This window comes from Phyllostomus hastatus, unplaced genomic scaffold (assembly GCF_019186645.2).
Source record: "Phyllostomus hastatus isolate PE091 unplaced genomic scaffold, TTU_PhHast_1.1 phas_scaffold_397, whole genome shotgun sequence".
NCBI lineage: Eukaryota > Metazoa > Chordata > Mammalia > Chiroptera > Phyllostomidae > Phyllostomus > Phyllostomus hastatus.
Genome location: NW_025334029.1, coordinates 4,028,483 through 4,100,571, shown reverse-complemented (window position 1 = coordinate 4,100,571; position 72,089 = coordinate 4,028,483). Strand labels below are relative to the sequence as shown.

At 40.2% G+C, this 72,089-nt stretch overlaps 1 protein-coding gene across 6 annotated transcripts; it reads left to right on the top strand.

The window, feature by feature from the left end:
- Positions 1 to 18,501: 18,501 nt before the first annotated feature.
- Positions 18,502 to 68,719, top strand: TMEM185A (transmembrane protein 185A). Of its 6 annotated transcripts, none has more exons than XM_045820530.1 (10): positions 18,581 to 18,673; positions 19,396 to 19,473; positions 20,099 to 20,189; positions 53,228 to 53,292; positions 55,389 to 55,565; positions 57,945 to 58,152; positions 62,911 to 62,994; positions 65,020 to 65,196; positions 65,738 to 65,861; positions 67,061 to 68,719. In XM_045820530.1, exons 3-10 carry the CDS (start codon positions 20,172 to 20,174, stop codon positions 67,303 to 67,305), a joined length of 1,098 nt encoding a protein of 365 aa, XP_045676486.1. In that variant the 5' UTR covers positions 18,581 to 18,673; positions 19,396 to 19,473; positions 20,099 to 20,171; the 3' UTR covers positions 67,306 to 68,719. The 6 variants fall into 6 exon arrangements, with proteins under 6 accessions (XP_045676488.1, XP_045676489.1, XP_045676492.1 ...); XM_045820535.1 differs by having other exon boundaries at positions 18,586 to 18,673; positions 53,185 to 53,292; XM_045820536.1 differs by lacking the exon at positions 65,738 to 65,861 and having other exon boundaries at positions 18,576 to 18,673; positions 67,061 to 67,267.
- The last annotated feature ends 3,370 nt before the right edge of the window (positions 68,720 to 72,089 follow it).

The window sequence follows — 72,089 nt, the reverse complement described above, 5'->3', positions numbered from 1 at the left end:
TTGCAGAAAATTTGCAAAAAAATTTAGAGCTCCCATATACTTTACATGAAACCCCCCATATTATTTTCATCACTCATTATTGTGATATATTTGTCACATCTAACAAAACAATATGGACTCTAAAAGTTGTTTATTATTCTAGGATCCCATCTAGGATATCACATTATTTTAGTCACCATTTTTTATTAGGTTCCTGTAGGCTGTGACAGTTTTTAATACTTCCTTATTTTTAATGTCTTTGACAGTTTTGAGGAGTACTGTTCAATCATTTTGTTGAATGGCCCTCACCTGGAAATTGTCTGAGGTTTTACTTCATGGTTAGACTGGAGCAATGGGTTGGGGGCAAGAAGAAGAACTGAGAGATGAAGTTCCATTTTTTTATCACATCATATCAGGAGTACTTACTACCTTCATGACTTACCACTGTTGTTGACCTTGGCAACCTAGATGAAGTAGTGTTTGTCAGGTTTCTCTTCTGTAAATTTACTATTGTTCCTCCTTTCTCGAAGAAAGTCACTAGACACAAGTCACACTTAAGGAGTGGGATAATGGTCAACATTGTTGGGGGAGTGGGTATCTATTTGAATGGTTTAGAATGATGCTACTCCATGAGATCTTTTTCTATTTTTGCCCCTTTATGGGTTTATTCAACCATTGATTTATCTGAGTAGGACCTCATGGATTTTTTTTTTTTTTGCTTTGCATGACAATCTAACACTGCTTTATTTTTTGGTTCAGGTTGTTCCATCTTTCACCATTGAATGTCATTTATTTGCCTCTTATGTCCCCTTGACCTACTTCCATTATTTTATTTTTTCATCACATCCTTACTTTCTGCCACTACTAGACACTGTAGGCCCATCTTGTATATTCCCTGCTTTTGTCATAGAAAAAGCCATCTCCCCATGGATTTCTCCTTCTTTCTATTGCAGAATGGTGTTAGAAACCTTGATGTGGGCACTTGGTGTGCTCATTGTTACCAGAGAATTTTTGCTTCTAGCAGTCTGAGTTGAAAGATTAAGTAAATATAAGTGTGTATATTAACCTCTGTATATACACCTGTCTATAAATATGCATGTCACTATTGGTATGTATATTAAGCTGAATATGAGTTCATACTGATGTCTCCAGCACTAACCTATTGTCACTACAAGCAACCTATGGTCTACTCCCTTTCCTTATCTACTCTATCATTGAGAATTCTGACTCCCAACAGCCGCCATCCTTATAAATAATTTTCCACCTTCAGTATGTATGTGTAGGGGTTTCAGAATTGTTAACCAACATCCCTGTGGGAAATAACTCTAAGTTTATGATTTATATACTCTTCTACTCATTAAGGACTGAGAAAGAGAATTAAGGAACATTCAAAAATGCAATGTATGAACCAATTTGGATCCATTACAAGTAAAGAAATGTTTGGGAGAGTTGCAGAAATTTGACTATGAAATGAGTATTAGATGGTACATGAGATTGTTGGTTTGTCTGGTTAATAAAAACTATGTTTTAAAGGCCTTATTTTCATTATTTTCACCTTCAGGTATGTAGGAGTGAGCTGACTTGATATCTGGGATTTGGTTCAAAGAGCTACAGCAACAACACAATAAAATAAGGAAGGAAGGAAAGGAGGGAAGGAAGGAAGGAAGGAAAAAGAAAAGAAAGAGGAAGGGAAACAAGAAAAGAATGAATGAAGCAGATAAGGCACAATATCACTGACACTGGATGATAGGCAAACAGGTTTCTCTACTGTTGAGTATGTTTGGCGATTTTAAAAATTAAACATGTAGAGAGAGCACCGTATCATGAAATAGAGCAGTTAGTTACACGTGTGAATGGGAAATGATAATGAAGCTATCAAAATCCTAAGATGGTCCTGGCTGGTGTGGCTCAATGGACTGAATGCTGGTCTGTGAACCAAAGGGTCGCAGGTTCAATTCCTAGTCAAGGCACATGCCTGGGTTGCCATCCAGGTCCCCAGAGGGGAGCACTCGAGAGGCAACCACACAATGATGTCTCTCTCCCTCTCTCTCTCCTTCCACTCCCCTCTCTCTAAAAATAAAAAAAAAATCCTAAGATGGAGCCAATCATCAGAGTTTAGGAACATTCTAGTGGCTTCTCTACCTGTTCTAATATGGTATGGCCCTGTGGCCTGCCCTCTACTTAATAAGAAAATTCTCTTTAAAAATATTATCAGGAAATACATGGAAATGCTTCTAATCTAGAAGATATTTAATACATGCATGCTGATTGTATTTGCAAAGAACAGAACCATTTTTTTTCATTGTGAGAGCACAAGGGACCATGTCAGAGGGATTCTGGTAGACAAGCATATGTGATGTGCAGACTACCTGAGGGAGAAATGCAAACAAGTGTGGAGGAGTTAAGGGTAGGGCAGTGAGCAAGACCTCCAGGGTCCTGACAATGTACTTGAGACATTGATAGATATAGAAAAGTTCTGCCTCCATGACAGGGACAGTGCTATCCAGAGGCATAGGTCAAAGGTGGCTCAGAAAGTCATGTCAGTATTGAAAGAAGAAGCCTGGGACAGAAACACACCATGGGCCACAACAAAGCTTCATACCATATTAGGATGCACTCCAAATTGCCATGAATAATTCACACTTTTAATATGCTGACTCAAAAATATGGACAATTCAAAGAACACACTGAACTTTGAATAAGGGGTAGTGACAGATGCCAGTTCAGAAATTCATTGGGAGGCTTTGAGGAGATTATCCCTGGGTCATGCTGAGCATAGTGCCTTGTCCATGGTGAGCTGTCAACCAACATAAATGTGGATTTTGAAGACTCCATGTTGGGGTTGTTTCCTGCAGAAAATATGTCACTTTCTAAGCATCCTGGCACCACCACCTTAGGAAAATGTATATGCCTCCTTCCCTAAACGATTGATTTGTAGCTCCAGAAGCAAGATCTGGAGGTGTTGGGGGTCCCAGACCAGAGATTCAGCAGCCAGGGGCTGATCACAACTAGATATGAGATTTCTGGAAAGTTTTCTCATTCATATCCATGGCACAAATCCCTTTTGGGTAGACACTACCTTGTCCAAGCTGTGCCAAACATCTCCTCCACCCAGTGTGAGGCTGTGGCATCCTGTACACATAGCTCAGAATGCCTGTGGAAACCCTTGGTTGAAGTCACTTTGTCTCTCAGGGAAGACACAGGATCAGCTCTGTGATGACATCATCAGGGGTCACCCGAGAAGCCTGTGCTGTGTTTTACACACAGTCTGCTCAAGACAGGCACTGTCTTCCTGCCCTGTGCAGTGGTGCTGGACCATGAACCAAGTGCATTGCCCATTCCAAGACAACTGTGTCTTCCCTTTCCTTTAGCCAGTAAATGGGTCTCTGGATATCTACACCTGCATTCCCTCCCCTAACCCCTAGATCAATTCATAAAACTGGAAGGAGATGGGGCCTCTCTTCCTCTTCTCTTTGCCTCCTCTGAATCCATCCCTTCCCCTCTTCCTCCATTTCCAGTCCATGTCTACAGCTTTTCCACTAGTCCTTGCAACATTACCACCCACCTGGACAATGACAGCACATTTACTGTGGGCCTTCTTACCTCCCCTATGAGCTTCCCACTTCCTTCTGAACCCACTAGTCAGAGAGAAATTTTTAAAACCTACAAGATGGGTATGTTCCCCTGGCTGCTTTCCTCCTAGAGTACTCCAGGGCATATTTTTGATTCAGATAGGGAGATGGAAAGCAGGTTTGGATCCTGGACACCTGCAATGAGTTCACTGTGGTGTGGGGAGGGTGGTCAAGTGGGACTTTAGAGCAAAGCATGAAAGAAAATCAAGTGGTTAAGGCCACTGGGAACAGGGGAATAGGGTGAAGATGGTTGTCCCTTGTGCTAGAAAGATCCCCAGAGGGAGAGCTTTCTTCTCTTTTCTTCGCCTCCTAGGTTCCAGCAATGCATCCCCCTTCTCTTATGAAAAAGGCAGGGCCTGATGAGGAAGACAAGAGTGATGGGGATGGTGGATCAGTCTTGCTTCTTAAAGAAACTGAACCCAACCATGTAAACAGATTTCTTATAAGGAATTGTCTAATGTGCTTATGGAAGCTCAAGATGCTTTGGGTCAAACTCTTAAGATGTTAGATAGCTTCACTGTGCCTTTTCCCCTGCTTGACACCGCCATCCACAGGCTTGACATGTCACTTGCTTATGTCATGCACACACCTAATAAATAAACACCTATGACAATGGTCAAAATCTGGTACAGTGACAACCCTAAATGCTGTCAAAAATATGGAGTAGTAGGAACTTACATTCATTACTGGTAGGAATGCAAAATGGTACAGGCACTTTGGAAGTCAGTTTGGCAGTTTCTTATCAAAGTAAACATGATTCTAACATATAATCGAGTAACCATATAACTATTTACCAGAAGTTGATGATGATGTATCAGTGTAGGCACATTTGTTGTTAAAAATGGACCATTTGGTGGGAGACATTGATAATGGGAGATACTATATATATGAGGGGGAAACAGAGGCTTACTGGGAAATCTCTGTACCATTCTCTTTATTTTTCTCTTTATTGAAAAGTGCTATAAAATTAAGTCTTAAAACAAACAAAATATGAGTAACAGTATCGGAAAAACAAAACTTGAACATCCCTGGTGGAGGCTAAAGACTGTGATGATCTGGGATGTGTGTTTGGGGTGGGAGTCTGGGGCAGCAGGGAAGTTGGGAGGGGCTGCAGACTGTATGATGTAGATGACAGGTATGGTAAAGGAAAAGATTTTAAACTTATGCCCCTACTTCTTTATAAAAATATGAGGCATGCAGCTCACACATGCCTGTAACACTGGGGAGACACCTTGGTGAAATGACCACAGGTGGTATCTCTAGAATTCCATAACTGGATGTTAGACAGCCTGAAGATTTGATCCAAGGACTAGGGCCTCAGATCAGCAGATGGATGACCCTGGTAAAGCTCAGAGTCAAGTTGAGGTACCTGAGGGAGAATTGCAGAGACCCTGGACCCCACAACCTAAGTGACTCAACAAAAACCTGTCCCTGCTCTGATACCTTTAAGACCCCTTGAAGGTATTAATTACAAGTGAGATTTGCTGACTTCCACATTTGGGTCTAGGAGAGACTGGGAAATGTTTATAAAGACCACCAGTTTAGTTGACTAGAGGGGTGGGCCCAGGTTCTGGGAGGAGTCAAGATGAGGACCTTAAGGGAGGAATGAAGACCTAGGACCCCAAAGCAGAGATGGATCCTATGCCTCTGCACTCAGTCTCTGTAGGCTCCAGACCAGCAGGATAACCAGACGAGGTGATTCCTGACTGCTACCCAAGGGTGGAGGTCTTCTGGAGGTGTAGGCCTTGGTCTGAGGAGTGTGGTTTCAGAACACTAGAGAGTAGCCTTTGCCTGCAGGATGCATACTCAGATTAGGAGAAGGGATAGATCTAGGCCCTGACAGGAGGAAACACAGATACCGTGAGGTAACTGAGGGGACACTGACCACACACAGAGAGGGTCCAATAAAGTTGGCCCCTGTCATCCTTGTCATCCCTGAAGGTGGCATGTTCCTTTTGATAATGGGCAAGGAGGTGGAGAGTCCTCAAGGAGGTGAGGTCTTGGTTGAAGAGGGAGATGTCAACTGTTCCAAGTGGGGGGCCAGGAAATAGGGCAATCCATGGCATGACTAAAAATGAATAACCTGCAGGAGGATGGGAAAACCCAACCAACATAGAGGGTGCTGTTTCTGTTGTCAACCTTTTGTGATGTTGTCAGGGGCCAGGTGATTTTGGGTATGGATATGAGCCTCCTTACTTTGCTCTGTAGTCTCTTATGTAGGTAAGGACCTTAGTCTGAGAGGATGACATCAGCTCATTTGAGGAAGTACTTCTGCTCAACAGAGAGCAGAGATCTCAGGTCATGCCAAGAGTCAAGATGAGGACCCTAAAGAAGGAGTGAGTGTATCTCAATCCCTAGAAAAATGTGGGGGCCTCAAATAAATCTTGTCTGTTCCTACTGGAAACCCTGGCCAGGTCCTTCAGTTTGAGTGCCTTCTCATTTTCAGATCCATGGTTACAGGGAAGGCATAGTCTTGGTCTCAGGGTCTGGACTCAGGTCTGTTGAGGCAGCGTCCTAGAATCTGGCAGAGATCATGGTGAGGACTGAGGAGACCCTTTACACCAGGTCATGTGGAACACATAGTGTATGATCACCCATTGTTTTCACTTGGTGACCACAATAAGCTCCTGGGAAAGTGCTACCAAATAAGGGGAATTTTAACTACCTTCTGTTATGTTTCAGCAATATTTGGCCTTGTTGTAAGAATTTGGTCTCAAGCTAGCAGGTGGGGGGTGGGAGGTAGAAGCTGTACCTGAGTTAGCACAGAAGGATCCCCCAACAAGAAATGAAGGAAATTTCTAGCACCCCACCTTACACGATTCCACTGTCAGACCCAGAACTTATGACTGTGCCAGCTGTATGATGGGGGATCTTAGGGATATGAGGTCTGAGAGGAAATGTCTGAGCAGGCTTCTCACTTCCTTTTTCAGAATGTTAAGGGACAGGTTACCCAGGAGGCAAGACCCCTGTGCAATATGAGAGCACCCCTAAAGATTAGACCTAAAAGTCGCCTTCATAAGAAATGCCTAGAGTGCATTTGTCAGCTTACACCACTCACACACTCTCTCTTCCCCAGGTCCATAGGTTCCCATCGCTAACCTCCAGACCATACTCTTACTGCCACAAGTCATCATGCCTCTGGGTCAGATGAGTGAGCTCTGAAAGCTTGAGGAAGACTATTAGGATCAAAGAGAGAAACAAGACCTGTTGGAGGTTCAGTTGATCATGGCTGAGGAGGAGGTGGCCATGTGTGACTCCTCTTTTACTTTCTCTCTCTGACTTGTTACCAGACAGCCTAGAGGAGATGACTTCTGCTGGGACACCTAGTCTTACCCAGAGCTCTCTGGGTGCCTGCCCTCCCCCATCCCTACCATGGCTCTCCCACCCCACAATGGAGCCAATCTAAAAATGAGGGTTCCAGAAGCCAAGATGAAAATGGACTAAGAAGCAGAGAGGTCTTTGAAGATGCTGAGTCTTTGCTCTAAGATACCCTATATTTGAAGATGGCTGACTTGGTGGAGTTCCAGCTCCTAAAGTATTATGCAAAGGAGCCCACCACAAAGGCAGAAATGCTGAGCAGCATTATCAAAGAGTACCAAGACCACTTCCCTGAGATCTGCAGAGTAACCTCTGATTGCATGCCGCTCCTTTTTGGCATTGGTGTGAAAGAAGTGGCCCCCATTGACCACACCTATGTTCTGGTCACCTCAGACCTCACCTGTGATGGGATAGTGAGTGATAGGCAGACCATGCCCAAGACCAGCCCCCTGGTCATGCTCCTGAAATTGATCTTCCTAGAGGGCGACTGTGCCCCTGAGCAGAAGGTCTGGGGAACACTGAATGGGGTGCATGCCTGAAGGAAGCCTTACATCTATGGGGAACTCAGGGAGCTCATCACCAAAGTTGGAGTGCAGGAGCAGTACTTGGAGTACTGGTAGGTACCCAGCAGCCATCCTGCATGCTACATGTTCCTGTGGGGTCCCAGAGCCCATGCTGGAACCAACAAGTTGAAAATCCTGGATTGTTTTTTAAAGGCCAATAACAAAGATTCCAGTTTATATGCTTGTGTGAAGGAGTGGAGAGCAATGAGGACGAATGGGCCTGAGGCAGAGTTGCATCCAGGCACATTTCAGATCCACTTCCATCAACTTCTCCCTGACAGCAAGAAGTGAGGCTGAGTCTTCATGTGTTTGAAGAGAGAGGAGTCAGCATTCTAGGTAGTGAGGGCTAGGGTGAGTTGGGGGAATAAAAGTTGTATCATTTTTGGTCTCCTATGATAATTCAGAAGTTTACGCTTGCTTCTCTCAGGCAATTTTCTTTTTCTTTTTTTTAAATTTTTTTCTAATTTTAATCATTGTTCAAGTACAGTGTTCTGCCTTTTACTCCCATTTCAGCCCATCCACCCATTCCTCCCCACCTCCCTCCCATTACCACCAGCCACTAGTTTTTGTCCACGTGTCCTTTATATTTGTTCCTATAAACCCTTCCCATTCTCCCCTGAAATTCACTCTTCTCTCCCCTCTGGTCACTGTCAGCTTGTCCTCTATTTCAGTGTATTTGACCATATTTTGCTTGTTTCTTTGTTTTGTTGTTTAGGTTCTTGTTAAAGGCGAGATCATATGGTATTTGTCTTTCACTGCCTGGCTTATTTCGCTTAGCATAATGCCTTCCAGTTCCATCCATGCTTTTGCAAAGGATAGGAGCTCCTTCTTTCTTTCTGCTGCATAGAATTCCATTGTGTAAATGTACCATAGTTTTTTGATCCATTCATTTACTGATGGGGACCTACGTTGCTTACAGCACCTAGCTATTGTAAATTGTGCTGCTATGAACATCGGGGTGCAAAGATTCTTTTGGATTGGTGCTTCAGGGTTCTTAGGATATAATCCCAGCAGTGGAATTGTTTGGTCAAAAGGCAGATCCATATTTAGTTTTCTGAAGAAGTTCCATACTATTTTCCATAGTGGTTGTACTAGTCTGCAGTCCAACCAACAGTGCACTAGGGTCCCCTTTTCTCCACAACCTCTCCAACACTTGTTTGTTTCTTTGATTATGATGGCCATTGTGACTGGTGTGAAGTAGTATCTCATTGTGGTTTTAATTTGCATCTCTCTGATAGATAGCAATATTGAACATCTTTTCATGTGTCTTTGGATCCTCTGTATGTCCTCCTTGGAGAAGTGTCTGTTCAAGTCCTTTGCCCATTTTTTAATTGGGTTTCTTGTCTTCTTAGAGTAGAGTTGTGTAAGTTCTTTATATATTTTGGAGAGTAAACCCTTGTCTGAGGTGTCATTGGCAAAAATGTTTTCCCACAGAGTTGGTTCTCTTTTAATTTTGATACTGTTTTCTTTAGCTGTGTAAAAGCTGTTAATTTTGATGAGGTCCCATTTGTTTATTCTTTCCTTTATGTACCTTGCTCTAGGAGACATACCAGTAAAAATGTTTCTGCATAAAATATCTGAGATTTTCGTACCTACATTCTCCTCTAAGACATTAATGGTGTCACAGTTTATATTTAAGTCTTTCATTCACCTTGAATTTATTTTTGTATATGGTCAAAGTTGGTGCTCGAGTTTCATTTTTTTTTTTTTTTTGCACATAGCTGTCTAGTTCTCCCACCACCATTTGTTGAAGAGGCTGCTTTCACTCCATTTTATGTTGCTGCTTCTCTGTCAAATATTAATTGACCATAGAGACTTGGATTTATTTCTTGGCTCTCTGTTCTGTTCCAGTGGTCTATGTGCCTGTTTTTATGCCAGTACCAGGCTGTTCTGATTACAGTGGACTTGTAATATAGTTTAGTATCAGGTATTGTGATCCCTCCTACTTTACTCTTCTTTCTCAAAATTGCAGCAGCTATTTGGGGTCGTTTATGGTGCCATATAAATATTTGAAGTGTTTGTTCTATGTCTGCAAAATATGCCATTGCTACTTTAATAGGTATTGCATTGAATGTGTAAATTGCTTTGTGTAGCATGGACATTTTGATGATGTTAATTCTTCCAATCCATGAGCACAGTATATGTTTCCATTTGTTTGTGTCTTCCTTGATTTTTTTCCTCAGTATTATGTAGTTTTCTGAATACAGGTCTTTTACCTCTTTGTTTGGGTTTATTCCTAGGTATTTTATTTTTCTTTTTGCTATTTCAAATGGGATTTTTTCTTAATTTCTGCTTCTGCTGTTTCATTGATGTTGTACAGAAATGCCTTTGATTTCTGGATATTGACTTTGTATCCCGCTGTTTCACCAAATTCATTTATTAGGTCAAGCAGTTTTTTGGTGGAGTCTACAGGATTTTCTATGTACACTATCGTGTTATCTGCAATCAGTGACAGTTTTGTTTCCTCCTTTCCAATTTGGATGCCTTTTATTTCTTTTTCTTGTCTGATCACTCTGGCTAAAATTTCCAGTACTTTATTGAATAGAACTGGTGAAAGTGGACAGCCTTGTTTTGTCCCTGATCTTAGTGAAAAAAGTTTTTAGATTTTGCCCATTGAGTATGATGTTGGCTGTAGGTCTCTCATACATGGCCTTTATTATGCTGAGGAATGCTCCCTCTATTCCCACTTTGCTGAGTGTTTTTATCATAAATGGATGCTGTACCTTATCAAATACTTTTCAGCCTCTATTGATATGATCATGTGATTTTTCTCTTTGGTTTTGCTTATGTGATGTATTACATTTAATGATTTGCGAATATTGTACCATCCTTGTATCCCTGGGATGAATCCCACTTGGTCATGGTGTATGACCTTTTTAATTTATTGCTGGATGTGGTTTGTCAGTATTTTGTTGAGGATTTTAGCCTCTATATTCATCAGCGATATTGGCCTGAAGTTTTCTTTCTTTGTTGTTTCTTTATCTGGTTTTGGGATTAGGGTGATTTTGACCTCATAAAAAGAGTTTGGGAGTCTTCCGTCTTTTGGGATGCTTTGGAATAGTCTGTGAAGGATAAGGGTTAGCTCTTCCTTAAATGCTTTGTAGAATTCTCCTGTGAAACCATCTGGTCCAGGGCTTTTGTGTGTCAAGAGTTTTTTGATTACTGCTTCAATTTCATTTGCTGTCATTGGCTTGTTCAGGCTTTCTGCTTCTTTTTCATTGAGTTTTGGAAGATTATATTTTTCTAGAAGTTTGTCCATTTCACCTAGGTTTTCAAATTTCTTGGCATACAATTCTTCATAGTAATTTCTTACAATCCTTTGTGTTTTGTGGTATCAGTTGTAATCTCTCCTCTTTCATTTCTGATTGTGTTTATTTGGGTCTTCTCTCTCTTTTTCTTGACGAATCTGCTTAAGGGCTTGTTGATTTTGTTTATCTTTTCAAAGAACCAGCTCCTGGATTCTTTGATCCTTAGAATTGTCCTTTTAGTCTCTGTCATTTAATTCTGCTCTGGTATTGGTTATTTCCTTCCTTCTGCTTGCTCTGTGTTGTCTTTGCTGTTGTTCCTCAAGTTCTTGTAGATGTAGGGTTAGCTTGTTTGTTTGAAATATTTTGATCTTTTTTAGGTAGGCCTGTATCACTATGAACTTCCCTCTCAGGACTGCCTTAGCTGTGTCCCATAAGTTTTGGGTTGTTGTGAGTTCATTTTCATTTGTTTCCAGAAACTTTTTGATTTCTTCCTTAATTTCATTCTTGACCCATTCATTGTTCAATAGCATGCTATTTAATCTCCATGATTTTGAGTATTTTGGGTTTTTTTCCTTGGAGTTCATTTCTAGTTTCAGTCCCTTGTGATCTGAGAGAATGCTTGGTATGATTTCCATTTTCTTAAATTTGTATAGGCTTGTTTTGTGTCCTATCATGTGGTCTATCTTTGAAAATGTTCCATGTACATTTGAAAAGAATGTGTATTTAGTTTCTTTGGGATGGAGGGCTATGTATATATCAGTTAAGTCTATTTCATCTAGGGCATTGTTCAATGCCTCAATATTTTTGTTGATATTTTGTTTGGAAGATCTGTCCATTTTTGACAGTGGGTGTTAAAATCCCCCACTATAATTGTGTTGCTGTCAATATCTTTCTTGAAGTCCTCTAAGATTTTCTTTATGTATTTGGGTTCTCCTGTGTTGGGTGTATATATATTTACAATATTTATGTCTTCTTGGTGGATTCTTCCCTTGAGTATTATGAAGTGACCTTCTGGGTCTCTCTTTATGGCCCTTTTTTTGAAGTCTATTTTTTCTGATATGAGTATTGCTACCCCGGCTTTTTTTCACCTTGTCCATTTGCTTGGAAAATTTGTTTCTAGCCCTTCATTTTCAGCTTGTGCAGGTCTTTTATCATGAGGTGGGTCTCTTTTAGGTAACATATGTGTTGGTCATGTTTTCTTATCCATTCAGCTATTCTATGTCTTTTGATTGGAACGTTTAATCCATTTATGTTGAAGGTTATTATTGATAGGTACTTATTCATTGCCATTTACATACCTGTGTTCCTCCCTCTCTCTCTCTCTCTCTCTCTCTCTCTCTCTCTCTCTCTCTCTCTCTCTCTCTCTCTCTCTCTCTCTCTCTCTCTCTCTCTCTCTCTCTCTCTCTCTCTCCCTCTCTCTTCCTTCCTTTCCTTAAAGCAGTCCCTTTAGCATCTCTTGCAGAGCTGGTTTGGTGGAGGTATATTCTTTTAGACTTCTTTTGTCTGAGAAGCTTCTTTTTTTGGCCTTCTATCTTGACTGAGAACCTTCCTCAGTAAAGTAGCCTTGGTTGCAGACCTGTGGTTCTCATTTCTTGGAATATTTCTTTTCTCTCCTGGTTGGAGTGTTTCCATTGAGAAGTCAGCTGCTAGCCTTATTGGGGTTCCCTTGTATGTTACTTCTTGTTTCTCCCTTGCTGCTTTTAAGATTCTCTCTTTGTCTTGAAATTTTGCCATTTTAATTATGGTGTGTCTGGAGGTGGGCCTCTTTGGGTTCCTTTTGATTGGGACTCTGTGTGTTTCCTGGATTTGTGTCACTTTTTCTCTCATCAAATTAGGAAACTTTCTCATCATTACTTTTTCAAATAGGTTTTCTATCCCTTACTTTTCTTCTTTTCCTTCTGGTATTCCTATTATATGAATAGTATTCCTTCCTTCAGGCATTTTTCAAATATCATTCCTTTTGATGAAAGGTTTCATAAGTTTCACATCTAAGGTTACAAATTACATTAATCACACATGTACTTGTACTTGTCCAGTTCAAGAGCAAGAGTTTTGCTACTGCGTCACACAGATTGGGACACCCTCCATCCTATTTGTGATCCCAAACTAAACAACTTGGCATTAGAACAGCATTTCCTTGGAAATGTGAAAGAACTCAGTAGTGAAGTCAACTGGGCCAAGAAATAGGGAAATAAAAGCAAAAGGTTTTTAATTCTTGCTTCTTATCCCTCCTGGCTGTCATTCTATGAAACAAATTGTATAGGTACCTTGGATTTGCTTGGTTCATTCAAGAAAGTATATGTTTCATGTGAATGAAGATAACCACTGCTCAGTGGTTCATTCATTCCCCAGACAGTCAGTGAGCCTCTGTCCTCTGGAAGGTCCTGTGTTAGTAGTGGGGACACTAGGATAAGCAGGATTACCCACCCATAAAATGATAGTGTGGGAGCCACAGTTATATAAGGAATGTGGTGAGGTCCTACATAATAAGTATAAGAAGGGGAGAGTTAGTGGGGATCCAGGAGAGTGCTCTCAAGTGTAAGTGGCCTGAGACAGGGCAGTTTGGGGCTTCGGGTAACTGTAAATCCCTCTGTGGGCTTTGATTGTAATGAAGCTGGGTGGCGGCAGTGGCCAGACTCCACAGATGGTGCATCTTGGACGTGAAAGTCTGTAATGGAGAATTACTCTGAAATTCCTTGTGTATTGTGGATAAGCCAAAGAGAAATGTCCACCTGAGGCAGGTAGGAAGGGTGCCTGTTCTGTGCTTCTGTTGCACTGCAGGAGAACAGAGTAAAGCAATAGTTTTATCCCCATTATTTTCAAGGTTTCCCTCAGAAATTAGGGTTTTGATTCTTGAAGCAATGCCCCTAAGTTACTGGACAGACACTTTTCTCTCTGGCCTGGGAAACCCTGTGCTGACTCCACTAAAATGACAATTTATTATAGTTACCTTTAGTTTACCTTAGACAACTGTATCCAAGTTCTATATTTTAGTGAGAGTAAATGAAAGAAAATAGGAAGTTTTAATGAAAAGGTAGCTGCAAAGAGGAAAGGAGTTGGTCTTGGAATAGAATTCTGGGGCTTTGGGTTAGTTGCACCCTCTAGGTGATTGTCTGCACCCAAGAGCAACAATCTATTCCCTAGAAGGTAGATATAACAAGCAGAAATTTTGTCTGATTTCCTGTTTAGTTTCCAATCAAGCTGAAAAATCTCTGATCAGGGAAACAAATTTTCAGAGGAGAGATAGTGTCTGGTGTCAAAATTTTACTAGAAATAAATACCAACTACTGTAGATTTAATATATTCCAGTTTCTTTGTTCATGCACATTCAGAAGTGTGGAAGGCAGCAGACACTCACAGGTGAATACTGTAATGGTGCATGGAAAGGAAGGTGAAAATTCACAGTCCCATAAGATTTTAGGTATATTGCCATGTGAAGTGCCGAAAGATGCTCTAGGGTAAACAGGATGATGCCTCCCTCTGAGATGTATAGAATATTTTGAAAATTAGATGTGATTTTGGATTTGAAACATCTGCTTCACAGTAGGGGCACTGGAAAAAGGTGGATAATTTCAAGGGAAAGGTGACTTTTTGAGAAACTCCTAGAAATGAAGAGTATTTTGTCATAACAGATTATAGCAGCTGCTTTTGATGAGCACCTACTACGCAATGGTGAATTAGACAGATGTTAAGTGCTTATTCTCACCTTGTCTTCCTCTTACCTGGCTCCCTGAACAAATGCAAATACTACATTGCCAGTCCTCTTGTACTCAGGAAGGGTTGTGTGATGACCCTCTGCTAATGAATTTTGAGCAGAAACATTGTTTGTGACAGCGATTTCTATAGAAGGTGGCACAGGGTCCATGCATTTATTCTCAGGCCATGACAATACAGACACAGAGCACTCTGTTTGCTCATCCATGGCCTTAAGTCATGCACATTTGCTCCTGACATAAGAGATGACAGATTGTGTGCCTTTAAGGCCCTGGGAAAGGGTGGGGGTATTCAAAAGAGGAGCTGGTCCACTGGAGGCTGGCTGCAGAAATTCATGCATCCTGCACCTTACTCAGTGCTGTGATGAGTCATGATAAGAAAGTCAGCAGACAGATGGCCCTGTTGCAATGGTGGTGTCCTCATTCTGGGGCCCAATCTGTTGCCCACACCACCCACTCTATCTTTACCCTGGCCCCAGCATACACAGCCTGAGGCTTTGCTCTACCTGTGTTCCCACAGACGACTGCTCAGTTCCAGGTAATGATGTACATGTGCAATTATCTTCACATGATAGTCCCCAGAAGATTATCCCCTTTTCAGTACAGTGTGGTTCAGGCAGAGCTGGCAGGACATGATGTATCTTCTCAGCGAGTCTCCTAGTGGCTGGTAAATAACAATTACTGCCTGTACGTGTGTGACTAATCACTGTGAGTATGAGTTATTTTCAAATAATTCCCTTTGTAATGTCCAAATTCTTGATTAAACTGATAGACTTGTTCAGCTGATTATGAGGTGTTGCTGCCTGAGGCTGAGGCAGAGAGGGTGGCAGGTGTACCTTGTCAGTCACTCACAGAGCGAGCTGAGACTTTGGTGTCCCAAGCAGGCAGTTTGACCAGGTGAAGCCTGATGCAGATGGCATAGGTGGTCACCAGGGTGCTTTCCCAAGCCCCAGAAACCCCCAAGTCAAGTGAGGATTTGGAAAGGACCTGGGCAGATTAGGGTTTGTGGGTCCTAGGATGCAGGCTGTGAAGAGGTTCAGCAGTCCCAGGAGAGGGGGATGGAGGGGTACCCACTAGATTTCATATGAACTGCCCTGGGCTGGCATGTGGGGAAACTTGGGAGCAGATGCAGCAAGTGAGCTAGAACCCTAGATACATCATGGAATGAGTACCCTTGGGAGACATCATAGGACCAGAACCCTGTGGGTCACTGCAGGATGGAAGCATGGATACTGAGTGCTGGTTCTTGGAGGGAACTGACTGATGTAAGACAGTGCTCACCCAGGGAGGCTATCAACCTCAGGGTTGTGGAAGCTGGGACATCCAAAGCATCCCCCAGGTCCTTCAGAGAAGCCTTTCCAGGGTGTAGTATACTGTACAGCAGCTTCTGTGCAGATGCACACCACCCAGGTCCCTAGCCAGTCTTGACCAAGGTAGGGCAGAGCACTCAGGACCTCCGCTGCCCATCAGCAGGAGTGTTCTGACATTTTCTAGATGCCCTGAGTCTGCCCCATGAGTGGCTGGTGTGATTGGTCTCAGCCATGATCCTGCCTCCCTGAAAAGCCCCCATTCCACAGCCAGAGCTATAGGTTGCTGTGAATTCCAGCCTTCTTGGCAAGGGACTCACCTCCTGCCTGACTCTCGCTTGCCCTCTTCTGTGGCAAATATTGTTGTCAGCTCTCCTGGAACCTTGGGTAGCAAGCAATTGGTCCCATGTCTCAGCCTGTCTTTGGTTCCTGAGTGGGGGTTTGCCACAGGGATAGGGCTGGGCTGGTGGCAGGATGCTGGGTGTGACACCAAGGGACATCCACAAGATAGAAACAGAGGCAGAGTCATGTTGCTCAGAACCCAGAGATTCTATCCAAAAGGGCCCCATAGAGAACCCCTTGTGGACACATGAGAGTACTGGTCTATGGGCACTGTGCAGGAAATTGCTGGCCTGCAGTATTCCTGATGTCTAGCCTGCCCAGGGGATTGAGCCATGGGACAAGTTTGCTTTCCATGAGAGTAGCAGTGAATTTGAAGCAGTGCAGGTACATATACTTCTTGGAGATTGGGGATGTGAGGCCTTGGTTTAGTCCTATTCTTCCCATATATGGACAGGTCTGTATGCTCCCATTGGAAATTTGGTTTGTCAGACCAAAAGAATATATTGACAATTTGTTGTGTATCTGTGTCCTACTCCTTGGACTAAACAGTCCCCTGTGCAACCTCTTTGTCTCTGGGGTGACTGTGAGCCTGGAGAGCAGTGGGTTCAGTTCTGGGACTCGCTGGTATCTCACCAAAGTACTACATGCCCTCAAGGCTCTGGACCCTGAGCAGCCTGTTGGTCTCTGTAAAACTCTTGAAAGAGCAACAGTGGCTGTTGTTCAAGTGTCTTAGGAGACAATTTCACTCCTTAACGCCTTTTTGGGGTGTGTCTGACAGTAATTAAGATGGTGCTGGCCAGTCTGGTCACTATCAAGTATCACTTTCTAAAAGCATGTGGATTTCAGGTTCAGCCAGACCCAAAGTTGCACTTTTGTTCCTACACCCTTACTAGCTGGGTGGCTCAGGTCATATTCTACAAGCTTCTATGTGCCTCAGTTTTCTCTCCTGTATTTAAATGTTTATTGGTAAACTCCTCTGAGGTACACATTTGACTCCACCTGAAGGATGGGCATGGAAGGTGGACCAAAAACTCTGGACAGGGGCCTGGTGCTTCAGCAGCTGTCAAACTTGATTCAGGTTACTCTTCCTTAAAAACACTGCATATAATAATATCCATTTCCCAGTGGGTTTGGGAAGCCTAACTACTACTTGTGAAATGTTTTCAAGTTCTCAGAAGAAAGGTAATATACATCGTGGCAAAGTATAACAATTGTGATCTTCTTAAACTGCCCCCAGGGCTAACATGTATAAAATTGCCATTCATGAAACTCTGGTATTGTAACAAGGACTATTATCCATGATATTAGACTAATGTCTAAGTATTGCTGTGCTCATGGAAAGTTCTTGAATCATCTGGAAGGAAGTGAAAAAGATAGAGTAAGTCCCCTGCTGTGACCTTGTCCTGCTCTCCAATTCCAAAAGTAAATAGACTTCTTGAGAAGGTAGGCAACTGAAAGAACACCAGATGGCAACATCATTCTTTGAGCACCTAGCATGCATCAGGCAGTGTGTTATGCAAATTATGTCATGTAATCTTCCCAACAAGATTAGAAAGTAGGTTTTATCATCTCCATTTTGCAGAGGAGAAAAATTGAGGCTCAAAGATGTGGACTTGCCCAATGAAGATGAACCTGGGAGTTTAAATATGGTCTGGAGTAGTGGAAGAGGCCAGATGTGAGGTAGCCAAAAAGTTTAGGCAGGAATCAAGGAGTTTTTGAATTAAGCTATTAAAGCAAGGATGATTTCAAATTTCCAGTTTGGGTGCTATACACCACCCCCTCCCCTCACCCAGTTAATAGGTCTGTTGTCAAAGAACAGGCAACCCAGGAGGGCAAGGCCACTGGGAGGAATGGTGACTTTTGTGCAGGGTAACCTAAGTTTGGGAAGGCCAGCACGTCCTTGACCCTTGGGAGGGAAGCTGAGGAGAGTTTGGAGTCATTGACAGATCTGTCAGGTGAAGCCTGGGATAAGATGGCCAAAATGGAACATATCACCCTTGGCCACTACCTCCTCCCCCCGAGGAGGCTTAATCCTCACTAAAGGAAATGTCCAGAAGGCAACGTGGACCAAGGCGACAGGTGCCTTCGAAGACCTTAGTGCAGGCCTCCTAAGCAGCCCACTCCCTCCCTGCAAGCCTGCACCTAGTCAGCGTCCCCGCTTGGCAGTCGGCCCTGTCCCACGGATCCCGGTCTTAACCAGCCTCTAGTCTCCGGAGTCTCATCTGCCCACTGTGAGGAGAGAGGGCCAGAGAATGGCGGTGAGTGCTACTATGGCCTCTTCCCAGGGTCAGCGGGCAGGGCCTAGTGCGCATGCGAGGCCACTGTACGGAAGCTCAGAAGGAGGGGGCAGGAGGCTGCGGCTCAGGTTTCTCTGGGTGGCGGCGGTGGCTGCGGTGGCAGCGGTGGCGGCAGCAGCAGCAAAGGAGACACGGCTGGCGAGGGCACTATGGACCCGCTCTAAAGCGCAAGCTACGAGGCGCTGGGGGCCGGGGGGAGGGGGGAGGAGGAGGCCGCCGAAGTGAAGTTCTCCACCATGAACCTGAGAGGCCTCTTCCAGGATTTCAACCCGAGGTGAGGCGCCGCAGGCTCGGCTTTAGGAAGGCTCAGCGGGCTGATGCTGCAGCAGGAGGCCGGGCACCTGCACCCCTGGGCGCCCGCCCGAGCCTCCCTGCGGGTGAGAGAGACTCTATAGATAAACATTTGGTCTCGGCGTAGGCCCGCTTCCTTCTCCCGCGCCTAGTACCTTCAGTTCTCGGGTCCTCCGCGCTGTCTAGAACCTCCTGGCTAAGGCCCCCACCTCTCCCCGAGGGTGCCCGTTTCTTCCTGGCGTGCCCGCCTTCATTATTGTCCCAACTTACCCCTCTCCATCCCAGCTTCTTACATGCCACTACCTGTCATCCATTCCCCGCGTCAGGGCTATTTTGCCCGCACACAACTACCCCCCACCTCAGCTGTTTCCTCTACATCTTCCCAGCCCTTGAGGTTTTCCTTGGAGGTAAGACCATCCCTCCCTTGTTTGCTTCTTTGTCAGACCGATATCTGAAGTGTTGGATCCTTGGAGTCGGTGTCAGGGTATGGCAATACCTTACATAATGCCTTTGGGAATGAACCTGACAATTTTCCATACGCATTTTCTCATGTGTTCACTCTAAGTTCATTTGCAGGAAGTAGCTATTGCTGCCCTATTTCCCATTGGGGAATAGCCATTGGACAGTGTGGAGAGAATACTGGCTAAGGAATCATGCATCTGTCATTACACTTGCCCAAATGTTCTGTGACTGTTTCGTCCCCAGGCTGTGAGCTCCCTGAAGCAGAGACCATCTCCTGCTCATCTCACTATCTCCAGCACTTCCGACCATGTCTGACAAATAGTAGGCACTTACGAAATATTTGGGGAACTAAACTGAGCCAGCAGACCTGGATTGGAGACCAGGTCATATATTATCAGGCACTTCTCTGCTCTTCTGAAAAATAAAAGTTGGCTTAATTGATCTCTTAACTCCATTACTTTATTAAGGGTATACTAATCTCCCTTATTTGCTGGTGGGAAGCCATGCATTCAATAAAACTGTTGTATGCTAGGTGCTTATTGCAGGTGCTTTAGATGCTGGGAGGTCCCAGGTTGGGGGTTAGAGAAGGGCATGTAAATAGATGCTTGGCAGCACTGTGCAGTATTATACTGTGGGAGCCCAGGGGAGCCCAGTTGTCTGGGCTGCTTATTGGGAAAGAAAGGAAGTCTTGGGGGTACAGGGAGAGAGAGAATGAGTTAGGAATTCAGTCTCCTTAGGAACAGTGACATTTTAAGGTATGAGTCATTGTGACTTCCAAGGTGCTCTGTTTGAGAACTACTAAGTTCATATTTGGGTCTGGAGTGCCAATGTCCTAATCATAATGTAGCCATAATCATTGTTGGCCTTGAAGGTATTCTGCATAGAGGACCTTATTGACAGCAGATAACGAAAAACAAACTGCAGCATCTTCCTCTGCTGTTTGTAGGAGTTAGGACTGGTCTGCAGAGTAGCAGGATTGGTGCTGGAGTTGGACAGGCCTTGTGTGTTTGCATTGTTTGATGAGGGTGATAATAAAGGTAAGTCAAACCTGAATTGTTTTGCATCCTTGGCCCACTCACTTATTTGTCCATTCTATCTGTAGAATGAGTATAATCTCCCAGCAGATAGGGAGGCCAAATTAATGATTGACTGCAAAGTGCTTTATAAATAGAAAGTTCCAGGACTATTTTGTAAGGTGACAGATAATTCATAAGCCACAAAGAACTACATGGAGTGATCTAACTGGCATGTAAGAGTTGCCAAAGCAAGATAATCCTGCACAGATAACATCTTTAACCATTTCTCTTATAGCTTCTTCCCCTACCCCCAAATATTGGTATATGAAAATCACAGTAAAATATTAGGTATCTAAACAGATTCATACCAGTAGTACTCATCAACATAATTATCAACACTTTAATTGTACCTGAAAACTTTAAAAATGTTTTATAGGGTACCATTTTCCTGAATCAGTGGCAGTGAACAGTGTTACCTCACAGTGGTGACTACTAAGACAGTTGCAGGGAATATTGGCAAGTCTGATTTTTTGTTAAGTTGGTGGTGTGTCATGTCTTATAGGCACACCTGGTTTTTGACATTGCTCTTTAGTCTGTTCTATAATGGGGAGGACCTTCCAGACAGCTAGAAAGCAAACCCAGGGGTTTAGACAGGAGACACCTTGTGCCAGGGCCTCAAATATTATTGCTGCTGCTTTGCTCCCAGTTCAACATCTCCCTTCTACCCCAGGATTTTGGCACATATTGTACTGTTTGCTGGGAATGTTTCCTTCTCCTCCATTCTCCTCTCCTCCTGACCTAGTTAACTCCTATTTATTTTTGATATCTCAGCTCACTTGTCACTTGCTAAGGAAAGCTCTTCTGACTTCCCTGATCAGGTCCACTGATTCCTGTTTATGCAATCTCTATATCATGCTCTACTCCTCCATCATAGCACTTATTTGTCTGTATGTTTATTTGACTAATGCCTGTCTCCCCTACTATAATTTCCTCCTATAAGCCCCATGGGGCCAGGGCCAGGACTCTGTTCATTATGCATACCTGGAATAGTACCTGGCTCAATAAATATTTGTGGAGTGAATGAATGAATTATTCTCCAGAACCTATGAGAGAAATCTAGAGCTGCTTCTTTCAATCACTTCTTTCCTGGTGGTCTGTGGCCTGGTTCTCTTTCCTTTCACCCTCTTCCCTTCATCAGAATACAGCCATTCCATTGGTGAGACAGGAAAGACCATGACACTAAGGCAGAATGTGTCTGCTTTTGCTTTGTAGATTATGTGTGTCCCAGAAATAGTCACTGTCATGGTTCGGTGAATCCCAGTTCATGGGTCATGGCTCCAGATCTCCTTTGTAACCTTTTTATCTTGGTGAGAGTCTGAGCCCACTGCTCTATTGCCAATGTTCTGAAAAAATGGCAGTGACAGAGAATGATTCATAAGTGCCACCACTGAGTTGCACAGGACTGCCAGCTGATCTTCTGCCTGTTTCTATCTGGCATAGAACTGGTTCATCATGAACTTTTTAGTTACACAGGTTAAGACTTGCTGAAACAGATTTACTGGACCCACCAAGTCCTTCCTTGAATGCCCAAGGCTTCCTAATAGCTAGGGAGTGCTATTCATTGAATTGGCAAACTGTTAGAAGTATACAGAATTGGCAAACTATGACTCCAAGATGTTGCTGGGAGGTAGAGATCTGGGAGTAGGTGTCATTAGCTGTCACCCTGCCCTCCCCATGGAGCATTGGGATTTTCTGCTATCTTGGTGGAGTTTCTGGCTCAGAGAAGGACCTTTGGCCCTGGTAGCCAGGCAGTGCTTCAAGGCAATGAGAACTCAGCTGTGCCTTCTGAGTCATCCACAGTGAGCTCCTGACAGAATGTGGTGCATCCTACAGGTGTACTATCCTTGGACAAAAGCCGAGGAACCCTTTTCTAGGGATTCCTTCCAGTGGGCATGGAGTTGTGAGGAGATCGGTAGTATTTAGAAACTCCCATGTGCTGCAACTTCTAAAGTTATTCTGGAGTCTAAGTTACCTTGTCTCTTATGTGAAATTGGGAAAAAGCAAAATGTGGTTGATGGTAATTGTTAACAGTCTGTTTGTAAAGTATTTATATTTAAAGCATCCATGACTCAAATATCTCCTGAGTTCCTACTGTGTGCCAGAAAATGTGCTAGGTGCTCTCAGTACAAAAAGAAATGGGATATAGTCCCTCTTCATGCTCAAGCCCAGCAGAAGCAGCAGAAATGGAAAAAGGAATTATAGTTCAATATAGAATGAGGCATTCCAGAGACAGGAACCAAATGCTGTGGGAGCACATGGGGTAGAGCCACTAATTCTGTGTAGAGCAGGCCTGGAAGGTTTCACAGCTCAATCTTGAAGAATATAAATGTAGGATTTTGTAAGACGAGGGGGTAGGAAAGTCATCTTAGGAGGGACAAAGTATACAAAGGCATGGGGTCATGTGAGGGTGTGGTATATTCAGACAGTGGCGAAAGATCAGTGTTCTGGGAACACTGCTGGTGACATGATTTAAAATATTGTACATAGTGTTAACAGTTACTTCAAATATTATTTACATATTATTTAAAGAAAACACTGAGTGTATGTAAGTGCTATTAATGAGCTACTTACCACGCAAAAGTCTTTTTACCTGTCATTCTGTCATTTAAAAGCACTTATAGTAAGAAAAATGTTTTGATTATACTGAAGTTATTAATAACAACTGTGATTTATGGGGCATCTACCACATGCCAGGCACAGTATCAGTGCTTCATATCTGTTATCTCAAATCTTTACAACAACACTATGAGTTAGATATCAACCTTATTTTTCAGAGTCTTAGAAAGCTTGTGACTTCCCTAAAGTCACACAGCAAGCAGCCAAGTCAGGAATCTGACACAAGTAGGATACCTTCTGAAGCTGGTGCTCTTTCCTGAATGCCATACTAGTTCTCTAATTTAGTGACAGCCCCCTGCCCCATTACATAGTAGTTCCAATATACTAAGGAGCCTTTTATTTATGAGGTGTAAATGATTAAACAAAGGGAGCCTTATTCAGAATTTATACACCCAAATGTGTATTATCCTACAAAGAAGTTACCTAGGGTAAAGATAAATATATATTGGAGGGGCAAAAGTAGGTTTACAGTTGTTCATATGGAAACTAATATAATAATAAATAATACAGGAGTAAGCTCTAATTCATGTACATAAAACTGTAAACCTACTTTTGCCCCACCCTGTATGTATACCTATTCCATTGCTCATACTCCTTATTACATATCTGAAATTTCCTTTGGAATCAGGTTATAAATCATATAAGGAAGTCATTTTTGCTCTTCTTCTATAATTATATATCATTTTTAAACCCAAATAATCCCACCTAGTTTGATCACACTAAACTTGGCTCTGACTGACATGGCCATTTCCAAAAATCAAATGTCCTCTTGGTGAAGATTTGACAGTATTGAGGATATTTAGAAGAACAGAGTGTATGATCTTGTGAGTCCAGGAGGCAGGCTCTAAAGATGGTTTGAGCAATACAATGGAATTAGTGCATTGTCTCCCAGGGGGACTGTTTAAAGGAGACAAATCTCATTTGAATGCATAATTTCTGGTTTTAAAAACATGTTTCTCATTACTCGGCAATTACACACATTTTTTAGGCTGTGAGTTCTTTGATGGCCAGGATGTTGAGGCATTCAATAGAGGTGGTGATGAGTGATGTTAAATACAAATAGACATGTACTACTGGAGACTCTTAGTTGTATGAGAGAGACAGTAGGTTGGATGAGATTTAGATGGTTTTATAGGACTCTGGGGGTCAAGTTTCCCAGTGTTGTTTAGGGTTTCTAATTGCCTTGCCTAATTATACTTTGTCCCTGTGTAATGTCACTAGAATTTAAGATAAAACGGTTGACTTGAACTCTGGAGATGGGCTCTTTATAAGTGATGATTTGTACTTTGTCAGCTAAGACCTAATAGTGAGAAAAATGATTGCTAAATGAAACTGTTACAACCATTCTATTTTATAATATTAGCAACTAAAATAGGCAAAATTGATTATTGACACAGGGCTTTTACTTTCCTCATCTTAACGTATTGATATATGAGCAACCTGATGAAGTGACAGGCTTAGGTGGAGAGTGACCCACACATGGCTGCACAGTTTTGCACTGACCTGGGTTCTTTTTGAGTCTTCTATAGGTGATTTGTTTTTATTGGCTTTGTGCTTTCTTATATCTATTGGATAGATACTTTTAAATATTTTCCATCTTAATAAAAATCAGTTCAAATTGCCACTAAAAGGCATTACATTCTTTAAAGTATTTTATTGTTGTTCAAGTACAGTTGTCTGCATTTATCCCCCTTCACTCCCCCCATCCAATCCTAGCCATCACCACCTACCTCTCCTTATTCTACCCCCTTTTGGGTTTGTCCATGTGTCCTTTAGAGTTGTTCCTGAAAACCCTTTCCCTGTTCCTCCCATTATCCCCTCCCAACTTACTTTCAGATTGTTCTTAATTTCAATGTCTTTGGTAATATTTTGCTTGCTTGCTTGTTTTGTTGATTAGATTCCACTTAAAGGTGAGATCATACGGTATTCATCTTTCACTGCCTGGCTTATTTCACTTAGCATACTGCTCTCCAGTTCCATCCTGCTGTCACAAGGGTAGGAGCTCCTTCTTTCTTTCTGTTGCTGTATAATATTCCATTGTGTAAATGTACTATCGTTTTTTGATCCATTCATTTGCTGATGGGCACTTAGGTTGCTTCCAGCACTTGGCTATTGTAAATTGTGCTTCTATGAACATTGGGGTGCATAGGTTCTTATGGATTGGTGTTTCAGGGCTCTTAGGATATAATCCCAGCAGAGGAATTGCTGGGTCAAAAGGCAGTTCCATTTTTAATTTTCTGAGGAAATTCCATACTGTTTTCCACAGTGGTTGCACCAGTCTGCATTCCCACCAGCAGTGCACTAGGGTTCCCTTTTCTCCTCATCCTCTCCAACACATGTTGTTTGTTGATTTGTATATGATGGCCATTCTGACTGGTGTGAAGTGGTACCTCACTGTAGTTTTAATTTACAACTCTCTGATGGCTAGTCCTGCTGAGCATCCTTTCAGATATCTTTGGGCCCTCTGTATGTCCTCCTTGGAGAAGTTTCTGTTCAGGCCATTTGCCCATTTTTTAATTGGGTTCTTTGTCTTCCTAGAGTGGAGTTGTGTGAGTTCTTTATATATTTGGAGATCAAACCATTGTCCAAGGCATCATTGGCAAATATATTTTCCCATACAGTTGGTTGTCTTTTCATTTTAATGCTGTTTTCTTTAGCCATGCAGAAGCTTTTTATTTTGATGAGATCCCATTTGTTTATTCTTTCCTTTATGTTCCTTGCTCTAGAGGACATATTGGTGAAAATATTGCTGCTTGGAATGTTTTCCTGCCTATGCTTTGCTATAGGACTTTTACGGTGTCACAACTTATATTTAAATCTTTTATCCACCTTGAATTTATTTTTGTGTATGGTGTAAGTTGGTGATTCAGTAGCATTTTTTTTGCATGTATCTGCCCAGGTCTCCTAAAACCATTTGTTGAAGAGGCTATCTTTACTCCATTTTATGCTTCTGCCCCCTTTGTCAAATACTAATTGACCATAGAGACTTGGGTTTATTTCTGGGCTGTCTGTTCTGTTCCATTGCTCTATGTGTCTATTCTTATGCCATTAGTATGCTCTTTTGATTACAGTGGCCTTGTAATACAGTTTGATGTCAGGTATTGTGATCCCTCCAACTTTGTTCTTCGTTCTCAAAATTGCTGCAGCTATTCAGGGTTGTTTATGGTTCCATATAAATTTTTGAAGTGTTAGTTCTATATCTGTGAAATATGCCATTGATACTATAATAGGGATTGCATTGAATCTATAAATTGCTTTGAGTAGTATGGACATTTTGATGATGTTAATTCTTCCAATCTGTGAACATGGTACATGCTTCCATTTGTTTGTGTCTTCCTTAATTTCTGTTTTCAGTGATGTGTAGTTTTCTGAGTACAAGTCTTTTACTTCTTTGGTTAGGTTTATTCCTAGATATTTTATTTTTCTTGTTGCTAAATCAAATGGGATTTTTTTCCCTGATTTCTATTTCTGGTATTTCATTATTGGTGTACAAAAATGCCTTTGATTTCTGAATATTGACTTTGTATCCCACTGTTTTGCCAGATTCACTTATTAAGTCAAGAATTTTTTGGTGGAGTCTATAGGATTTTCTATGCACATTATCATGTCATCTGCAAACAGTGACAGTTTTGCATATTCCTTTCTAATTTGTATGCCTTTTATTTCTTTTTCTTGTCTGGTTGCCATGGCTAGGACTTCCAATACTATGTTAAATAGGAGTAGTGAAAGCGGACATCCTTGTCTTGTTCCTGATCTTAGTGGGAAAGCTTTTAGTTTTTGCCCATTGAGTATGTGAAAGACATTTAATTTTGTCAGTAAGGTTCTGCTCAGTGTGAAAGGTGCAGTCCCTTTAACAGTTTGGAAGAGTGTCACCTCACTGTCATTTGGAGCCATTGTCTGAAGTGTTAGAAAGAGAGGCACTCACAGGGATATCTCACCCAGAGCATTCATGTGTGCATGCATGTACATGCATGTGCACATGTTCCATTTAAGTCAGCAGCTTTCACTGGAGAAAATTGAAGGGTCTAAAAAGAGTCCAGTTGTGTTCTTTTGATTTGCAGAAAATAGATACTAAAACATTTATACTCACAGTGCCATCTCTTTACTAGGTATATTTTCTCCCTCCTCCCCTCCCTTACTTAATCCCTTTTCCTTCCCTACAAAGTGGAGAGAGGAAATTTGGGCCTCAAGCCAAAGCTCCATATACATTTCAGAGAGGATACTGACTTTGTAGTTTGACATATGTGATGCTTCTAGTGGTCACATGCTTACATTAATGATTCTGATGAGAGTTGAATAAATTTATTTTAAAGGTGAAATTGGAAAAGTGAAATTCAGGAAGTAGTGGTTGATGCCAGAATATACAGTGGAACCTCCATTTGCTGGTTTGTGGAGAACTAAGCAAAGTTCATTTTTGTATTGTATGTGGACTCTGGTCTGAATGTTTCTTGAAAAGTAACTCAGTAGTTTAGGCTTTGACCATGATTTTAAAAAATAAATAAATTTTCTTAGCCCTGGTTTGTGTGACTCAGTGGATTGCATGCCGGCTTGTGAACCAAAGTGTCACCAGTTCGATTCCCAGTCAGGGCACATGTCTGGGTTGTGGGCCGGGGGCCAAGTAGGGGGCACATGAGAGGGGACCACACATTGATGTTTTTCTCCCTCTCTTTCTCTCTCCCTTCCCCTCTCTCTAAAAATAAAATAAATAAAATCTTTACAATTTTTTTCTTATCACTGTTATTGCTGTATTATATTTTCTTGCCAGTCAGGTTAGGGATATCCTATTTGATATGCAGTCTTTCAATTTTTTACTTGGTTCTCAAATATATTGGTATAGTTGAGATACTATTTCCTCTTCCCTCAATTAGAAACATGTATATAAATTACATCTTTTAAAATTTCTGATTGTATTAATTTTTTTTATCAACCGAGTAGTTCATTTTCTTCAAAGAGCCACTACTGGTATAACTTATTAACTCTGTTCTTGTATCTTTATTTTTACTTTTAGCTTTATTATTTCTTTGACTCCTTTGGTTCCCCCCCCGCAAATTTCTTAGAAACTCAATTCTCTAGCTTTCCCTTTGCCTATTTTTTCTTTCTTTTCTTTTTTGTTTTTTATTTTGCACTTTCAAAGTAAATATATTTTCTCTGCATTTTGGTTTGGCAGCAGTCCAATTGTTTTGATGTTTCAGTTGTGTTTTAGAAGTATTTTACTGTGTGATACTGTTGTATTTCATCCTGATTTAGTCATTATTTAAAACTAACATTTGAAGGTTCCAGCCAACATAAAGGCATAGGCAGAAACACTTCCCTTCCTTGCACAACCAAAAGAAGGATAACAACCAATTTAAAAACAAAAGAACAACCAGAACTGCCAGAAAATCATTTGCAGGGAGTCCAACAACTGATGAGTTAAAGAAACATTTGTCCAGCCCTGGCTGGTGTGGCTCAGTAGATTGATCACTGGCCTACATGCCAAAAGGTCACCAATTTGACTCTCAGTCTAAGGCACATGCCTGAGTTGTAGGCCAGGTCCCCAGTGGGGGGCGCACAAGAGGCAACCACACATTGATATTTCTCTCCTTTTCTTTCTCCTTCCCTTCCCCTGTCTCTAAAATAAATAAATAAAATCTTTAAAAATATTTTTAAAAAACAGAAACATTCATCCATACTGGTAGGAGGGCTAGAGACTGGTAGCCAGGGTGGTAATGATGCATGACAAGGCAAGGCGATGCGCCGCATGGGTGATCCCACCTTTGCACACAGATAAGCCAGGAGGAACAATGGGGGAACAAGACAGACCACAAAACCTGGGGTTGCATCACAGAAAACTAAAGACTCAAAACCCCTGGCTGTAAAAAAATATGTAGGGGTTTCAGCAGCTGTGAGGGAAATACGAAGTCTCACACAAGAGTCTGTTGGAGAGGCCCACAGTGTTCTAAAATGTATACAGACCCGCCCACCTGCAAATCAGACCTGAAAGGGCACAATCCGCTTGTGGGAAGCAAAAGTGCTGGAAAGTGGAATGAAAGCGGAGCATTTGGGATTGGCCTCACCTTTCTGAACCCTCCTCCAGAGACAGCACCACAATATAGCAAGAGGGTTGCCCTGCCCTGGTGAATACCTAAGGCTCCACACCGTCCCATGTAACAGGTGTTCTGAGACAAGGAAATATGGCCCAAATGAAAGAACAGATCAAAACTCCAGAAAAAGAGTTCCGGCCAAGATGGAGGTGTAGGTAGAAACCCTTTGTTTCCTCCCACAACCAAAAGGAGGATAATGACCAATTTAAAATTAATAAACAACCAAATTCACCAGAAAATCAAACTGCATAGAACTCCAGCAACCAAGGAATTAAAGAAAAAATCAACTAGAACAACCAGACTGGTAGGGTGGACCATGCGGGCTGACTCAGAAAAGCTGCTGTGAGGCAAGGCTGACTGCTAAGCTTGGCAGAGCTATGCAGGAGGGACTGACTTAAGCAGAAAACCGAGACTCAGAGCTGCCTGTGGGCTAAGGCTGGGGTTGCCTTGGTGAGAGATACTTCCAGTCTGTTACAAGAGTCTGTTGGAAAGTGTGCTAAAGATGAGTAGCCAAGGTGCAATTTTCCCTGTCTGGCCCCTCACCCACAGGCAGCACAGCAAAGAGGGTTTCCCTGCCTGGGTGAATACCTAAGGCCTTGCCTGCTTACAACCTATCAGCTGAACCAAGATAAAGAAATATGGCCCAAATGAAAGAACACAGCAAAACCTCAGAACAAAGCGATGAGGAGATTGCCAACCTATATGATAGAGAATTTAAAGCCCCAGTAATCAGAATGCTCACAGAACTGGTTGAGCTTGGTTGAAAAATGAAAGAACGAATGAAAGATACCCAAAATAAAATAAAGCAAAATATTCAGGGAGCCAAGAGTGACAAAAAGGAAACCAGGAATCAAAGCAATGATTTGGAACAAAAAGAAGAAATAAATATCCAGCTGGACCAGAACAAAGAAACAAGAATCCAAAAAAATGAAGAGAAGCTGAGGATTCTCTGGGACAACCTGAAACATTCCCATGTGAATTATAGGGGTACCAGAAGGAGAAGAACAACAGCAAGAAATTGAAAACTTATTCAAACAAATAGTGAAGGAAAACTTCCTCAATCTGGTGAAGGAAATAGACTTCCAGGAAGTCCAGCAAGCTTAGAGAGTCCCAAAGAAGTTGGACCCAAAGAGGAACACACCAAGGCACATCATCATTAAGTTACCCAAGATTAAAGACAAAGAGAAAATCCTAAAAGTAGCAAGAGATCAGGAGACAGTTATCTACAAAGGAGTTCCCATAAGGCTATCAGCTAATTTCTCAAAGAAACCTTATAGGCAAGAAAGGGCTGGAAAGAAGTATTTGAAGTCATGAAAGACAAGGACCTACATCCAAGATGATTCTATCCAGCAAAGCTTTAATTTAGAATGCAAGGGCAGATAAAGTGCTTCCCAGATAAGGTCAAGTTAAAGGAGTTCATCATCACCAAGCCCTTATTATATGAAATGTTAAAGGAACTTATCCAAGAAAAAGAAGACAAAAATATGAACAATAAAATGACAACAAACTCACAACTATCAACAACTTAACCTAAAAGAGCCCTGGCTGGCGTAGCTCAGTGGATTGAGCGCGGGCTGTGAACCAAAGCATTGCAGGTTCAATTCCCAGTCAGGGCGCATGCCTGGGTTGCAGGCCACGGCCCCCAGCAACCGCACATTGATGTTACTCTCTCTCTTTCTCCCTCCCTTCCCTCTCTAAAAATAAATAAATAATCTTTTAAAAGTTCCTTAAAAAAGAATTAACCTAAAAGAAAAGAAAAGAAAAGAAAAACAATGAAAACAAAAACTAAGCAAACAACCAGAACAGGAACAGAATCAGAGAAATGGATATCAGACAGAGTGAGTTCAGTGGGGAGGGGGAAAGGAGGAATGGGATAGAAAAGGTACAGGGAAGAAGAAGCATAATTAGTAGGCATGAAATAGATGGGGAGAGATAAAAATGGTATAGGAAACAGGACTCAAAGAACTTATATGTACAACCCATGGACATGAACTAAGTGGGGGAGGGGTAATGCTGGAGAGTTGGGGGGTAGGGTGGAGGGGGGATAAAGGGGAAAAATTGGGAAAACTGTACTAGCATAATCAATAAAAAATACTTAAAAATACTCCAGAAAAAGAGCTAAGCGAGGAGGAGATAGACATCCTATCTGATACAGAGTTCAAAACACTAGTAATCGGGATGTTCACAGAATTGAGCTCATTTGCAAAATGAAAGAAGAAATGAAAGCTACCCAAAGTGAAACAAAGCAAAACACACAGGTGACTAACAGTGAAGGGAAGGAAACCAGGACTCAAATCAACAATTGGGAACAAAAGGAAGAAATAAACATCCAACTGGTATACAAGGAAGAAACAAAATTCAGAAAATGAGAAGAGGCTTAGGACTCCCTGGGACAACTTCAGACACTGCAACATCCTAATCATAGGGGTGCCAGAGGAAGGGCAAGAAATTGAGAACATACATGAACAAATAATGAAGGAAAACTTCCCTAATCTGGCAAGGAAAATAGACTTCCAGGAGCCCAGAGAGTCCCAAAGAAATTGGACCCAAGGAGGAACCCACCAAGGTACATCGTAATTAAGTTACCCAAGATTAAAGGTAAAGAGAGAATCTGTAAAGCAGCAAGAGAAAAGGAGAAAGTTACCTACAAGTGTTCCCATAAGGCTATCAGCTGATTTCTCAAAAGAAACCTTACAGGCAAGAAAAGGCTGGAAAGAAGTGTTTGAAGTCATGAAAGGCAGGGACCTACATCCAAGATTACTCTATCCAGCAGAGCTATCATTTAGAATGCAAGAGCAGGTAAAGTGCTTCCTAGATAAGGTCAAGTTAAGGAGTTCATCATCACCAATCCCTTATATGAAATGTTAAAGGGATTTGTCTATGACACAGGTGGCAACACAAGGCTGGTGGGCCAAATCCAGCCCAGCACCTTGTTTCTACCTGGCGGCAGGGCCAAGCTCTTGCTTAACTGTTACGGAGTAGTTACATTTATAGTCCTAAAATTACAATGGGCCCTTTGAAGGCAACTAGGAGGCTGATGTGGCCCTTGGTGAAAATGAGTTTGACACCCCTGGTCTAAGAAAAAGATCAAAACTATGGACCATACAATGACAACAAACTCACAACTATCAATAACTGACCTAATGAAACAAAAACAAAAACAAAAACTAAGGAAACAACTAGAACAGGAACAGAATTGCAGAAATGGAGATCACATGGAGGGTTATCATTGGGGGGCAGGTGGAGGCAGAGAATGGGGGGGAAAGGTAGAGGGAATAAGAAGCATAATATATAGGCACAAATAGACAAAGGGAATAGAACAGAAAATGGAGAAGCCAAAGAACTTATGTGTACAACTCATGGACATGAACTAAGGCAGGGGGAATGCTGGAAGGTGGGGGGTTGCAGTGAGGAGGGGGATAAATGGGAGAAAAGATTGGGACAACTGTAATAGCATAATCAATAAAATATACTTAAAACCAAAAAATAAAAGTAACATTCATTGAGTATTACCTGCTTGATGCCACACCCTGCAATAATTGCTGTCTGATAGTTATTTTTCTTATATCAACACTGCCTGGTAGAGGGCATGTTATTTGCATTTTGCTCATGAGGAACCTGAGGCTCAAAGTTTCACAAATAATCTCTTCAATGCTACTATACTGCTTAACAAGTGAATACTGAAAAGAGACTCAAATAGTTAAACCATTTTCGGTCTGTTTTTGTCAGTTTATTATGAATTATGTAGAACTCCTGCTTCCATTCTCTACCAATTATATTCTAGCTTACACACTCATCTATACCTTCTGTCGCTCTTTTCCTCAGAAAATCTTCAGTAGCTTTCTATTGCCTATTAATTAATTCAAAGGACTTTACCTTGATATTTAACTTCTCTACCTTCTTACCCCAGCCTACCTTTTTCTTATTTCCTCAGGTTCCTTTTCTCCTGTTTCCCCAGCACCCCACTCCAGAAAATTCTCAGAATATACTCCATATGTTCCAGTCTCCTAGGATACAAAATACTGTCTCCTTACTTTTAAAAAATCTTGTCTCCTTTGTCTAGAATTCTCTATCCCCATCCTACTGCCCCAGTCCCACCTCCCTTTACCAACTGTCCCAGGAAAATTGGCCTTCCATATCTCAGTTTACAATGGCATAAATATTGGTTTAGCAAAAAAAGTTTATATGTTTTTTTCCATAAAATAAAGGACATATTTTTCATTTCCATCAATAACTTTATTGATTTGGATATTTTGAGCATGTCAGCTATCTACTACATGGTATAACATTGATTGTTCTTAAATTAATGTCTTGATTTGATCGCTACCAACTTCAACTGGGCTACCCAACTATGGAGCATCATTCAACAAGAAATCTCCAGCACAAAACTTAGCAAACCACTTTTGATATGTTTGATCACTCACAGCACCTTCTCCATACACTGTACAAATCTTGTTTTGCATTTCAGTTGCATTTTTACTTTTCTTGAAATAATGAAGCATAGTATGCTGAAAATGTTGCTTATTTTCTTCCGTCTTTAATATTAAAGTGGCTACACAAATATTCATCAATTTTGATAAGTGTTTAATGCATACTGATATGACAGCTGTGACAATACAATGTAACAAAATTGTTTTGAAAGAAGTTAAAGACAACTAAGTACTAGTAGAGCCATCTTATGGAAAAACACAAACTTTTTGGACAACCCAATAGTTACCTGTTGATCTATCATTCCCCTCTGCTCCTATTAGTCTTTGAGCATCTTCAGGGAAGACTGTTTTTTTTTTTTTTCATCATCATTGTATATCTCACACATTGCACTTAAACAGTTTTATTTTTTACATTTTAAATTAGATCTGTGTTTATTGTTATCAGTGCCCCATGATTCTTTTTTTTCTCCTGCTACTTACTTCTCTCAATAGGACTGTGGTAGGCAGTTAGACAGACATGAGCAGAGCAAGGACTATGGGCCAGGTACAGAAGGTCACCAGGGCAGAAAGTGCCAGGTGCCTAGCAATAGGCAAAACTGGGAGAACAAGGGCATTGCCCCCAAAGTAATATTTCCCCCCACTAGCATGTTGCTGGTCATGCAGTTTGGACCCTCCCCTGGCCTTTCTTCCTCTGTCATGTTGCTAGTCATGCCAGTTAGACTCTCTTAGAGGGGAATGAACAAGGGGAATGGAGAATAGCCTTTAAGCATTAAGCCCCCAGGACAGTGAGGTTCTGACCTGCAACAAATACATCTGAGCCTCAGTTGTGTCTCAGCTCCAGGCCCAGAAAAGCAGCAAAACCGTACAAGCAATGCCATGGCTGGCATCGGGACAAGCAATGAGCAATGACCCCTTCTCTGGCACCAGCCAATCAGTAGAGACCACGACCCTGAAAGGACACACCTGGAAAGGTGATAAATATTCTATTGGGACTGTCCCTTGAGACCTCCAGATAAATACCCTGTAGCCACAGGACCCAATGCTGCTCTCTCTATGGTGCACACCTGTGCTTTTTCCCATCCCTACTCTCAGGCATGTTTTTCTTGACCCTGTCTCTTTCCTAAGCTCCAAGGGCCCTTATTTTGCTTCTGTAACTTGTTTCCTGAGCCCATGTCTTCTATGACTCACTTCTTATACCTGTGTGACTTTTTTCTAAATAAACTTTCTCTTATAGTTTGAGTCTTGGCTTTGAATGCTTTCTTAGCAGAACTCAAATTTCAAGGTTGCTGAACCAAAGTCCATTCTGACTCCACCAGTCTAATACCTGATACTGTTTCACTGCCAATAGAACCATGCTATTTTATCTATTTTTGTGTTCATTTCCATAGTTTTCTTAGGAAATTTGTCTACTTTATCTGTTATGATTTAATAGTAATATGTAGACACCCACAGTGAGAATATCTGTGTATATTCTTAAAACAAGAATTGTCAGATTGTTTTCATATTCTGTGGCCATGTTGTAAGCTTTTCATTATTTATATTTTCCTTATTAGTTACTTTTGTATTTTAATTATTTTTGTTTTGAAAATTAATTTATCAAATACTAGTAAACTGCTTCTCTTTCCCTACCTGGGCATGATAAATCTTTGTCATCTCCTTTCTTGTGGTTGGTTTGACTTTTGACATTGGTTGCAAGTGTGACTCTTAAATGCAACAGATTTAGATTTTCTTTAATCCAGTAAGTGACCTGTGTTATTATTGGCCTGTGGTAGGCAGAATAATGACGCCCACCCAAATATATCCTCATTATACTCCTTAGAAACTGGGAATATGTTCTGTTACCTGGCAAAGAGAAACTAAGGTAGCAGATGGAATTAAGGTTGCTAATCAGCTGACCTGAAAATAGGGAGATAATTTTGGACCCTCTGGCTGGATCCATAATCACAGGAGAAAATAGGCAGAAGAGGACATCAGAGTGAGTCAATGTGAGGAGGACTGCACTCTCCACTGCTAGCTTTGAAAGTGGAGACATGGGCCATGAGCCAAGGTGCTATGAGGCAGCCTCTAGAAGTGAGATGGAAACATTCTTCCCTAGCGCTTCTAGAAGGATCACAGCCCTGGTGGCATTTTGGTTTTAGCCCAGTGAGACTCATTTCAGATTTTTGACATCTAGAACTGTAAAGAAAATAAGTTTGTGCTTTTTAAGCCACTAAGTAGGTGACAATTTTATATGGCAGCCTTAGAAAACTAACACAAGGACATTCCAATCTATTTCTATTTTTCCAACCCTAGTATTTGAATTAGGAATTATATTTTGTACTATTATTATAAAGTCTTTTAGAAAAAATTTACCTCTCCATATCATTATTTACCTATGAATCCTATGTTTATTGTCCTTGCATTTGTTAATGCCCTAATTTGCTTCTTTATTTTTATTGTATTTTGTTATTTATGCTATTACAGTTGTCCCTGTTTTCTCCCCTTTGCCTACCTCCACCCAGCGCCCCCCACCCCATAAATCAGGCAATCCCCATACCATTGTCCATATCCATGGATCATGCATATGTTCTTAGGCTAATTCCTTCACATTCTTCTTTCCAATTTTTTTTTAAATTCTGTCTGGTTTCAATGTCATTGTTTCTGGTGATATATATAGCCAAATTTGGTTGACAGATGGGTTCTGATTTTGTGGATTTTGCAAGTTCCCCTTGTGCTTTCAGAGAGAAAAAAAATTATCTCAACTGACTACTTTCTCTATTTTTGGTGCTCACTCCATTTCTGTTAGCTTGTGAATCCCCCCTTCTCTTCTTGACAGTCTAGGGATGAAGTCATTCTTATCTTGACATTTTTCTTTCTTCAGTTTGGAAATCTCTCCCTTTGTCTTTGAGCATTAATAATCATAACTAACATGTGTTTAGTGTAGCAGTTATCAAACTATTTTCCTCAGACTCCTGGGGGGCCTTGAGAACCGTTCCAGGAATCTGTGAGATCAAAACTATTTTCATAATAATACTAAAACATTCTTTGCCTCTTTCTTTGAGTTGACATTTGCACTGATGGTACAAAAGCAGTGATGGGTAAACTGCTGGTACCTGAGCACAAATCATGCTGGTGAGAGGAAACTGTAGTAGTCATCTTCAGATTCTTTACCACATTATACTTGTAGTTACAAAAAAAAGCCAGCTTCATTTATGAATGTTGTGGTAAAGCAGGAAAAAAATACCAATCTCATTCAATCTTGATCCTTGAGTATATATGTATTTTAATATTCCATGTGGCCAGATAGAAAGAATGCATAAAGGCCCTCTGCTGTATACAGAAGTACAGTATTTGACTAAAGGAAAAACACTTGTGTGCCTGAGTTACAAGATGGTGTTTTCATGGAACACCATTTTTACCTGGGACTGTGGCTATTTGTATTAGGTTATTTGACAGATGTTTTCCTGAAAATGCAAATGAACCTGTTACTTCAAGGAAAACAACTGACGGTGTTTTTTGCAAATGGTAAAATTTGAGCTTTCAAGGGAAAATCAGAATTTTAAAAATATTATATGCACCACCATGAGCTTGAGAACCTTTAAATACATAAAATATTTCTGAAGTGGGTTGTGATAATAACTAATGTGATTATTTTGCTATTGTATAGTGAAATGTGTCAATATTTGAAAGATCTGTTATACAGTGAACCAGTATTTTCCATAAGTTCACCGATAGGGTTTCAGATTTCATATCACAGTCAATCTTCAAGAAACTACCACTTGTTCAGTTTTGGTGTCCTACCAGAAAAGAATGTCTACCATTATCTGAAAGACCTATTAAAATATTTTGTTCTTTTCTAATTACATATCTCTGTGAGGCCAGATTTTTTTCATATGCTTGAACAAAATCAACACTGCAACAGAATGAATGCAGACATAGAGATTAGAATCTAGGAGTTCTTTATGAAGCCAGACATGTAAAAAAATTGTAAAACTATAAAAACAATTTTGGAAAATAGAATTTATTAAAATTATTTTACATGCATTAATATATGTGTTTATTTTAATTAATAAATATTTTAAAATAAGAATTTAAAAATTTTTAGATTTTATTTATTTATTTATTTTTGAGAGGAGAAGGTAGGAAGAAAGAGGAGAGAAACATCAATGTTGAGAGAAAACATCAATCAGCTGCCTCTCATACGCCCCCAGCTGGGGACCTGGCTGGCAACCCAGCCACGTACCCTGACTGGGAATTCAACCATGGACTTTTCGGTCTACAAGATGATGCTCAACTCACTAAGCTACACCAGTCAGGGCACAGTTTTAAAATTTGATGCAGTAAATAGCAATAGGTATAACCCATATAAACAAAGCTCTTTTGGCTCCTCAGTAATGTTTAAGATTGTAAAGGAGTCCTGATACAGAGCATTTTGAGAACTACTAATTTAGTGCTTTACATAAAAAACTTTCCATATTCATTATCTTATATTCATAACCACTTTATGAGGTACATATTACCCGGATTTTGTACAGCAGAGTACCATGGCAGAAAAAATTCATATATATAGAAATTAGCAACTGCTCCAAATTACTGCAGTTACACTCTTGGAGGTTTGCTTCGGATTTGAATTTTGTAGTTCTTCTCTCCTAACAACCCCCTCTTTTCCCAACTGAAGTTCCTTATGTTGTTTTACATAGTACAAAATATACATATAATACAAAGTGTATGCACATGCAGAAAAATCAGCAATCATAGGTAAAAAAGTGTGAACTGTCCTTAGTTTTCCCTGCTGGAGATCACTGTTAATCTGCAAAAAGAACCCCTGGAATTTATTAATAAAACATTGTGTATTTATTCTTACATGCTTAAACTTCAGTCACCTTCAAACTACTCTTGTTTTGATTCAATATACCTATCAGGACATTTTTTCCACTGCTCAAAAACAGTTTTTAAACTCATCGATTTTGATGCCTTTTAGTGCTTCTGCCATTTTTGTCTTATCTCTTCCACATGAGCAAAATATTTCCCTTTGAGGACTTTTTTCATCCAGGGAAACAAACAAACAAAAAAAATCACTCATGGCAAGATCAGGTACATAGGGAGAGTGGGGCACTGGGGTCATGTGTTTTTTTGTCAAAAACTGCTGAACACTCAGAGTAGTGTAGGCAGGTGCACTTGTAAATCACTCACTATGAAATGGGTGAATGCATTGAAAGAGTCTTAAAAAATTCACTGAATCTGAACGCAGCCTCTCACAACAATGCCAGCTGGTACACTGATACAGATGGGTTCCTAGAACACTCGCTTAGTGGCAGAAACATGTGCTACAAGGGGTCTGCCCTCTAGAAGACAATTCCAATGTTTTGGGGGTCCCTCCTTGTATATCTATCTAGATGCTTTTCCAAAAATTTTGACTTATCAGCATAAAGTCAGTATTGTATAGTGCTCAGTTAAAAGGATTTTAGAGTCAAATCTTTATTTGAATCCCAGCTCTGAGTTGCTAGCTGCTTGGACAAATTAACATCTAAGATTTAATTCCTCATCTGTAAAATGGGAATAGTGGAAGTGCCTCCATCATAGGGTTGCTGTGAGGGTTACGTAAAATAATTCATGAGAAACAGCACAGTACCTTACATTCCACAAGCAATTAGTAAATGTTAGCTGTTGATGTTGTTGCATATGTGTAGGGAGATAACAGATATACCAGGGTTATCAAAGCATATTTTACATGCAGTAAAATTTATCCTTTTTAGTGCACAGTCCTCTGAGTTTTGATAAATCCATATACTTGTATAACTGCCACCTAAAGATATAAAACCATTTCATTGTTGAAAAAACTTCCCTCATGGCCCTTTGTAGACAATCTTTCCCCAACCATCCCCGCTAATAACCACACTGATCTGTTTTTTGTATCTGAAATATATTTTTGCCTTCCCAGAATGTCAAGTAAATGGAGTTATACAATATTTTGTGTCTTCAATCAGTTATGTTACTTAGCATAGTGCATTTGAGGTTTGACCATGTTGTAGCATACATCCCTAGTTTGTTCCTTTTTAGTAACGATTAGTAGTCCATTGAAGAGATGAACCACAATTGGTTTAATTGTTCACCAGTTTATGGACATTTGAGTTGTTTCCAGTGGCTATTACAAATAAAGCTGCTTTGAACATTCAAATACAAGTCTCATGTGGACATCATGTTTTTCTTTTTCTTGAATAAATACCTAGGCATGGAATTTCTGGGTCATTAAGTATGTATTTAATTTTACAAGAAACTGAAGAAGTGTTTTCTGAAGTAGCTGTACTGTTTTCACATTCCCACCAGCAATATATGAGGGTTCCAGTTGCTCCACATCCTTGGAAACAATTGTCATAGTTGGTCATTTTAATTTTAGCCACTGTTGTGAGTATGTAGTTTTATCTGGTTGTTTTAATTTTCATTTACTTACTGTCTGAAAATATTGAGTATTTTAATGTGCTTATTTGCCTTTCATATAACCTCTTTGATGGAGTGTCCTTATTTTTCTGCCATTTTATCAGATTATTTTCTTTTTCTTCTTTTTTTGTTGTAAAAGTCCTTTATATGTGCTGGATATGAGTACTTTCTCAGATTTAGGTATATATTTTCTGAATGTGTTCTCCTAGTTTGTGGCTTGGTTTTTAATTTTTTACATTGTGTCTTTTGAAGAGTAGGAATTTATAATTTTGAAGAATTCTAATTTTATATCCCATCTAAGAATTTTTTGCTTAATCTTAGGTGGAAAAGTATTTTCCCAATGTTTTCTAGACATTTCATAGTTTTTGTGATTACATTTAGGTCTGTGATCCATTTCATGTACATTTTGTATATGCTGTGAGGTTAAGGGTTTAGGTGTATTTTCGCATCTATTCTGTTGTTTCAACACTATTTGTTGAAACACAATCCTTTCTCCACTGAGTTGCCTTGGTACCTTTGACAAAAGTTAACTAACCATGTATGTATGGGTCTGTTTTGGACTCTATGTGTCTCCCCTGGTGCTAATTCCCATTGTCTTGATTGTTTTAGCTTTATAGTAAGCCTCAAAATCACACAGTATAGCTTCTCCAACTTTGCTCTTTCTTACAATTGTTTTTGCTCATTTTATGTCCTTTGCATTTTTGTATACTTTCAGAATCAGTATGTCAATTTCTATAGAAGAGGCTGCTGGGATGTTCACTGGGGTTGGACTGAATCTTTGGAATAATTTCATGAGTGGTGTAAGATAAATAATGGCCCTCAAAGATATCTACTTCTTAATCCATGGAACCTGTGAATATTACCTTCTATGGCAAACCAGATGATAAATAATATGTGACTAAATTAAAGGTCTTTTAACGGAAGAGTATCCTGGATTATCCAGGTGGGCCCTAAATGCACTCATAGATTTCCATATAAGAAGGAGGCAGAAGGAAAACTATTAAGAGGGGGCAAATTGATAGAAGCCAAGAAAGTGATATGAGGATGCTACACTGGCTGGTTTTGGTAATGGAGGAAGGGGCCCAAGGAGTGCAAGAAATGCAGCTCTAGAAATATGAAAAAGTGCCCTGGCTGGTGTGGCTCAATGGATTCAGCACTGGCCTGAGAACCAAAGGGCTGCCAGTTCAATTCCCCGCCAGGGAACATGCCTAAGTTGCAGGCCAGGTCTCTAGTAGTGGGTGCACGAGAGGCAACCACACATTGATGTTTCTCTCCCTCTCTTTCTCCCTCCCTTTCCCTCTCCCTAAAAATAAATAAATAAAATCTTATAAAAAACGAAACTGGAAAAAGCAATGAATGGATTCTCCCCTAGTCTCTGGAGGGATCAGGGCTCTGCTGACACCATAGTTGTAACTGAGTAAAACCCATTTTGGACCTCCAGAACTATAAGAGAATAAATATTGTTGTTTTAAGCCACCAAGTTGGTGGTAATTTTTTATAGCAACCATAGGAAACTAATAGAAGATGTAAATCTTAACAATGTTGAATTATTAAATCTACAAACATAGACCTCTCCATTTATTTTGATCTTTAATTTTTCTTGGTAGTTTGGTAGGTTTCAATGTACAAGTCTGTGCATATTTTGTTACATTTATCTTTAAATATTTCATATTTTGATGCTGTTGTAAATTGCAGTTTTTTCATAAACTTTTTTCTTTCAAATTATTTTTATTATAATTGGAAAACACAAATAAAATTAAAAACTAAAAAAAAACAAAAAAACAAAAAAAACAACCCAGCAATCTCCTGAAGGAGACTTCTGAGGGGCAATAATTTAAAAATTTTTTTAGGTATCTCTTCTGGTATTTACCTCTATGTTTTTAAGTCATGATATATAAATTGAAACATTTTTAATTTTTAGGATACTTTTAGATTCATAGGAAAGTTTCAGTAAGTTATAGATTAAAAATTTCAGTATTCAATGTTTCATTGCTAGCATATAAAAATGCAGTTATATTTTTGGTACATTTTCTTTGTACTCTGCAACTTTGCCTAATTTACTTATTAGATTTAGTAACTGTTTTGTTAGATGATATGATTTTCTACATAGAAAGTCATATTGTCAGCAAATAACAAATCTACTCCTTCCTTTCAAATCTTTATTCCTTTTCTTTCTTTCTCTTTGTTATCATTGTGGCTAGGACCTTCAGTACAATGTTGAATAGATGTATTGAAGTGGACACATTGGTCTTGTTTATAGTCTTAGGGAGAAAGTATTAAGTCTTTCACTATTAAGCATTATAACTGGGGTTTTTAATAGATACCTTTCTGTTCCTAATTTGTTTAAAACTTTTATTTTAAATGGGTAGTGAATTATGTCAAATTTTTTTTCTGGAGCTATTGTGATCATCACATTTTTTTTCTTTTTGAGTCTGTCAATACAGTGAATTTTATTAATTGATATCAAATGTTAAGCCAACCTTGCAATCCTGGCTAAAACCACACTTGATTGTATGTAATATCCTTTTTTATATATTGCTGGATTCAACTTGCTAATTTTTAATTTTTTTTATCTCTGTTCATGAAGGATACTGGTTTATAGTCTTAATTTTTTTGTCAGGTTTTGGTATTAGGGTAATGCTGGCCTCAAAAAAGAAATTGCAAAATGTTTCCTTCTCATCTTTTCTTGCAAGAGTTAGTGAAAAATGGTACCATTTCTTATATGTGTGGTAGATATTGTCAGTACCTGACATTCTTTTTCTTTCTTTTTTTTTGTGAGATACAATTGTGATTTTATTTATTTATTTTTAATTAATTTATTTTTTATTGTTGCTCAAGTAGAGTTGTCTCCATTTTCACCCCACCATGCCCCCCTGCCCCACCCATCCCTGTCTCCCATCCTCGAACCTACCTGCTTTGGCTTTGTCTATGTGTCCTTTTTACGTGCTCCTTGATGGCCCTTCACCTATTATCACTCCCTTCTCTGATTACTGTCAGTTTGTTCTTTATTTTTTTGTTGGAAGGCTTTTAACTATAGTTTTAGTTTCTTTAATAGCAATAGGGATGTGAAAGTATCTATTTTTTCTTATTTGAACTTTGATAATGTCCTTCTTTCAAAAAATTTACTTGCATAAATTTGTTCATAATGTACCCTTGTAATCCCTGAAATGTTTGTAGGACTCATAGTGATGTCTCTGCTTTCATTCCTGATATTAGTAACTTGTGTCTATTATCTTTTTCTTTTTTTATTATATGATTTTTTAAATTTTATTTTAATTCTTGTTCAAGTACTGTTTTCTGTCTTTTATTCCCATCCTGGCCCACACACCCATCCCTCTCCACCTCCCTCCCATTTCCACCCCCTATAGTTTTTGTCCATGTGTCCTTTATACTAGTTCCTGTAGACCTTTCACTTTTTTTTTCTTGATTGTTATGGCTATAGGTTTACAAATTTTCTTGATCTTTGAAAAGAACCAGCTTTTAGTTTCATAGATTTTTTTCTAATGTCCTTCTCTGTATTTTATTGACTTGTGTGCATATATTTCTTATTTCCTTCCTTCTGTGTACATTTTTAAAGTTTCCTTCTCTTCCTAGTTTCTTTTGTTTAATATTTTATTTATTTATTTTTAGAGGGGGAAGGGAGGGAGAAAGAGAGAGAGAGAGAAACATCAATGTGCGGTTGCTGGGGGTCATGGCCTGCAACCCAGGCATGTACCCTGACTGGGAATCGAACCTGCGACACTTTGGTTTGTAGCCCGTGCTCAATACACTGAGCTATGCCAGCCAGGGGTCTCTTCCTAGTTTCTTAAAGTGAATCTTAGATCATTGACCTCGGATCATTTCTGATGTAAACATTTGATGCTGTAAATTTCCTTAAGTATTGCTTTAGCTGCATCTCACAAATTTTGGTATATTGTATTTTTACTTTCATTTACTCCAGAATTTTTCTAATTTTCCTTGTGTCTTTTTTCTTTTACCTATGAATTATTTGAAGAGTGTTCTTTAATTTACAAGTATTTTGAGAATTTCCCTATCTTCTTTTTATTGGTTTTCAGTTTTATTTCATTGTGCTTAGGTATTTACTTTTTATGATTTCAATTCTTTTAACTTTGTGGAGGCTTGTTTTATAGCCCAGAGTTTAGTCTGTCTTGGTCAATTTTCCATGTGTACTTGGAAGGAATTTGTATTCTGCTTGTATTAGAAGGAATGTTTTATCAATATCAATTAGGTCATGTTGGTTGATAGTCTTATTAGTATCTTGTATATCCTTAGTAATTTTCTGTGTATTCTAGAAACTACTGAGAGAGAAGTTACATTCCAATAATAATTGTGGACATTTCTATTTATCCTTAATATTTTAAATATTAATTTTTATTATTTTCTTTTTTATTTTAATCTTTGTTCAAGTACAGTTTTCTCCCTTTTACTCCCATTCCAGCCCACCCACCCAACCCTCCTCACTTCCCTCCCATTACCACCCTCCCCCTAATTTTTGTCCATGTGTCCTTTATATTTGTTCCTATAAACCCTACCCATTCTCCGCTGAAATTCCCTCTTCTCTCCCCTCTGGTCACTGTCAGCTTGTCCTCTATTTCAGTGTATTTGACCATATTTTGCTTGTTTCTTTGTTTTGTTGTTTAGGTTCCTGTTAAAGGTGAGATGATATGGTATTTGTCTTTCACTGCCTGGCTTATTTCACTTGGCATAATGCTTTCCAGTTCCATCCATGCTTTTGCAAAGGATAGGAGCTCCTTCTTTCTTTCTGCTGCATAGAATTCCATTGTGTAAATGTACCATAGTTTTTTGATCCATTCATCTACTGATGGGAACCTAGGTTGCTTCCAACACTAAGCTATAGTAAATTGAGCTGCTATGAACATTGGGGTGCAAAGATTCTTTTGGATTGGTGTTTCAGGGTTCTTAGGATATAATCCCAGCAGTGGAACTGTTTGGTCAAAAGGCAGATCCATTTTTGGTTTTCTGAAGAAGTTCCATACTATTTTCCATAGTGGTTGTACCAGTCTACAGTCCCACCAACAGTGCACTAGGGTCCCCTTTTCTCCACAACCTCTCCAACACTTGTTGTTTGTTGCTTTGTTTATGATGGCCATTGTGACTGGTGTGAAATGGTATCTCATTTTGGTTTTAATTTGCATCTCTCTGATAGCTAGTGATATTGAACATCATTTCATGTGTCTTTGGATCTTCTGTATGTCCTCCTTGGAGAAGTGTCTGTTCAAGTCCTTTGCCCATTTTTTAATTGGGTTGCTTGTCTTCTTAGAGTGGAGTCATGTAAGTTCTTTATATATTTTGGAGATTAAACCCTTGTCTGAGGCATCATTGGCAAAAATGTTTTCCCATACACTTGGTTCTCTTTTTATTTTGATACTGTTTTCTTTAGCTGTGCAAAAGCTTTTAATTTTGATGAGGTCCCATTTGTTTATTCTTTCCTTTATGTCCCTTGCTCTAGAAGACATTTCAGTAAAAAAGTTTCTGTATGAAATATCTGAGATTTTCCTACCTACGTTTTCTTCTAGGACTTTAGTGGTGTCACATTTTCTATTTAAGTCTTTTATCCACCTTGAATTTATTTTTGTATAAGGTGTAAGTTGGTACTCAAATTTCACTTTTTTGCACGTAGCTGTCCAGTTCTCCCAACAACATTTGTTGAAGAGGCTATTTTTATTCCATTTTATGTTGCTGCTTCCTTTGTCAAATATTAATTGACCATAGAGACTTGGGTTTATTTCTTGGCTCTCTGTTCTGTTCCATTGGTCCATGTGCCTGTTTTTATGCCAGTACCAGGCTGTTTTGATTACAGTGGCCTTGTAGTATAGTTTAGTGTCAGGTATTGTGATCCCTCCTACTTTACTCTTCTTTCTCAAAAATTGCAGCAGCTATTCAGGGTCGTTTATGATTCCATATAAATTTTTGAAGTGTGTGTTCTATGTCTGTGAAATAAGCTATTGGTACTTTAATAGGTATTGCATTGAATGTGTAAATTGCTTTGGGTAGTATGGGCATTTTGATGATATTAATTCTTCTAATCCATGAACACGGTATATGTTTCCATTTGTTTGTGTCTTCCTTGATTTCTTTCCTCAGTGTTATGTAGTTTTCTGAATACAGGTCTTTTACCTCTTTGGTTAGGTTTATCCCTAGGTATTTTATTTTTCTTTTTGCTATTTCAAATGGAATTTTTCCTTGATTTCTGCTCCTGCTGTTTCATTGTTGATGTACAGAAATGCCTTTGATTTCTGGATATTGACTTTGTATCCCGCTGTTTCACCAAATTCATTTATTAGGTCAAGCAGTTTTTTGGTGGAGTCTATAGGATTTTCTATGTACACTATCATGTCGTCTGCAAACAGTGACAGTTTTGTTTCCTCCTTTTCAATTTGGATGCCTTTTATTTCTTTTTCTTGTCTGATCGCTGTGGCTAAAACTTCCAGTACTAGATTGAATAGAAGTGGTGAAAGTGGACAGCCTTGTCTTGTTCCTGATCTTAGTGGAAAAGATTTTAATTTTTGGCCATTGAGTATGATGTTGGCTGTAGGTCTCTCATATATGGCCTTTATTATGTTGAGGAATGCTCCCTCTATTCCCACTTTGCTGAGTGTTTTTTATCACAAATGGGTGCTGTACCCTATCAAATGCTTTTTCTGCATCTATTGATATGATCATATGATTTTTGTCTTTGCTTTTGTTTATGTGATATATTACATTTACTGATTTGTGAATACTGAACCATCCTTGCATCCCTGGGATGAAATCCACTTGACAATGGTGTATGATCTTTTTAATGTACTGTTGGATGCGGTTTGCCAGTAGTTTGTTGAGGGTTTTAGCATCAATGTTCATCAGCGAAATTGGCCTGAAGGTTTCTTTCTTTGTTGTTTCTTTATCTGGCTTTGGAATTAGGATGATGTTGGCCTCATAAGAAGAGTTTGGGAGTCTTCCATCTTTTTGGATTTTTTGAAATAGTCTGTGAAGGATATGGATTAGCTCTTTATTAAATGCTTTGTAGAATTCTCCTGTGAAACCATCTGGTCCAGGGCTTTTGTGTGTCAAGAGTTTTTTGATTACTGCTTCAATTTCTTTTGCTGTTATTGGTTTGTTCAGGCTTTCTGCTTCTTTTTTATTGAGTTTTGGAAGGTTATATTTTTCTAGAAGTTTGTCCATTTCACCTAGGTTTTCAAATTTCTTGACATACAGTTCTTCGTAGTAATTTCTTATAATGCTTTGTATTTCTGTGGTATCTGTTGTAATCTCTCCTCTTTCATTTCTGATTGTGTTTATTTGGGTCTTCTCTCTTTTTTTCTTGATGAGTCTGCTTAAAGACTTGTCGATTTTGTTTATCTTTCCAAAGAACCAGCTCTTGGATTCATTGATCCTTAGAATTGTGCTTTTAGTCTCTATGTCATTTAATTCTGCTCTGATCTTGGTTATTTCCTTCCTTCTGCTTGCTCTAAGCTGTCTTTGTTGTTGTTCCTTGAGTTCTTGTAGATGTAGGGTTAGGTTGTTTGTTTGAAATGTTTCTAACTTTTTTAGGTAGGCCTGTATCACTATGAACTTCCCTCTCAGGACTGCCTTAGCTGTGTCCCATAAGTTTTCAGTTGTTGTGAGTTCATTTTCAATTGTTTCTAGAAACCTTTTGATTTCTTCCCTAATATCATTCTTGACCCATTCATTGTTTAATAGCATGCTATTTAATCTCCATGATTTTGAGTGTTTTGGGTTTTTTTCCCTTGGGGTTGGTTTCTAGCTTCAGTCCCTTGTGATCCAAGAAAATGGTTTGTATGATTTCAATTTTTTTGAAATCATTGAGGCTTGTTTTGTGTTTCTATCATGTGGTCTATCTTTGAAAATGTTCTGTGTACTTTTGAAAAGAATGTGTATTTGGCTTCTTTGGGATGGAGGGCTCTGTATATTATCAGTAAAGCCCATTTCATCTAGGGTATTTTTCAATGCCACAATATCTTTGTTGATCTTTTGTTTGGAAGATCTGTCCATTTTTTATAGTGGGCTGTTAAAATCCCCCACAATAATTTTATTGCTGTCAATATCTTTCCTGAAGTCCTCTAAGATTTTCTTTATGTATTTGGGTGCTCCTATGTTGGGTGCATATATATTTACAATATTTATGTCTTCTTGGTGGATTCTTCCCTTGAGTATAATGAAGTGACCTTCTGGGTCTCTCTTTATGTTCCTTTTTTTGAAGTCTATTTTTTCTGATATGAGTATTGCTACCCTGGCTTTTTTTCCTGTCCATTTGCTTGGAAAATTTGTTCCCAGCCCTTCACTTTTAGCCTGTGCAGGTCTTTTATCCTGTGGTGGGTCTCTTGTATGCAGCATATGTGTGGGCCACGTTTTCTTATCCATTCAACATTTCTTTGTCTTTTGATTGGAGCATTTAATCCATTTATGTTGAAGGTTATTATTGATAGGTACTTATTCATTGTCATTTATGTACATGTGTTCCTCTCTCTCTCTCTCTTTTTTCCTTCCCTTCCTTAAAGCAGTCCCTTTAGAATTTCTTGCAGAGCTGGTTTGGTCAAGGTGTATTCTTTTAGACTTCTTTTTTCTGAGAAGCTTCTTACTTGGCCTTCTATCTTGATTGAGAGCCTTGCTGGGTGAAGTAGCCTTGGTTACAGACCTCTGGTTCTCATTACGTGGAATATTTCTTGCCATTCTCTTCTGGCTTGGAGTGTTTCCATTAAGAAGTCAGTTGTTAGCCTTATTGGGTCTCCCTTGTATGTTACTTCCTGTTTCTCCCTTGGTGCCTTTAAGATTCCCTCTTTGTCTTGAAATTTTGCCATTTTAATTATGATGTGTCTTGAGGTGGGTCTCTTTGGGTTCCTCTTGATTGGGACTTTCTGTGTTTCTTGGATTTGTGTGACTTTTTCTCTCATCAAATTAGGGAAGTTCTCCTTCATTACTTTTTCAAATAGGTTTTCTATCCTTTGTTCTTCTTCTCCTTCTGGTATCCCTATTATACAGATATTATTACGTTTCATATTGTCCTGCATTTCTCTTAATCCCTCTTCATTCTTTCTGAGCCTCTTTTCCTTTTCTTGCTCTTTCTGGGTGTTTTCTTCTCCTTTGTCCTGTAGCTCACTAATCCCATATTCTGCTTCGTCGATCCTGCTTTTCATTCCTTCTACTGTGTTCTTCAGTTCAGAAATTGTATTCTTCATTTCCTCTTGGCCCTTGTTGAGAGTTTCTATTTCCTTTTTCATGCTGATGTAGTTTTCAGTGAGTTCATTGTAGCTTCCCTGTAGTTTCTGATAGCTCATTGTGAGCTCATTGAGCTTCCTGACGATCATTGCTTTGAACTCTGTATCTGATAGTTGAATTGCCTCTATTTCATTTAGCATTCTTTCTGAGGCTTCCTTCTTTCCTTTCATTTGGGGATTGTTTCTTTGTCTTCCCATTGTTTGTGAGACTCTTCTTGTTAACCTCAGCTTCTTAAATTGATCTGTTCTGGCTCCCTGGGTTTGTGGTGTGAAGTTCTTTAGTAGAATAGCAGCGAGTTTCAGTGGTGCAGTTTTCTTGATCTCCCAAGCTCACTGGTGTCGGGCTGTCATTTAAGTTGGCTTTGTGTTTGCCTTTGGGTTTTGATTGTTGTTGGTTCTTTCTTTGGTGGTTCCTTCCCACCAGCTGGTTAAATGAGGGTCACCCTGTCAACCACCTCTTGTATTTTGTTGTGCTTGTGAGTGCAGGTTGTGTTGAAGCTGGTTCTTCTGTGTGTAAAAGGTTTTAAGGATTCTCTCTTGCTCTTGTGAAGTTGTTTGTATTGGGTACTTTCTCTACTGTTTAGTTGTATTTCCAGATAGGTCCTAGATTGAGGTTTGTGTGGTTACCACTCCCTCCTTCACCTTCTTTTGTTGTTATCTGTTAGTGGTTCCTTTTTTGTTGGGTTTCCTCTTCCAGTGTGTATCATGGTGTTCACCGCTTCCACCTACTCTTTTTTGTGATCAGTTGGAGGGGGAGGCAAAATGGTTTAAGACAGCAAGATAGTATTCTATGATATTTACAGTAGCAGCCAGTAGAGAAGAGATTGGAGATCCTTTGACTATGTATAGTGTTAACCATGATCTTCTACCCAGCTAGCTGATTCTTAGAAAGGATGGAAAGAAGATAAGACTCTTGTTGGGGAAGGAAGGATTGTGAGTTGGATCTAGAAATCAGTGAGGTTGTGGGAGGTCAGATTCTAAGGTAAGGTGACAGTGAAAGGTAGTAAATAGGTGTAGTGTGTGAGAGAATATATTTAACCACTACAGCATTAGAGTTCAGGAAACTTTGAAATGGGCTAAGTTCTGGGAGGGGTGTTGTGAGCTAATTAAAATTGCATGGAACAGCAATTATTTACAATAATATTAGGTTAACAATCATATGACAGAATCTATGAGATCCAGGTAACAAGAATAGAGAGTACAGAATCTCGAGTAGGGTGCTAATGGGACACATGTGAGTTAAAGGACAGTAGATTAGCAATATACTATGAAAGAGATATCAGGGGAAAGCTGTCAGGTCATACAAAATAACCAGCCTAGCAAAGCAGACTATACAAAAAGAAGAGGGATACAAAAATACTATTAAAAAAAGATGTAAGAATACTGGAAAAATAATAATAATATAAATATGCAATAACTTGCAGGTTGTCTGTAATAGCAGAGTGAAATTTGTCTCAGTGTCCTAGCTGTTGTGATGCCCCTTCTTTGGGTTCAACTTTGATCTTTTCACAGATCCAGGGTTTTGTCTCACTTGTAGGTATTTAAAAAAATAAAAATAAAAAAGGCAGATGAAGGAAGAAGAGATAAAATTGGAGGAAAGAAAGGCGGAAGGAATAAAACAAGAAAGCAGGAAAGAGAGGAAAAAGAAATTAAAAGAATAAAAATAATAAAAATGGAAAAATTAAGAATTGTTTAAAAAAATTGAATCAATTTAAAAAGTCTCTTGGTTTCAAGGTGGCCTAACCGGTTTTTCTGCTCTTGCTTGCTGCCGCAGACTGAGGGGTGATTGGTATGGCTTTTCTTGCTTGGTCAGTGGTGCACACTGTCTGGGAAGCTAATGTGGCTCCTCAGCCCTGCACCCTGGGTGTGGGAATCAGGCGTTTCCCCAGGGTTACTGCTGTGGAGTGGGGTGTGGGGCTGCTCTCCCCGTGTGCCCGTGCCTGTGTGCCCTTGGCTGGGTGGCAGGGAGGCTGGAGCGATTGATCACTTTAGGAGAATTCCCCAAACAGTGTCTTTCTATTCACTCCTTCCTTTTGAGAAATTCCTCCCATTCAAGCCTGCTGCTCCACACAGTGTCCTGTCTCTTCCCACCGCCAAACTCCCCAGTCAGACCAGTGACTGTGGGGATCAGGGCCCACTGAGCGACCCAGCCCCTCCGATGTCCAGAGCCTCCAAAGGTGCTCACAGCCCTTGTGGGTTTGCTAGCACCTGGATTCCATCCAGTGCTGCTCAGACCCTGTTTGGCTGGGGAGGGAGCAGTTGTCCTGGCTCTCTCCCAAGGACTCTGTGGCAAACCCAGCAGCAGGCACTGGGGCTGGGGCTGCAGCTCCCGGACCACACGCTGGTCCCTGGGACCCTACCTTGTTGTAGCACTCTTCTTAGGGTCCAGTTTTTCGGTTCCACCATATTCCTTGGTCCCTTATTTTCACATATGCTGAAGTATGTTGGTTGCTTGCTTCTCTACTCCATAGATCGGTCAGGATTTTCTCCCCTGAGCAGAGGGAAGCCGAATCTGCTCCTTCCTACTCTGATGCCATCTTAGATCTCTCAAATATTAATATTTTCTACTGTATTTTGAAGTTTTCTTATTAGTTATATAAATATTTGCAGTTGTTAGATCCTCTTTGACAAATTGACCTCTTTATCATTATGAACTGCCTCTATTTATATCTAGTAATTTTCCTTATTCAAAAATATGCCTTGTCTCATATTGTGATAGATGGAATGTGTTCCTGAAGATGTGCAAGCCCTAAGCCCTGGAACCTGTGAATATCTTATGTTACATGATAAAGGAGACTCTGTAGATGTATTTTATTTTACAGTATTAATTTCTATTGCTTCCAGAACAAATTACCACAGATTTAGCATCTTAAAACTACACAAACTTATTATCTCACAGTTTTGTAGGTCAGAAGTACAGGTACAGCATGGCTTTAGTATCAATCTTTTGGTGTCTCTGGGCCACACGGGAAGAAGAGTTGTCTTGGAGCACACATTAAATACACAAACAGTAACAAAAACTGATGAGCAAAAAAAAAAAGGTTTTAAGTAAATTTACGATTTTGTATTAGGCCATATTCATAGCTATCCTGGACCACATGTGGCCCACGTGTTGTGGGTTGGATACCCTTGGACTTAGTTGAATCTTCTGTTTAGAGTCTCACAAAGTTAAAATGAAGATAGAAGGGCTGTGCAGGAGGTCCTTGAAGAGAGTCATTTCATTATAACACTGATGAGATACCGTAAGACCTTAACTCTCGTTTATATCATTTAACCTGTAGTAAAATTGGTTTTGTTTATGTCATTTTGCTTAAAGTCGCAGAACCTGTCAACAGTATTAACTGAGGACTTACTATATTCCTTTTTGGAAGGTCTGGGGATTGATTGGTCTGTTTCCAGACTCGTTCAAGTTGTCAGAATTTAGTTCCTTGTGGTTATAGGGCTGAGGACATCATCTCCTTCATAGCTGTCAACTAAGAATCATTCTCAGCTTCTTGAGTTTGCCTGTATTCCCTGGTTCATGGACCCCTTCCTCTGACTTCAAAGCCAGCCAAAGCAGGTCATGTCCTTCTCATGTTTGAAATCTATCTTCCCCTTCTGTCTCATCTCTCCTCTCCCCCACATTTCTCTGACTTACTTATATGCAGCCTTTTGCTTTTAAGGGCTCATATGATTTCACTGGACTCACCTAGATAATCTGGAATAATCTCCCTGTTTTAAGGTCAGCTGATTAGTAACCATAATTCTATCTGCAAACTTTTTTCATGGTAGTACCTAGATTTGTGATTGATTGAATAACCATAGGACAGGAAATTTAGGGAACATCTTTTGAATTATGCCTACCATGGCTATGGACTTAAAGATAAGGAAGGAATAGTATCTTGGATTATCCGTGGACCCAACATAATCACATGAGCTCTTAAAAGCAGAGAACTTTCTCAGGAAGCAGGAGCAATATGGCAGAAGGAAAAGTCAGGAGAATTCCAAGCATGAGAAAGATGTGATATGCTATTGCTGGTTTTGAGATGTGAAGTCCTATGTATAGGGATTAGAGAGGGACTCCTAGGATCTAAGGGGGGCCCCCACCTGACAGCCGCAAAAAACCTGGGATCTCAGTCCTAGAAACACAAGAAACCAGAATGCCAACAACCTGAATGAAGCAAATTCTTCCCAGGGTCTCCTGAAAAGAGCCCAGCCAACTAACATCTTGATTTCAGCCTTATGAGATTGAACAGAGAGACCAACTAAGCCTGTCTGGACTTCTGACATATAGAACTATAAGGTAATACATTGTATTATTTTAAGCTTCTAATTTTGTGGTAATTTGTTACAGCAGCAATAGAAGACTAAAATAGATATTAATATAGTCATTCCAACTTTCTTCTTTTTAAAAAAATTATTTATTTATTTTTAGAGAGAGGGGAAGGGAGGAAGAAAAAGAAGGAGAGAAACATCAACGTGTGGTTGCCTGTCATGTGCCCCTACTGGGGACCTGACCCGCAACCCAGTCATGTGCTCTGACTTGGAATTGAACCAGCAACTCTTTGCTTCCCAGGCCAGCACTCAGTCTACTGAGCCACACCAGCCAGGGCTTATTCCAACTTTCTTTTGATTAGTGTTTTCTTGAAAACCTTTTCTGTCCTTTTGCTTTCGTTCTGTCTTTGAGTTTATAGGTAGATAAAGTGGGTTTCTTATAGATAGAATACAGTTGTCTTGCTTTTAAAATCTAATCTGACAATCTTGACTTTTAATTGGTATTTATATAATTTACATTTAATGTAATTGTTGATAGAGTTGGGGTTTAATTAATTTCTTGCTACAGCCTGGAAAGAGCCTCTAGTCAGTAAGCTGAGACAATAATAGCGTTTATCTTCTTTGTTTTTCCTTTTCTTCTGCCATCATGGTCCTTTACTGCCTGTTGTCCAACATCTAAAAATTGTTGTTTCAGCCCTAAGTGCAGGCCTGTGAACCAAAGGGTCACCAGTTGATTCCCGGTCAGGGCACATGCCTGGGTTGCAAGCCAGATCTGTGGTGGGGGGTGTGAGAGAAGCAACCACACATTGATGTTTCTCTTCCTTTCTTTCTCCTTCCCTTACCCTCTCTCTAAAACTAAATAAGATCTTTAAAAATTTCTAAAAATAAATAAAAAATATTGTTTCATATATTTTGTCCAATTTCTTGTTTAAGGTGGGAAGGAGACTCCCATTCCTCTTATTACATAAAAAAGTAGAAGTGGAAATCCTCAACAATGTAATTTCTTCCTTCTTTAAGAAAAATATTTTACTTATTTATCTTTAGGGAGAGGGGAAGGGAGGGAGAAAGAGGGAGAGGAACATCAATGTGTGGTTGCCTCTAGTGCACCCCTACTGGGGACCTGGCCTGCAACTCAAGCATGTGACCTAACTGGGAATTGAACCAGCGACCCTTTGGTTTGCAGGCTGGCACTCAATCCATTGAGCCACACCAGCCAGGGCAACAATGTAATTTCTAATTAATATTTTAAGGATATACTCTTTAGGAAATCCTTTTCATGTGGAAAGAGGGAGAAATGAAGAGAAATTTATTCAGTCATGAAAAATATAATACATGTACTAAAATGTTACTGTATATGAACAGGACAGATGACAGCCTTTTATTTTTATTTTTTAAAATATTTTATTTTTTATTTATTTTTGGAGAGGGGAAGGGAGTGAGGGAAACATTAATGTGTGGTTACCTCTCACATACTCCCTACTGGGGACCTGGCCCGCAACCCAGGCATGTGCCCTAGACTGGGAGTCAAACCAGAGACTCTTTGTTTCACGGGCCAGCACTCAATCCACTGAGCCACACCAGCCAGGGCCAAATGGCAGCCTTTTAAAAAACAGAATCAAATAATCAGCCAGTGACAGAATTTGACCATATCCTGAACATATCAACCTTTTCCAGTCTCCATGTCTTGGTATGGCTAGTTCCTTCTGCTTGGCATGCATCCTCATCTTACATCCTTTTCGGCCTCGCAGTGTTCCATGTTTCCTTTCGAACCAGTTCCAAGGTTATCACCTCTGTGCTTCCCCTGGTACCCCATCTTTACTCTGGTGGGCTCCCATCACACCTTGCTCCATAGCACCATTATGGCACATGTCATGCTATATTATAAGTATATGTTTCTATGTGGATGCCCTCCTACAGGAAGCCCTGGAAAGCAGGGAACTGATTTCAGTCTTCTTTATGTTTCTCTTATCCCCTAACAAAGTATGTAACATAGAACTTTTTAGTAAACTGTTGTTGAATTATAACTATTTTCATGTCTAAAAGATACTGCTATTATTATTCCCCATTTCAGTATCACATATTTATAAATGTGAACCCTTTTTAATCGTTTTACTTTTCTCCTAGTAAATTCCTCATCTATGCCTGTCTACTGCTATTCTCTGTGCTGCTGGCTCTTCGTCTGGATGGCATCATTCAGTGGAGTTACTGGGCTGTCTTTGCACCAATATGGCTGTGGAAGTTAATGGTCATTGTTGGAGCCTCCATTGGAACTGGAGTCTGGGCACGAAATCCCCAATATCGGTAATACTGCTTTATAAAACCCATTAGTCTATACTGAGGGAGCAATATCTTGGTTTTCACTTTGGATAAAGTAAGTAGTGTTTTCTTTTCTACCTATCTTATAGTTTTAAGAACTATAATACAGGCAAACTGAGTTCTAGTCTGAATTTTTAAAAATTATGTGTTTGACTTGCATTTTATTGCAAAAGCAGTGTTATTTTGGATAGTTCGTTTCCTAGGCAGCTTACAAAAACCAATGTAATCTAAAGTACATGCCAAGTATAGAACTGTTATGGCCATGCTAAACTAGGAAGTATGAAACCACTGTATTTGTAGAAGTTCTACAAACGAAAGTTCTAGCTCTAATCATTGGGGATATATCCTGCTCTAGTTCAGTCCTGGAACTAGGCCTCCTCTTGTCTCAGACTCCTAGTTCTGGAGCTTTAGGACTGTTCTCAGTGTAAGGGAGGTAACTTGACCATGGAGAAATGAATTCCTGAAATGGCGAAAGAAGAGGCCCAGATGCTGTGCAGGAAAGCAGAGCCTTTGGTAGTTGGGAAGATGTGTGACCTTTACCTTCAGCTCTTCTGTGCCTTTCTTCTTGGATGGCTTAGCTGTTCCTATTGCCAGGAGTGAAATCACGCCAGTGTGTAGCCTGGAGCTGCTGGGGCCTTTCAGAGTCTCTTTCCTCCCTTGCAGAGATTGGAACTCCAGAAAAGATAAAAAGGGGGAACTGAGAAAGGGCTATTCTAAACCTGCACCAGGATTGTGGGAAGTGAAGGAATACACAGTAGACAGATGCAGAAGAAAAGGAGGAACACATGCAGCTGCTCATGTGAGAAAAGTATAGATGTTACGATACTCAACTTGTTTAATTCTTGGTAATTGACATTAAAATCTTATTTTTACTTTAATGTTTTATAAGACTTAGATCTTGTAAAACAACATTACTACATACATGTCTAAGAACTTTAAAATAGCCACACAAAAAGCCTTGGCAGATGGAGGACATTCATGTGTAGCTGTTTTAAAGTTATTAGATTCTTTTCAGATTACCTGTATGGCTGCAAATCTTTTTTTTTTTAATGAGACACTTTCAGATATCTAACATTTACTACTCCAAAAATTAAAAGTTAAATTACTGAACATTTGGGATATCATTAATTGACATTTAGAATCTTTTTGAACTTTTCACTTTTGTTTAAGGTGTTTGGAACAAGGAAAGGAATTGTATGTATGTAGTTTAGTGTACTAAGTATACAGATGTGGTCACCCTGGTATCAACAGTAGTCAAGGAAACATTGTTGGGTCCTAGAGAGATAACCATTGACTTTATTTTCTCTGTGTTCTAAACTCAGTTGTATTTATCATCATCAAGACACATTATAAATGTTCATCCATATTTTGAATGAAACATTGTAGGCCTTCCAAATTTATTATGAAGCATTTTCCTGATTAGTGGCATTATTATTTTTCTGTTGTTCATCTGGTAAGTTCATGCATGATATTTAGACAGCCAATAAAACTGACTCTGTTTAAGAACAGTTTTAACTTTTTTGCTTTTCTCTCTTTCATCTGCAGGTATTAATTCATCCTAATGGAATAGAAAGGAAAATAAAAAGGCATTAATACTTTTTATTTGCATTTTAAAATAGCACCTAACAATAGTTACTGTATTTTCTTGAAATATAACTCACACTTGTTCATGGAGTTAGAGTTATTTTTATAATAGTGCATGAAATGTGATTTACATGGGTTTTAATTCATTAAGAAATGAGGATCAGTCCTGGCTAGTGTGGCTCCATGGATTGAGTGCCAGCCTGTGCACCAAAAGGTCGTCAGTTCATTTCCCAGTTGGGGCACATCCCTTGGTTGCAGGCCAGGTCCCCAGTTGGGGGAGTACAAGAGGCAATTGATAGATGTGTCACTTGCACATTGATATTTGTCTCCCTCCCTTCCCCTTCTCTAAAAGTAAATAAAATCTTAAAAAAAGAAAATGAGGATCATAAGATTTAATGTATATTTGTCAGTTTTTAGCAATAGAAGTGATCAACTTGAATAATCTTAGAAGTAGATGAATTTAAAGTTATGAACTAAAGTGTTTTATATACTAGATGAAATAATAACTGGTTATTACTTCTGAGAATATCTTTATATTGTTAAAACTTTAAGTCTGGTTTGGTTGTACTGTTTATTTCTTGTCATGTATTAGTTCTATATTTAAAGGATCACCTATTACATATTAAGTTTAAGTTAGCTTTCTACTTGATATTTCCTTTGCTTTTTGTCAAATTTGCAAATACAACTCACATTATCAACATAAGTTGGTATTTTCCCTGGACTGTTTGTTTATTATGGAGACTGAACTGAGGATATTTTTCTTCTTCTATCTTGTTTTAGAGCAGAAGGAGAAACATGTGTGGAGTTTAAAGCCATGCTAATTGCAGTGGGTATCCACTTACTCCTGTTGATGTTTGAAGTGCTGGTCTGTGACAGGATCGAGCGAGGCAGTCATTTCTGGCTTCTGGTCTTCATGCCGTTGTTCTTTGTTTCCCCGGTGTCTGTTGCAGCTTGTGTTTGGGGCTTTCGACATGACAGGTCACTGGAGGTAAGATTTCGATTTCATACATTTAAGAATAGTCAGTTATTGTATGTAGATTTCTTGCCCTTTATTAGGAAGAGATTGATCATTAACTCTAGGTTATGGTATATAAGGAAACAAAAGACCAGGGAAAGAATCACATTTTACTTTCTTCAGTTAAAACACTGGGTTTTCACCCAGACAATCAACCTTCTTCCAGCTTTACATCTTTGCCTGCCCACCTGTTTCAGTCAGACTTTCCATGAGCAAGGGAACCAATAGGATAGATGAAGATGTAGTTAGATATAGATGATATAGATATAGATATAGATTATAGATATAAGCTAATTTATTTTAAGGAGTAACTCATTCAGGGCAGGACTGGGATCCCATTTCACTGCATGTGCACTGAACAGCATGAAAGCTGTGGGCCCATGGCCCTGTGTAGATTGGTTCTGGGGAGAACTTGACACTTGCTTTGTGGGTAAAAAGTGGAATAAGGAGATGGCAGTTGGGTTGGAAGGAAGCTGGAAGGAGGCTTACTTAGGGTGTGTGAACCTTGAGAGGAAGGTACCTGTGGAGAGGAAGAGTGATGGAGCAAGGGCCTGTGGGAAATAGAGGGAATAGGACCCTGAGCATCAGGAAGAGCTTGGCCTTGAAAAGGGAGAATACTTTCTCTGGTGCCTCATGAGGGGAAGGGTATGGGTGGGCTGTGGAGGAAGACATCCCCAGAGGGTCCACTTTTACTCTCATCATTGTTCCCGAGACTGAACAGTCCAACCACTTGTCTGCACTGCTCCCCCTGTGGCTGCTTGCCAAGAGTATTAAAATTCCATGAGGTAGTTTGATTAGGAAAAAAATGTCTTAAAAAAATCCTGGGGAGACAGTAATTTGAGCAAGGTTGAGAAGTTCTCAGTTAGATCCTCCTTTCTCCCCTGCATCCTGTTACCTAGTCATCTCTACATGGTGCCCTTTCATACCCCCTGTTCCCCAGAGTCATTTGAGACCTTTATCTGTTCTCTCTCATCCCTGCCTGTCCATCTTCTCCCCTTGGCAGATGCTTGCACTTTAGCCCCTTTCCCCTTTCTGTTCTAAGCATTTTCTCCTGAACTTATTCATACTGTCTTCAGTAACTTTGATCTCTCTCATCAGAATGAGAAGACAAAATGACAGCAGCAAAACCTTCTCAAGTCTTCTGGCATTATGCCTTTTCCTTCCATTCACTAAAAGGTTTTCCAAAACAGTGTTGTTCTAACCTCATACTCCCTGCTCATCCCCTACATACTCTGAAACTGGCACTGTGCACCCTCTGGCCAAATCCAGTGGGCCCTGTTGCCTTCCTTTGGCCACTCTGCAGACACTCCTGATCCTTTGACCAATCTGACCACCTCTGTCTTAGGCTCCATTGTGGTTTCTTAGGATTCTAGACTTGAGCATTTTCTGTTCTCACTGTGCATACTTTCTCTGAATATCTTATCTACACTCCCTGTTTCCACTGCCACTTATGTGCTATCACCTCCTAAATTCATATTTCTAAACTCATATTTCTCTTTATGCCTCTCTTGCTTTGCATGTTTTTCTATTACCTAAGGAAACAATGTAAAACAAAGCTTTAAAAATCATTTGTAAAAGATTCCAGTAAATAAAGTCACTGAGATATAACATTTTAGATAGTACCTATTTGGTTCAGCATTTCTCAGTGGGTGATGGAGTATGCAGTTGGCCTTCTGGATAGGAAATGTTTTATTTAACAGGACTGTCCTATGCATTGCAGGACCTTTGCCCACTAAATACTAGGGGAGATACTCCCTTCCTTCCAGTCTTTGTGACATCTAGTAGTGCTCCAACACATGCCTAGCCTCTCCCCAAGAGGGTAGCTGTCATCCAGGTTGAAATGTACCGACTTGGGTAGGCGATGAGAAGGAGGTTTAAGAAAACTGAAAATTTGTTACCTTGTTCCTTAGAAATCAAAAGCAAATGCAAGGGCTAGGACTGCAATGAACATGAAATGGTATTTTCCTAATGCAGAGTTATAGAAACTCAGTCATTCATATAGTCACAGTCTTGGCATTCCTGCCTACAAGAAGAAATATCATCCTGGAAGTTGAGCTCCCCTTTGATTCTTGTATTCCAGAAGGAGGAGTACCAACATTCACTAAAGGGTGTTTGGGGATAGGCTCATACATATATGTGAAGGAGGGTGGCCAGGGTGCCCTATACAGGAAGGGAAGGAGAAAATATGTCATATTGAGTGAACTATGGTGGCTCAAATATAACTAGAGCACCGTTTTACAAACTTCAGAGTTTTTGGAGATGAATAGTGGTAATATTTGCACAATACAAATGTACCTAATATCACTTAACTGTAAAAGGTCATTGAGATGGTAAATTTTATGATCTGTGTATTTTACCACAGTAAAAAATATATGCCTGGCCCTGGCTAGTGTGGCTCAGTGGATTGAGTGCTTGCCTGTAAACCAAAGGGTCACTGGTTCAATTCCCAGTCAGGGCACATGCCTGGGTTGCGGGCCAGGTTCTTAGTGGGAGGTACATGAGTAGCACCATACATTGGTGTTTCTCTCCCTCTCTTTATCCCTCCCTTCTCCTCTCTTAAAAATAAATAAATAAAATCTTTTTAAAATATATGCATTGAATATAAAGTAGAAAGGAGGACATTGTGGCAGTTAGAGAAAAGGGAGGCTGTATAGAGGGATTGGGCTGAGTAGGGGCCATATCCTCAGTGTCAAAGCATGTGCCAAACTACCCTAGGTTCCATAGTAAACTCACAGGGGCACCAAAAATGTCCAAAGAGGTATTGGACATTTTTGAGGAAAATGCAGTAATATCTGTCATCTGTGGGGACACCATAGTTGCTCCAGGTAGTTTATGGTTTTACATTCCTTTTGATAACATCACAGAAGAAGCTGAGTTGTTGGCAGATGAGAAGGTAGTAACATGCAAAACTACCTATGAAGAACAGGTGACAAGGGTATAAATGTCTTGAGAAATTATGCATTTCCCAACAGGCACACCTATCCCCTTAGGAATTAGTTGTGCTTATTTAAGAATGAAATAAAAATATTTTTCTTTCAATTTATGTGGGGTTTTTCTTTTTTTGGATGGCTCTTAGGACACAAATACTAAATTTAGATCTAATTACATAAATAAATGGAACTATTAGGTACTTCTTTTTACCCACATTCCTATGAAAGTATTGCTGAGTCACTAAACGCCCTTTGAACTGAGAACTTTTGAGAAGCTCTTGCCCAGATCCAGTGGCCTCATGAGATTTTACTTCTGTAGGCATTAGTCAGCTATTGAAGAGTAGTAAGCACTGCAAGCAGAAGACAGGCAATATGGAGAGCATTGGGGACCTGAGGGCCTTTAGGACTGGAGGCTGGGAAGCTTATCAGAGGGCTATTGGAGTACTTTGGGTGTTGGGGATGAGGAGGGCCTAACTAGGCAATATAGTCTGGATGGTAGAGAGAGGACAGGATGTAGTGAGTGAATAGGAGAATGTGGGAAAAGGAATATAGGGTGCTTTCTGGATCATGGTTTGGGTAATTAGGCCACTAATTACCTTACAGCAAGATGGGAGACTGTCAAAGGGGTGGGACAGGGTAAAGGTACAGGGAGTAATGAACTCAGTTTGGGACTGGCTTTATCTGAGGTGCCTCAAGGAGAGCTAGGTCTGGCCACAGCAGGAAGGCTAGACTGGAAACAGATTAGAGGACCAGTCAGTAGGAGGTAATACAAACCAGCAGTGTGGATGACATTTCTTCTCCTCCACCCCCAAGGCAGAGCAAGTGAGTGAAATCATGTGTTTGTGTGTATGCCTCTCTAGTGGGGAGAGAAGACTGAGTTTAGTGCTCTGGAGAACATCCCCATCTAAGGAGAGGAAAGGAGACTGAAAAGAACTGTCAGAGTACCAAGAGGTGGGCAAGACTGTATGGGGACCCTAGATGGAGGAAGGGGTGGTCAGCAATATCAAATGCTGCAGAGATGACCATAGGATGTGAACTGAAATGGTGTGATGCTGGAGAGGTTATTGACAACTTTGATAAAAGAAGTTTCTGGGTGGTCATAGGAGTGGAGGCCATATCACAGTATATAAAGCTAGGAATGGCAGGGGCCATGGGACTTAAGTATCCATGATCTCTTACCAAGTTTGAAGGTCATGAAAAGAGAGAACTAGAGCTAAGGGGGCATACTGGATCAAGGAAAGGGTGAGTTCATTTGGTTTTGGGGTTGTTTTGTGTATAATGGGAATGACTTGAACTTGTTTCTGAGTTTCTGGGAAAGATCAGTGGAATAGGTAGGGTTAAAGATACAGTAAAGTATTTATAATTGATATCTTGATGTGACAAGTACTTCAGCAGCCAGAAATGAAGTGGTGGATGCAGGGCTGAGTCCTGGGTACAAGGAAGAAATACAGAGATGGTTAGGAATAGAGATGTGTGTGGATAGAGGCAGGCAGGAAGCTTAGAGAGTCCTGTGGATTGCCTCTATACTCAGCCAGCCTGGAAAGAAGGTCATCACCTAGATGAACATGAAGGGCAGAACAGCCACTAAGCAGAAGAGTCAAAGCAGAAAACCAGGGGCAGGTTTCTCCTTGGCATAGCACTGCTTCACTCCTGTGGTACTAAAACTCTGTCAGTCCCAGTGTAACTTAATAAAACATTCACTATGTTGTAATAGGCATTTAATTTTAGTATGTTAGCCAAATAATTGCAGTATTGAATACAACTTTTACTTTGTTTAACTGATTCTTCTCTTGATTTTTAGTTGGAAATCCTGTGTTCTGTCAACATTCTCCAGTTTATATTTATTGCCTTAAGACTGGACAAGATCATCCACTGGCCCTGGCTTGTATGTAACTTTTTAAATCCTTAAATAAACTTTTTTTATTATAAAAGTAATTTGTGTTCATTGTATGAAATTTAGAAAAGACCTGTGAGCATAGGTAATAGAATAATAATCACCCATAATCTACTGGGAAATAAGATGTTTAGAGTATTTTATTTCCTTGTTTCATGGTTTATTGTTTCATAAAGATAATTGACAGTATACTACATATATAATTTTGTGTCCTGCTTATTTGTTCTAATGTTGTATCATAAACATTTTCCTATATCAATAAAAAGTCTTTAAAAACATGATTGTTAAGCCTTAGTTGATGGAAAATATTCTTCAAATGCATTCACCAACTCATCCCCTTATTTCTGAATATGGAGATTGTTACTAGTGTTTTGTGCTTATAAATCATGCTATATAAAAATCTTTGCTTGCGTTTTTCATTGTTTTCTTAGGCAACACTCCAGAAACAGTATTACTAGGTCAGAGGGTGGGAACTTTTTGAGATTTTGAAATAGATATTGCACTGCCAGTTTACTTTTCAAAAAGGTTATGCCAATTTGTACTCCTACCAAGGGTGGTGTCTAAGTCATGCTTATAACCTGTGGTTTCAATTAATATGTGTTTGGTTAATAATGACTGTACATAGATTTATGGATGGATGGATGGATGGATGGATGGATGCATTCATATGTGTGTGTGTGTATGAAGCTACAAATAAGAGAATGCACTATGGTTTCAACTATTAATGCATAGAAGGAAGATAAGAATAAAGGTAGAAGAGCTACATTACATCTGGGAGGTAGTCATGCCAGTGTCTTTTTCCCCTCTGCTGCCTGATGTGTATTTTTGCATGTAGACATTTTCTGCAATTCACATGGCTTACCTTTAAAAAAAAGAAAATAAAAAAATATAGTAAAAATATTCATTTGGTGGCAGGGAAGAAAATAAGGGAACATGTGTTACCTTCACAATGAATAAAGACAAGACTCATCACTTCTGCCCAAGGTCTTTGATAAAATATTCAAAATAGAAAATACTGTCCAGGCACCCATGCTACATATTCAGGGTGCTGTGTCTGGAGAATGGAAATTGGGTTTCAGACTTTCTGTTTTGATATGGAGGAAACAAACCTTGGTAAGACCAAAATTTTAGTGTAAGGTAAATCAGAAAAAAAAATGGAGTTGTGAATGTTTTCTGTAGGTAAACAGAGGGATTTTTCCAGGCCTAATGCTGTGCAGGTTCCAGCAGATGAAGCAGTCTAATTGCACATTTCCCACAGTGATCAGAAGAGACCAAATGAGGCCATTAGGACCTCTAACATTTTGCCCATGGAGGGGAATGCCACTAAATGATAGTCTGATCACAGGGAAGAGGCTGTGTATAGACTTTACAGAAAAACCTATGATCAGGAATTCCAAGCTACTCAGGAGGACAAAAGCCTGTGGACTTGTAGGGGCATCAAACAAGGTCCTTCTGGTACAACAACAATAGTCACAGAACCCACATAGGAAAGGTGGCCAGGACCAAGTAACAGAGCCCTCCCAGTATCAGTGTGCAAGTTGGTGGAGGGTCTATTCACCCATGGCAACTGAAGCTTCCAGAGCATACATTCCTATGTACCATACATGGTACTTTTTAGCCAAAGTACCTCTGTCAGAATGGGAAAATGACCTGTAAAGAAGGTGTGTTAGGGTGAGATGGGGTGAATGCATGGGGTGTCAGCACTATCTTGTTTCCCTGGGGATTGGGAGCAAGAGGGAGATGCTGGCAGAGCAGATACAGGCTGAGTTATATCCTACCTTAGGAAAAGGAGCTCCAAGTCTCTTCACCTGAAGAGTGATCCATGGTGGCACAGTTACAGGGCAGGTGGCAGGTCCCACAGTTGGCACACTCTGTGTCCTCACAGCATTCCCAGCATGTGGGGCTGTTGGCATTCATACTTGCAATGTTTTCAACACTAGATCCAGCAAGGGGTTGACTATCCCCTCAGATGCTTGGGCAGAAAGTAGACTAAAGATATTTTTCTCCTTCCCTCAGGTTGTGTGTGTCCCACTGTGGATTCTCATGTCCTTTCTGTGCCTGGTGGTTCTCTATTATATTGTATGGTCTGTCCTGTTCCTGCGCTCCATGGATGTGATTGCAGAACAGCGAAGGACACACATAACAATGGCACTGAGCTGGATGACCATTGTCGTGCCTCTTCTTACTTTTGAGGTAGGTTTGACAGCAGAATTACCAAGGTCCTGAGGCTACCCTTCCCTATGGAAAGCACCCTGCATACCTATAAGGGCAGTTAACTTTCCCTGGAAGTCACCATGAGCCAACGTTTGGAGAGCATGCCAAGAGAATGACAGTAAAATTAGAACATTGTTTCTTTAGGGGGAGACTGGGGGCTGGCAGTGAGAAATGCACCTTTCTAGGTATGATGCACCTATATGCATCAATTTTGTCTACTTATGGAAAGAGAAAGTTGGGTGTTGTATTTCATGTATGAGTTCTATGGAGAACTATAGGATGGATGCACTGTTGTCTCCTTAAAACCAACACCAGGAGGGGATTCCCATAATAATCCTGGTATTGGATACTTTGCAGGTGGACAGATTTTGTTTCCTCAGAAGTAGAGGATTTCTGTGGTCTCCCAAAGAGCTAACTTTATCCCCTTATGAGACCTGATGAGGGAGGAATGCTCAGGCTTCAGACATTGTCTGTTTTCAGATGCAGTATCCAAGAACCTCAACTGTTTCTCTTTTCTTAGATACTGCTGGTTCACAAACTGGATGGCCATAATGCATTCTCCTGTATCCCAATATTTGTCCCCCTTTGGCTTTCCTTGATCACTCTGATGGCAACCACATTTGGACAGAAGGGAGGAAACCACTGTATGTACTCAGCATTTCAGAAATCCTTGACCTGTGTGTGTATGCATGTGCATGTGACCCTGCTATATGAAAGGATGCACCATAAGGCCCCAGTTTAAAGAGTTTATATGGGAAAACTGGTACTGAGGAAGGTCTGGAGTCTTACAAGGGAAGGGCATGCTGCCAACCTTGCTTTTCTTGCCCTGCACTATGGCCTCCCTAGTAGTACACTAGAGTTTGAGGTAGGACTGACCATGGTAGGTGACCTGTGTCAACCATTTCCTGTCTGTTGCAACATGGGAATCAAGGTACCTCCTTCTCAGGGGATCCTGAGGAGTAGATGAAAATCCACATAACCCACTGAACCCTAGGACTCCTCCTAGGTCTTATTTCCTCCTCACTTTCCCCCTATCATTCCTGACATCACTAGATCTTGTCAGTGGTGTACTGCTTGCTCTCTCTTCCTCTCCACCTACATGCTGTGATACCCAGGTCTGAAGTAATCTATGAGGAGAGCCCCTTCCTCACTAAACTGAGAGCTCCTTTGCATGTAGCCTTCTGGAAGCCAGTGGGCTTGGATGTCACTCTTTGTCACATGTTAGTTCTAGATGCCACAGGTATTTGAGATTCACTAGAGCAAGTACTCAACCTGGAGCATCCATCAGAATCCCTGGGAGGGCCTTTACAAGCAGACCGTCCAACCCACTGAAGCTGATATAGGAGGTATGGGCTGGGCCAAGATTGTATCCCTACCAAGGGAACACTATCATGGCTGGAGTAAGAAACCCACTTGGAGTTCCATGGAGCTCAGGTCTGACTTCTTGTCTTTAGTGGGCATTTAGGTCTTACTCAGTCTCCATTTATTTTTTTCCCTGGTACATTTTATTTTTTTATTGTTGTTAAGTTACAGTTATCCTCATTCCCGCCCCCATTACTCTCCCCTGCCCTGCCCATACCCCCCCACATTCATTCTTGCTCCCTATTGTCATTGTCCATGGGTCCTTTATACATGTTCCTTGACTTGACCCAGAGACATGGAAATAAAGAGGAAACTGACAGTGACCAGAGGGGAGGGAGGAGAGGGATAACAGGGGACAAAGGGGGAAAGGACAAGTCAGTCTTCATTTCTAAGACATCAGGATAAAACTCATTCAGGAAAGAAAAATAATATGAAATGCAGTGCAGGCTAGTATTTGAAAAGGTACATTCTTCTTTTTCAGGGTGGTTTGGTATTCGCAAGGATTTCTGTCAGTTTCTCCTTGAAATCTTCCCATTTCTGAGAGAATATGGAAACATATCCTATGACCTCCATCATGAAGATAATGAAGAAACAGAAGAAATCCCAGTTCCGGAACCTCCTAAAATTGCTCCTCTGTTTCGAAAGAAGACCAGGGTAGTTATCACCCAGAGCCCTGGGAAGTACATCCTCCCACCTCCCAAATTAAATATTGAAATGCCAGATTAGACACCACTTCCTGTGGCAGAACCCAAGTGCACTGGGATGCATGCACTCCTCTACCTTCCTCTGCCTCTTTGTTGCAATCCCTCCCAGAACTGGAACTGGAGCTAGAGTTCTAGGTACTTCCATCTCATGCCTTGTTTGCACTCAATGCCTTCCAGTGACTCAGCACAATGGGACACACAGGTGGCAGGTGAATGGGACATGTGCAGTGGTTTAGGGTGTGTCAGTGGATGTGGATGCATTGGAGGGAGCACATGTGAGAGGGAGAGATCAAGCTGGTTCAGACCCATTGGTGATGGCTAATTAGGCTAGAGAAGTAACATATATAGAGCTGGTTTTCAAAGATCTAAAATTCCTATCAAAAGTGTTATTTGAAAATTATTTTTAAACCAGGCCAGCATCACCTTAGCTCAAATTCTCCTGTTGTGGCATAGTCAGTAGGAACTGTAAATAGGTGTTTCTGGCACCACATGTGTATCCACACCATCATTACTGTTTGTGTTCTTGCTGTGTAAATAGTTTCTATTTGGGCATGCTGACAGCAGTTTTTAATGGCACATCAGTGAGCCCTTTCTAATGGAGTGACTATGCTTGTATAGTATTTATATAAATAGTTTAGCATTGTAATATACCATGTTAAATCCTAGTTCTGTACAGTATATTCTGTTACAGTATTTTTTTACAAGCTTGTACTGGAGACATACATGTTCTGTTGCAGAAGTAGAAGTTGGTGGTACACCTGTTCCACCCACTGTGGTGCCACCTCTTAACAGGACATCTACATTTCCTCTTGAATTTCTCTATATACATAGTAGCTGCTACTGCAGAGAAGCCCCAATAAGCAAGAAATGCCTGTGTTTTTCTAACATTCTGGGAATATTGGCTTGCCAGAAAACTAGTACTATTTGAAACTGGAACACTGAAGGAAGTTTCTGAGACTAGGAACAGCCAGTGGAATTATGTATATGAGAAGATATGAGGCTTTTTGTCTGCCCCCAACAAGAATGCTTCTGTCTGGACCCTTGCTTTTGAGTAGGAGGGCAGTTGCTTCAAGAGTTGGTGGTAAAGCCAAGTGTCAAAGGGGAAGAAATCAGATCCTATAGGTAACAGCCTCCTGCCTGGGAACAAGTAGGCCATTTTATAAAAGAGGGTAAAAGGAGCACTGACATTCTCATCCAGAAAAAGAGTAGAGGGTTTAAGGTAGGCATCTGCCAACTTGCCTAAACCAAGCTCAACTGATGTCCACCACATATGTGACTCTAGCCTGGCCCTGGCTACCAGCCAGACTGTTCTGTCTAGGGGGAAGGGAGACATTTGGAATGGTGGAGCCTTTCCTGTTTGGTGTGTAACAAATGTAGATCAGTCTACTATTTTTGTTTCCTTTAGCTTGTTCAATAAATTGGTTCCTCATTTTCAATGTGCTCTGTATGGGTCTTGCTTTACATACAGTACAGGACACTGGAGTTTTTCTGAGCCAACAGGGAAGCAAATTGCTAGCTGCCACAGGTGGTTGAGGCATGTAGGGGTGGGTGAAAGTCCCTGTCCCTAATGAGTCTTCAAGTACAGCCTAAACATGCAGTATGCAGATGGAAAGAGTGGTGTCACAGAGATTCTACTGTTGGCTGGAGAATGTTCCAATTGTTAAAGTTCAGGAACCTAGCCTTATGAAAGTGTTATTGAGTTCTAAGACAGTTTAAAGCTAAAATTGGCTATTTAGTGGTCACGTGGCATTTCCTGGACACATCAGTGGCTGAGTATTGTTTATGAAGAAATAAAATAATGTGAGTTTTGTGTAGCTCATCCTAGTTGCATGTACAGTTTAATAGGCATTTAACTCAGGTGGTGTTTCAACCCATGCTTTGTAGCAACTGACAAGGAAGTCCACCACTTCTGGTGACAGATGATCTCCTGCAGGAGCAAAAGGCCACAGATGGGTCACTTCTAAATCTCATTAGATTTCAGGCTTGGTTTTTGGTAACCACAGTAGCTATGGCTTAAGTGTCAGATACCTTGCTGCCTAATGTGCATCCCATTGAATCCTCAGGAATCCATGAAACAGATGCAACTGCTATTATCCCCATGGAGAAATGGAGCCTCAGAAATGTCAAGTAATGCAGCTAGGAAATATCAGGGCCAAGATGCCAGTGATCCCCACCAATAATACAATCTCCTCAATACCCCTCTTTCCCTCTACATCTGAAGACTCATTATAGATGTTCACTCTCCCTCATATGCCTTGGCCACCTGTGGCAACTAGTGGTTTCCTTTGAGGGAAAAGAAGAGACAACTGTGGGAGAGAAGAAAGGGCTAAGCCCTCTAAGTCATTAGCATAATCTGACTCAGAGCTAAGTTGGGGGGTGGCTAAGAACTCTTGGTGGACTCCACCTGGACTCAGCAGGACCTGGACCTGCACCCTCTGCCTATCTGAGTCTATGCCTCTCTGACCAAGACTGTGACTCCCCAAGTTCCCTGAGAAGGTAGATGTTAGGCTGACAACCATGCTCAGAGTGCCCAGAGCCAACAGTAGCACCTGCAGTTGGTTTCTATGGGTCTTATGTGTTGAGGCAAGTGGACCCCTCAGTCCTCACTCTGGAGGGTCCTCATAACCCTTGCAGAGAATGCTTCCGGTACCAGGACAGATGCCAGACAGGGATCTGCCATGCCCAGGATGTGGAGGAGGGTCAGAGAAGAAGATCCTCTTCCCTTGGACTCTCTTCACCAGCTCAGCTGACACTTTGGAAACCCTGTGTTCTAAAGGTTAGTTATTACTGAAGATGCTGAGCAAGAGCAAGGATTTGGAGAAGTCCTGCTGGTTTGCACTTATCTGTGTTTGCCTTGTAGAGTACAGGGGTTTTCATAGTAAGTAATACATTTTACATCTCTACCTAATGTGTGTACATTATTTATATATAACAAATGTAGATTAGATGTACTTAAATATCCATATATGTACATACCACATACATAAACACATACACAGGAATGCATGTTTATGTCATATACAGGGGGCAGACGTACGACTTGCTTGAGTATGGTTGGTAGGGTACGTGAATGTCTTGCACAAGATAGATGGCAGTTTGAACATTTCACATAAAATATGTGGTGTGCTTGAGTGTGATACTATTATGTTACAGAATTACATGCTTATGATTTTGTAATAAAAGATTTTGTAATAAAAAAGGAACATTATTTGTGCCAGTCCCTGTATTTATATATAATATATGTTATTTAAAAATGCCTACTCTTATTCTGCATGATGCACTCTAATATTTGCTATTTTATTTCTAGTCTATTCTTTGTATGCTAATTAGGATAATAATTTTTGAAAGGCCAGTCACTCACTAGGATTGTTTCACAAGGTTGTTAGCACAAACTCTGGAATCAAATCCCTCAATCATCCCATTTTTCCTGCTGTGCTGCACTTGTCTCAGGGCGACTGGCATGTGTGATCTGAGGGCCTCAGACTTGTGCAGTGAAATAGGGACAGAAGTATAAAATCTTTTTTTTTTACCCATCCTGTCATCTTCATCATGCAGCCTATATAACTCCTCCAAAATTGCCTTCTCCCTGATGTCCCCACCTCCAACACAAATACCAGCTCACCGTAACCTTCAGTCTCATCCAGGGCTTTTTAATATTTTGTTGTTTAGATTTTGTTCATATTGTGTGCATGTATATGTTTAAAGACTTATTTCTTTTTTGGAGCACCTTCAGATGCACAGAAAAATAAAGAGGTAGGTACAGGGATTTCCCAGTAATCCCCTGCCCCCATAGATGCATAGCCCCCTCCATTATCAATGTCCCCAACCAGACTGGTATATTTGTAACAACAGATGAGTCTATATTGATACATTATCACCTAATTTCCATAGCTTACATCATGGTTCACTTTTGTTGTTGTGCATTCTATGCATTTGGACAAATATACAATGGCACATATCCATATAGTATTGTATAGAGTATTTTCACTGCACTAAAATTCTTTTGTACTCTGCCTATTCATTTTTCCCCCCACAGTCCCTGGCAACCACTGACATTTTAACTATCTCCATAATATTGCCTTTACAGAATGTTACATAGTTGGAATCATACTGTATGTAAACTTTCATATGGGCATTTTTCACTTGGCAATATGTATTTAAGATTCTTCCACATCTTCTAATGGCTTGGTAACTCATTAGTTTATTTTATTCTTATTCAGTTACAGTTGTTCCCATTTTTCCTCCATTGCTCTCCCTTGCCCTGTGCATGTCCCATGACCCACATTCAGTCCTCCCCCACCCCATTGTATTTGTCCATGGGTCATTTATAAATGTTCCTTGACTTGACCCTTCCCACTTTTGTCCCCCGTTATCTCCCCCCCTCCATTCCCTCTGGTCACTGTCAGTTTGTTCTTTATTTTTATTTCACTGGTTCTGTTTTCCTCAGTTCTTTGTTTTGTTTATTAGGTTTCATTTATAGGTTAGATTATATGGTATTTGTTTTTCACTGCCTGACTTATTTCACTTAGCATAATACTCTCCAGTTCCATCCATGCTGTCCTGAAGAGTAGGAGTTCCTCCTTTCTTTCTGCTGCATACTATTCCATTATATAAATGTACCACAGTTTTTTAACCCACTCATTTACTGATGGATACTTAGGTTGTTTCCACCACTTGGCTATTGTAGATTGTGCTGCTATGAACATTAAGGTGCATACGTTCTTTCGAATTGGTGTATGAGGATACTTAGGGTATAATCCCAGTGGGGGGATTGCTGTATCAAAAGACAGTTCCATCTTTAGTTTT

Excerpts from the sequence above, each read along its gene's own strand:
- TMEM185A (XM_045820530.1), top strand. Across the intron at positions 55,566-57,944 it reads GCACGAAATCCCCAATATCG|AGCAGAAGGAGAAACATGTG; the intron begins GTAATACTGCTT and ends ATCTTGTTTTAG. Across the intron at positions 58,153-62,910 it reads GACATGACAGGTCACTGGAG|TTGGAAATCCTGTGTTCTGT; the intron begins GTAAGATTTCGA and ends CTTGATTTTTAG.